At 35.9% G+C, this 72,089-nt stretch overlaps 5 protein-coding genes and 1 long non-coding RNA gene across 6 annotated transcripts; 2 read left to right on the top strand and 4 right to left on the bottom strand.

The window, feature by feature from the left end:
• Positions 1–43,396: 43,396 nt before the first annotated feature.
• Positions 43,397–45,990, bottom strand: LOC145013909 (uncharacterized). The gene is made up of 3 exons (XR_013665312.1): positions 45,515–45,990; positions 45,130–45,206; positions 43,397–43,549 (listed from the first exon to the last, which is right to left on the bottom strand). It is a non-coding gene; the product is annotated as an uncharacterized LOC145013909 (long non-coding RNA).
• A 534-nt stretch (positions 45,991–46,524) lies between these two features.
• LOC145014229 (Nuclear transport factor 2 (NTF2) family protein) lies at positions 46,525–47,954 on the bottom strand. Its single transcript, XM_078972604.1, has 6 exons — positions 47,744–47,954; positions 47,526–47,625; positions 47,357–47,440; positions 47,168–47,276; positions 46,971–47,080; positions 46,525–46,899 (listed from the first exon to the last, which is right to left on the bottom strand). The coding sequence occupies exons 1-6, from the start codon at positions 47,874–47,876 to the stop codon at positions 46,764–46,766; spliced, it is 672 nt and encodes a 223-aa protein (XP_078828730.1). The 5' UTR covers positions 47,877–47,954; the 3' UTR covers positions 46,525–46,763.
• Positions 47,955–49,275: 1,321 nt separating this feature from the next.
• Positions 49,276–53,201, bottom strand: LOC145015843 (exocyst complex component EXO70A1-like). The gene is made up of 12 exons (XM_078974318.1): positions 52,860–53,201; positions 52,154–52,249; positions 51,816–52,021; positions 51,492–51,728; positions 51,289–51,427; positions 50,992–51,204; positions 50,705–50,910; positions 50,386–50,586; positions 50,205–50,304; positions 50,018–50,112; positions 49,798–49,944; positions 49,276–49,572 (listed from the first exon to the last, which is right to left on the bottom strand). Exons 1-12 carry the CDS (start codon positions 53,025–53,027, stop codon positions 49,473–49,475), a joined length of 1,908 nt encoding a protein of 635 aa, XP_078830444.1. The 5' UTR covers positions 53,028–53,201; the 3' UTR covers positions 49,276–49,472.
• Positions 53,202–58,138: 4,937 nt separating this feature from the next.
• NUDX26 (nudix hydrolase homolog 26) lies at positions 58,139–59,836 on the top strand. The gene is made up of 6 exons (XM_078972474.1): positions 58,139–58,442; positions 58,562–58,612; positions 58,920–59,012; positions 59,135–59,229; positions 59,343–59,457; positions 59,555–59,836. Exons 1-6 carry the CDS (start codon positions 58,200–58,202, stop codon positions 59,618–59,620), a joined length of 663 nt encoding a protein of 220 aa, XP_078828600.1. The 5' UTR covers positions 58,139–58,199; the 3' UTR covers positions 59,621–59,836.
• A 2,790-nt stretch (positions 59,837–62,626) lies between these two features.
• LOC145014795 (Tetratricopeptide repeat (TPR)-like superfamily protein) lies at positions 62,627–65,512 on the top strand. The gene has a single exon (XM_078973235.1). It carries the CDS (start codon positions 62,723–62,725, stop codon positions 65,510–65,512), a length of 2,790 nt encoding a protein of 929 aa, XP_078829361.1. The 5' UTR covers positions 62,627–62,722.
• Positions 65,513–65,575: 63 nt separating this feature from the next.
• On the bottom strand, positions 65,576–70,688 carry LOC145014796 (nudix hydrolase 3-like). Its single transcript, XM_078973236.1, has 21 exons — positions 70,529–70,688; positions 69,917–70,096; positions 69,594–69,671; positions 69,368–69,464; positions 69,109–69,242; positions 68,799–68,880; positions 68,630–68,716; positions 68,432–68,538; positions 68,126–68,297; positions 67,768–68,000; positions 67,612–67,693; positions 67,446–67,511; positions 67,288–67,365; positions 67,120–67,215; positions 66,906–67,012; positions 66,631–66,799; positions 66,460–66,543; positions 66,276–66,370; positions 66,085–66,175; positions 65,854–66,000; positions 65,576–65,738 (listed from the first exon to the last, which is right to left on the bottom strand). Exons 1-21 carry the CDS (start codon positions 70,612–70,614, stop codon positions 65,679–65,681), a joined length of 2,331 nt encoding a protein of 776 aa, XP_078829362.1. The 5' UTR covers positions 70,615–70,688; the 3' UTR covers positions 65,576–65,678.
• Between the last annotated feature and the right edge of the window lie 1,401 nt (positions 70,689–72,089).

Below are 72,089 nucleotides of genomic sequence, written 5' to 3'. Positions count from 1 at the left end.
GTCATCTAGAATCTCCGTGGTCGCCATCTATACTCTGGTAGATGACTTCATCGCCAAATTTCCACATCTCCGGTCAAGGTTATGGTATCTCCTCTCATCTCACATCACCTATTTATCATTACCTAATTATCATCACCTTTCTATCATCACCTATTTCTCATCACCTAATTATCATCACCTAATTATCATCACCATTATATCCTCACTTTTCTCTTATCACATTCGTTCAACACACATCAACTATTTCATATACCCATGTTCTACCCAACATATTTGTAGATATAAATTACATATATAGTTTAAATCATTTAACACCCATATAAAAACATCAATTCCAAGCCCATCTCATATAGACAATTAATATATAACACATAGCACGTATTTCATAGCTAATGCTTTATATTTATGTGTTTAGAAGAGAGTAACCGCACACTCACACATATAAACCACAATATATATACACATAACACGTATTTCGTATAAAATACTTCATAATTATGCGTTAGAAGAAAGTAACTACACACTCACTTGATCAGAAGATGATCGGACAGCACTACGGCTTGTAGAAGTAGTATTCTTCGGTAGATTTGGAAGATCTTCACAAAAACCAGGCTCCTCGCGGGCAGAGCTTCGGCTCGGGAATCGCACTTCTCGGGATCTTCGGGGCCTCGGGACTTGCTTCGGGGATCGGGAATGATACCGGGGCTTCGGGATATTATTGGCACACAAAACGATGCAAAACTTAGAGAGAAAGGAAGAAAAATCACAAGGAAAATGGCTGATCTCGAGTTCTATTTATATGCTGCTGGGTCTGGGATTACACTGGGCGTAATTTCTAATTACGTTGGGCGTACTCAGTACGCTGTGCGTAATTAGGTTACGCTGGGCGTACTTTGACATCACTGCATGCGTCAATTGGTGGCACTCGAGTATTGGTCAGACAAGTTGCACCCCTCTGAGTACGCTGGGCGTACTCAAATTACGTTGGGTGTAATTTGACTCGGCGAACTTCTAAATTGCGTAACTTTCGCATACGAGCTCCGTTTTCGACGTTCTTTATATCCACACGAAGGTGAGACTACGATCTACAACTTTCGTTTAGACTCTGTCGGCTAATTTTGAATTTATTTTTATTATTTATTTTTAGTAGGTCGGGACAGGAAAACTCCGTTATAAAATCATAACTTCTTCATCTAACGTCTGTTATCGCCTAACTTTTCATCGTTTCGCTACTAACAACGAGATCTTCGATTCTCGTTTAGATTGTTTCAGCTAAAAACCACTCGATCTCAAATCGAGTATTCGGGTTGCACACTACTAAGCTGAAACTTAGAAAAATCATAACTTCCTCACACGAAGTCAGATTTGGACGTTCTTTTTATGCATGCTCACGGTTTAACGAACTCTACGACTTTTTTTTAGATTGATAAGGCTAAATATTGCTCTAATGTAAATTCACTTTTTACGTCGCGCTGTGTCGTGCCGGTTCTGTCGCGAAACTTCGACAGGTCATAACTTCTTCGTTATAACTCGGATTTCGGCGTTCTTTATATGTACGGAAACCTTGTAACATATACTATAACTTAGTTAAGATTATTCATTCTAAATAATCTTTCATCAAAAATTCATTTTGATGCCTATCGTCTCTAAATTGACTAACCCGAATCTACGGGCGTTACATCTTGCCACCTAGCAGCACAAAGGCCTACCATTGCTTCCAAGTAGTTATGAAAACAACCAAGAACTCATAGAAGTCACATGCATAGTCAACATCAACTGGAATAGGCACAAAAACAAGAATATGTAAACACGATAGGATATAAACCTCAGTTCGTGTGCTAGTGATAAACGACAGGTTTTATCCTTGATTAGTTCTTGAAACTTTTCAAAATCATTAAGACTCCTACTGACCTCTTGACATATAAGATTCTCTTGTCAATAACCATTCCTTGACAAAACAAATATTCAAGAGTTAATGAACATTCTTATCAAGATAAAAACTTCATACAATTGGTCTTAGTTGGTCTTTGTTTTATCCAAAACATCACAACTTACCAACTTTAAATGTACAAGAGTAAGAAAACATTTTACTGTACATTTGACAGGTGTGATAAACCTTCTTAAGATTACGTCACTCAAGTTACAATCTTAGTATTACTCTAAGACTCAATTTTGGAACGAAGTATGATACATCTTTTTGATTTAACCATTTCAACAATTCATGATTCCTCTTCTTAGTCATACGAATGCACTAAGATGTCCTTAGAGGATCGATTGTGATATGGTTTCATAATCACTAAGACAATCATAAAACACGATACTAAATAACTCTCCCATCTTTTCAGATTTGAGAAACTTTTATCGTTCTTCCTAATTTGATTCTTCTCATTCGTTCTGCCATACATTGAAACTTTTCCAATGTTTCAGAATTATACTCAAACTTGTAAGCACAACCACATTTACGAAACTTTAGTAAATTATGACGAATAGTCTTATCTATCTTGTGGTGGACTTGACCAGTTCACAACCTAGTGTACCCGATTCCATAGTCCTTCACTTGACTCACTTATACATGTAAACACGGAATTAGTCTTAATTTCCCAAAGATGAAAATTCTCATTCATCATACAATACAAGTTGCACGATTCCAAGTTTCTATCCAATTGAAACTTGGTTGATGAGAATCTTTCTTTATTTGGTAGATTATGACACTACCACAAACGAAATAATCAAATCCATTTTCTAATATTTCTATCAGTGGAATCATATAAACAACAATTTTTGACAAATGACATTATAAGGAAATTTAAAATAAATAAAATCAAAACTTTTCTTTTATTTAAAACATGCAAAAAAAACTTATCCTTACAATGAAAATGCATATGAAAAACATGTTTTTATCTATTCATAATCAATATATCATAACTCTTAAGTAGCAGCCTAAAATTATGATATGCAGATCATGCGACTGAAATCCATCTCTTCACGATTAGAATTAGCTTACTCTCTTCCTTTAAGCTTCATTTCTTCGTTTCTACAAATCATCAAAATGTGACTTAGTCACATCATGTAATAATAATCTCCAAATAGGAACTTAATAGAGTCGAATAATGGACTTTACCTGAAGCATAGTTAAATTTGTTGACTTTTACCATCCTTATGGACCTTCAGGTAAATTCGGCAGCTTCGCAATCAATGCCCCTTCTTTTGGAAATAGAAACATATGGACACTTTGGTAATGGCACATGGGACTAACTTAGACTTAGCCTTTCTCTTTACCATTTGGTCAACCAGGTTGACTATAGCTGATCCCTTTCCTTTGGGAAGAGAAGACTTTTCTGGACTTCTAATGTTTCCATTGTCAATGTCCATGAAAGTTTGGGAAGTAGATCTTCCAATCAAATTTGCTTTACCAGTTCACTAAATCATTGTTGATTCAGCAACAACAAGCAAATAGGTAAGATCAATAGGGTTCTGTCATGATCTTTCATCAGGGAGTGACTGAAGAACCAAGTCAACAGCCAGCTACCTCAAGACTTTGACACCCAACTCTCCCAACTTGCCAATAGGGATTAAGTGACCTTAAACTTTTCAATAACTTGTGGGATAAGAAGAATAATTGGAGGAGGTGGAGGAATAGAAGTATGATTTCCATGATCCAATTGCGGGACATCATCTTCATTAGGAAAGCTTGTTCCAAGAGATTTGGGAAGATCATATTTGTATGAACCAGACATCTACAATGGGAGAAATTTATGTTAGTTGATTTAAGTCCTTAATATAACACCCAATATGAAAAATTAAGGCTAGGACCCAAAACAATATTTTATAACTTGGTAGAGGGATGCCGTAATCCAAGCTATAAAATATTTGAAGGTAGGCGAATGACGATGCACTAATTTCCACCATGAAAACCTAATTGGGTATTGCGTTTTAATTGGATTGAAACTCCTAGATCCTTTGAGTTTCAATGAACTTTTCAATGGCATGTTTAAATCTTGATTGTGCCCTCTCAAGTTTGTGACTGGTATGCCGAGGATCACAAACAAGGTCTGATTAACCATGCAAATTAACTTGGTACCCTTATTATTATCACCTAATCGATGTGCCAGTTAACCACACGTACTCCACCAATCTATGATAAAAATTAAGTTACCCTTTGCCACTCTTACTAGTCCATGTTAGTGTGCCGGTTAACCACACATGCTCCACCAACGACTTGGTAAGGTACAAAGAGTAATTTCATGGGTTAGCACTAAATTCATATTTTCCTAAAGTAACTAAGATTGGGAATTTAATATAGTTACTTTATATTTATCATTATACTTTTAATGAAGGGAGAATTAATGTCCTGTCAAACCCATTCGGCTAACGACCCTCCACCAGTCAAGGAAGCGGTAGGTGAGAGTGGACACCTATTAAACTGTCGTTTTATAGGCAGTAACCTTATACCCCCTTATAGACCAGCTTCGTGAATGATGCCTACTAACGGTAAGACTGAATTTTATACATATATATAAATATTAAACCTATAATATTATAATAGTATAACGGTTGAGCTTTAATCTATTTAAAATTCTAAGGGTTAAACAAGCTCCAAAGGGTGGTATTTCTTCAGATCTACAAGCTCCACACATTCTTCTTCTTCTTTGACAACTTCCTCTTTCTCCTTCAAGCCTTTCTTTTGCCAACAAGAGCTTTCCAAGGTCAAACACACCCAAATATGCAAGAATAAGAGATCTAGGGTTTCTCTGAGGTTGAAGATGAGCATAAGGAGGCTGAGGGGTGAACCAACATGTTCCTTATATAGTGGCTGACCCTATAAATAGGGTTTGGGGTTTCTGAGAGTACGCTGGGCGTACCTCCCTGGTACGCTGGGCGTACTCACCCGGCCACCCACTACCTTTCGATCCTTTACGCTGGGCGTACCCAGCCATCCTTCAAAATCAAAAGCATGCATGCATGCCATGCATGTATGGGACCATTTCCCTCTTATTCCACAAAGAACTATAAACAATGATCAACTTCGAGGCACCGCAACTTCTCTAATCTAAACCCACTCTCAAATAACTTACATTCATACGAGGGCGATGACAAGCCCAATACTTCTAACACATACACCCGCCCGAAACCTTCTCGGATGAAACTCATTTCTCGAAAGGGACCAGAATTACCTTTCTCTTAATTCTCAGGGACTCATAATTAAACACTCAAAGAACAGGGTGTTACACGTAACCATAATCGAATTCGAGAATGCAATTTTACAATCACTATCTTCTTAAAATCTTTCTTAGTGAAAGCATTTCCTCACAATCATTTTCATGAGGGAGGAAATCTTATGACACTTAGATTTAAATGGTGTATGTGTTCCTATCCATGTGAATTTGTTAAAACCAAAGTTTACGACAAATTCAAACTCATATGGACCGAACTTTCTTAATCTTGATTTCTTGCCTTATGGTAGCACATCTGCCCACCATGTCTTCCAAGTAGTTAAGCAACTCACCCTTTCCTATCAATGTACCTTTCATTGATTAAGGTGCCTTGCCTTTTATGCGTTCAAAATGAGAACTCATATGACTCACATGCATAATTAACTCAATTGGAACAGCATAGAAACAAAATAATGTCAACACGTTAGGTTGTAAACCTCAACTCGTGTGCTAGTGATGATCGATAAGGTTTATTTGATTTGTTCTTGAAAGTTTTCAAGACCATTAAGACACCCACTGACTCCTTGACATATAAGATTCTCTTGTCAATAAACATTTCTTGACAAACAAATATTCAAGAGTTAATGTAGTTTTTATGAAAACACTTCATAAGAGGAGTGATCCCAGCACTGAGGACAATTCAAAGACTACACGATATTAAGGTAAGTTACCTTTCTGTAGAAGTGGGTCTAAAGCCACAATACCGACCCACTAGTAGGAGTGATTGTGGACGATTATCTTCGTGATAATTTTCTGGCTTGGCACTATTAGTTATGTTTTATGTGCTAATATAATATGATCTTATGTGATAGTGGTAGTAGGGGGAATAGTCCCCATATCCGGTCGATAGGGCCAAGGGGTAGGTTGGCACCTCGATATGTCTGACAGTATGATTATATTATGTTTTTATGTGGTAGTAGCAAGGTTGTAGAACTCGCTACTCGGTACCTGCTCGGCCGACTGGGGAGTAGCGAGTACTCGGATTCGGTAATTCGTGTAGAAATATTTTTTGGAAAATTATGTATGCCAAAATCATAAGTTAAAATCATAATTTGATTGAAATATATAACCAAAATTAGATACATGTGAATACATAAAAACTGAAATACACACAATTGTCTCACAATGTGAATAATTACTGAAAATTTAAGATATATATGTAGTAATAATCACATGTGTGTTAAATAACAAATCATTAATTGTGTTATACATATTAATCTTGAAATTCTTATGTTTTTCTCTTTTTATGACAATTTTGACCCTTTGACCGAGTTTGACCAATTGTGACCGAGTTGGCCGAGTTTAACCGAGTAGGCCCGAGTTAGACCAAGTAGGCCTGAGTTTGACCGGTTTTTGACCGAGTTTGACCGAGTTTTACTGAATCCGAGTTTTTTGGCCGAGTTCACATTACTCGCCTCGGTTGAGGGCCGATACCGAGTAATCGGCCAAGTAGGCCGAGTTTTGCAACACTGGGTAGTAGTAGGGGTGAAATAGTCCCTATAACCGGTTGAGATAAACCGGAGGGGTAGATCGGACACCCCGGTATGCCTGATAGGGGTAGGTTAGGCACATCGGTATGCCTCGCAGGGGTAGGTTGAGCACCCAAGTATGCTCAGCAGGGTAGGTCGGTGTGACAGCATAAATGTTCTTCAGTCAATGAAAGTAAAATCCCGTTAAATAAGATTTTGGATTTTATTTGTTCCATTAAATTATTGTGGATTAGAAATCATTTAAATTATATAAATCATCAAAAATCTCGTCCAGCCTTGCCTTTACAGCCGTAAACCCCTAGCCATAAACCCTAGGCGGTAAACCCGTTACAGCCGAGAACTCATTTCCCAACTATAAACCCAACGGTATAAAGGTTTTTCCCTGTGAGATTTCTCATTTTTCATCTTTTTCACCCAAAAACTCTCCCAAGTGCTCCCAAGGACCTCCGAAGAACATTCATATCATCAAGATCAAACCTTCAAATCTTCAAGTTTTTCACCAAGAACAACCTTCAAATCTTCAAAGGCTGCAAACCGTTCACAGTCGAAAACAGTTCACGGCCGTAAACCTGAGATTCCAACCACAAACAGCTTTGAACCGTGAACCTTGGCTGAAAACCCACTTTTATCATTTCAAACAAGTATCGGTAACATTCCTAAACCAGAAGCAAGTGTTTTCCAACATTATAATTAATGGTTTCGCTAATTAAAATACAATTATGTGTTTATTTATCATTAGGAAACCACTAATACCGCATCCTACTACTCGAGGGTCATCTTTCCGGTTTTGCTGTTGAGCACATTCACATAATCAACTGTGAGTTAATACCCCTACGCTTTTACTGTTTTTAACGTTTTCAGCGGGAATACAAGCCAAATACAAAGAATTTTTGTGTTCTTATATAGAGGATTTCAACATAATTAAAACTTATGCAATTGATACAACCAAGAGATCACTACATTTTATAAAATATTTAGATATTTTATCCCTTTTGTAAAATGTTGAGCATAAGGGAAGTTTTCAACTTAAAACCATAATTGAAAAGTCTTTCTAAACAACACGTGAACCCAATACATAACATACACGCAAACTATAATAGGTAGAGTTTGCGATTTCATTACACAACTTTACTAATTCACAGCTTATACATTAACAAACAGATAAACTATGGTAGATATAGTTTATGGTATACATTACTACTCTCTGAACACATGATTACAACACTAAATAATTATTTAAGTATAATTATTTTTACTCTACAAGTATACATACTATATCAACTTCAAGAGAACACAACAACACTACACGTAAACTAGTTAATACATGGTTGTAAGGCACTACTTCAATTGTACCCTTCGGGGTGTAACGCACCGATTTTCATATATGGATTTAATTAAGAATCTCTTTGGTTTAAGTCATACTCGACAAGTTAAGGGTGCGCTACTCATCGAGTAGCAGCGAGGTGGGATCGCATATTTAGTGACCTACTCGCCGAGTCCATAAAGGGACTCGACGAGTAGGAGATGGCAGAAGAAACCCTAAGTCCCAGGTTCTACCCTCTATTTAAGGAGGCATAAGCCTCATTTGGCCTCCTTGCAGTCAGTAAGAGTTCATAGAAAACCCTAACCGTGTATTGTATCTTTCTTGTGCTTTGTAAGCTTGGAAGGAGGGCTTGTGGGGGGAAGAACTTGGAGAACAAGGGGATAGGAGAAAGGAAGGAGTGGGAAATCTGAAATCTACCTCAGTTAGCACCCATTGAAGGTATCAAGTCAACATCTTTATCTCTGTTTCCTTCTAGATCTCATATGGTGGAAATCTAAGGTTTTATGGTTTGAGTAAGGTGATATTACAAGACATGAGCTAGATCTGAAGTTGTAACTTCAGATATGGACCATTCACGAGTTCTAGATTCATAAAGTTCCTATCTTGGTCATGAATGAGGCCCCCCTTGTGCATGAAACCCATTAAGAGCTTAGTTTTGGCATTAAGAAGCTTTTTAGCCATGCATGCACGTAAAGTTTGCAACTTTACCTGAAAGGCATGCCCTGGGAGCTTGGATCTGTAATTTGGAACCTTTGCATGGGTTAAAATGGGTCTGTATGGCTTAAGGACTGAAGAAACTCGGCGAGTCGCAAGGGCGACTCGGCGAGTCATATGAAGATAGTCGTGGACTCGATGAGTTGTATGAACAACTCAACGAGTCCGATGAAGATTGCCATAGACTCGACGAGATGCATGAACAACTTGGTGAGTCAGATGAGTTTTCCCGAAGTTAGGAATGCATGTGTATCGACGTGTTACTAGAAGGAAACTCGACAGGTGGCCATAAGGCCTCAATCGAGAATCGTGGGAACTTAATGAGTCACCCCGGTGACTCGGAAAGTGGTAAGGATTTCAAGGAACTCGGCGAGTAGCCGAGGGTACTCGACGAGTTAAGGTCAACATGGACTGTTGACCTTGACTAAGGACTTTGACTTTGACCAGGGTTAGCTAGTTGGGTTATGAAGTACTCTGTGAGGATGAAGACTTATGAGCATGTTTTGTAATGTGGTAATAGGTGGTGGAGTCTTTAACGAGTGATCGGAGAGCTATGATTTATTCACCGAGCTAACACCTACAAGGTGAGTTATCCTCACTATACTAAGGGGTCTAAGGCACTAAGATCGGCCCATTGGATTTGATATCCTAGTAGTTATTCATATGTTGAGTTGAGTTAGTGATGAATGCCAGTTGATATGCTAGTCGGGTAGATTTGTTGGACTCCCTGTGATACTGTATGATTATCTGTATGTGCTTTAGTCATGATACATGTCGACATGTTATGTGGGATGGGTTGAGGTTATACTGCTCCGTGCGGTAGCCAAAAAACCCTAAAGTATTCCAGATATGAGATGAGGGCCCAGTAGGCCTTCCAGACTCATACTGAGGACTCGGGAGCATTCCGGATACGAGCTGAGGGCCTGGTAGGCACTCCAGACTTGTACTGAGGGCTTGATGGCATTCCAGATGCAAGCTGAGGGCCCGGTAGGCATTCCAGAATCGTACTGACGGCCCATGTGGTAGTCCAGCTTGAAAAGCTGTGGACCCAGTGCATGCTGTTCTGTTTTGATTGATATGATATGTTAATGTTGACATTGCTATGTGGACTGTATGTGTATCAGTATTTTGGGGGCAACTCACTAAGCTTTCGGGCTTACAGTTTAAGTTTATTGTTTCAGATACATCAGGGGATCTAGGCAAGGCCAAGGTGTGATCGTACAACTCCTCCTATTGTGTTTATGTTTCTGGGAAAAACTCTGATAATCAATATTTTGAAAACAAAGTTGTAATGTTTTGATGAACTTAACATGTTTTAAAAATATTAAATTGGTTTGAAATTTTGGATGTTACAAGTTGGTATCAGAGCCTTGGTTTGAGTGAATTGGAGGAACATTCGTGTGAATCCAGTCTCAAATCAAGGAAAGATTTTCAAAATGGTTTTAAATGGTTTTCAAAATAAGTAAAGGAGGATGCATGGCATACGATCAGCTGAAGCCAGTAAGTAGACCCCAAAATACCATACAGTTAATTGATTATGTGATATGATAGAACCGCATGCTAGTATCAGGCTAGGGATCTTCAAGAATTGCATGGTAGAATTGCCTGATACATGATGCCTGCTAGCCTAGGGTTTCCCTTATATGAAATTGACATCATTACTGTAGCTATCTAGTGTAGGCATCACGGTTATACATAATTAAGATCTTATAGTCTGAGAATGTTTGATTTGGCCTTATATTTTGTTCTTGTTTGATTGGGAACTTAGGGTAGGATTGAATATTCGAAAGTCTATAAGGTCCAGCGTTATATATGGATAGCATACACTAGTGTTGCAGGGTTGGTGGAAGTTGCGTGGGTACGTTGGTTGTTTGGGAGGAGTCCGTCGACTTCGAGGCATTTAGCCTTCCTTTAGGAGTGAGGTTTGAGTGCTCGATATGATTATATGTATTGTTAGGTCTTTGTGATGATACTTGGGAGAAAAATGGGTAGGTGTGGAAGGTAGTATGGGCCCGTACTACTGAAAGCACAGGACCCATACGTGTAATAAGGAATTCACAACCCCTAGGATTTTATCGGGGGTTGGTCCCCAGTTATTTGTATGAGCAATCTGATGCCTTGTGTTATGTTTCAGAATGGTGATGACCAATCACTTTGTGACTAGATCCAGTTTGGGATTAGGATCAGGATCAGGAGAGGGCAGACAGGGGGAGCTGATAGCACCTGAGACTATCGGCCAGATGAGGCCATATGAGATAGATAACAGGATCCGAGCAATCCTTTACGATGATGTTGTTGCGTGGTTCCGGGCCGAGTTGCCATAAATGTTCGGGTCGATTAAGACCGCCATGGTGGAGTATTTTGATGATCACTACGTAGCCCTCGCAGATACAATTGTCGCAGCAGCTGCATCAGCTGTATCTACGGCAGGGGGAGGAGTTGGTAGAGGTTTTCAGTACATGGACTTCGATAACACGAAGCCCCCTACTTTTGATGGGATGTAGGATCCCATCAAGGCTATGAGATGGATTTCAGATGTGGAGGGGTGTTTCTTCACCTGCTCTATTCCTGCTGACCAGAAGGTCAGGTGTGCTCTGAACCTGCTTAGGTCTGGGGCCAAGGACTGGTGGAGACTTACGATTGGGGCTTACACTGATGATCAGAGAGCTACTGTTACTTGGGAGCAGTTTAGGGATATGTTCCGTGCCCGTTACATTCTGAGGGTGGTGTGGGAACGTTTGGCACAAGAGTTTCTGAGCTTGAGACGGGATGGAGAGTCGGTGACGAAGATCACCTGTATGTTCACTGAGCGGACAATGTTCTGCCTAGAGTTTGCTTCCGAGCAGTCTCAGATGACCCGTTATCTGAGTATGCTCAAGATTGATATCCAACAATTTGTATCTACCCAGCGATGTGATACTCTTCTGGAGTTGTAGGAGGCCGCCAGACGTCGGGAGTAAGAGATTGAGTTGCAGCTAAGGGAGCAGCGTTTGGCCCCGGTACTGTCACAGTCGGCACCGAAGCGGCCTAAGACCGCTGATACTAGGACCGGAGGTCAGCAGGGCCGCACTAATGGGAAGTGTGGCAAGGGTCATTCTGGTGTATTTCAGGCTGGTATTGGGTGCCACAAGTGTGGCAAGGAGGGGCATTACACGAAGGATTGTCGTCAGGTCGCCCCAACTCAGGGTATGAGGTTATGTTATCACTGCGATCAGGTTGGCCACATGAGGGCCAACTGCCCACTACTTGCCGCCAAGTCGGTGCAAGCAGTAGTGCCGGCTACTTTAAGGATCACGGATGGGAGACCAGTTAGGACAGAGTCTCCGAAGGCTTAGGGTCGTGCTTTCCAGCTCATGGCGGAGGAGGCCAGAGCAGCACCAGATGTGGTTGCTGGTATGTTTATATCCTTATCTCGTTCTATTTATCTTTTGTATGCTTATCTGTTGAACCTGTGATTAGGTACGTTTTTGGTGAACTCTTTGCCTGCTTTGGTCTTATTTGACTCGAGGGCGAGTCGGTCCTTCGTGTCTCAGTCTTTTAGTAGGGAGTTTCGTGCGCCAGTGAGCGAGTTAGAGTGTCCGTTGCGATTGTCTATTGCCAATGAACATGGGTTTTCTACTTCTTTAGTTTACCAAGGATGTGACTTGGAGATTTTCTGGGTCTCTTTTCCAATAGATTTGATTCTGATCCCCATGGGGGAGGTGTGCGTGATTGTGGGCATGGATTGGCTCAGTCGGTTCGTTGCTATGATTGATTGTGAGGGCCAGTGAGTGGTGGTTCGAACCCCAAGTGGGGGAGAGCTGGTTATATATCGTGAGGGCACCAGAGTAGGATCAGGGTTTTGTTCAGCTGCATAGGCTCAGCAGTACATTCAGCATGGGTGTATGCGTTATCTAGCGTATGTGGTAGATACACGAATTAGGTATCAGACCTCGGTTTCGATGTACCAGTGGTCAGGGAGTTTGCAGATGTGTTACCGGAAGATTTTCCAGGGATACCTTCGGAGAGGTAGGTCGAGTTCAGGATCGACCTGGTGCCAGGTGCGGCCCCTATCGCTAAGGTGTCGTACCGATTGGCACCACCAGAGATGCAGGAGCTGCCACGCAGCTATAGGAACTGATGGGCAAGCAGTTCATTCGATCTAGAAGTTCTCCATAGGGAGCGTCGATTCTTTTTGTCTGAAATTAGGATGGCTCGCACCGGATGTGCATTGATTACCATGATTTGAACCAGTTAATGGTGAAAAACCGTTACCCACTCCCGAGGATAGACGACCTCTTCGATCAGTTGCAGGGCGCATCTTGGTTTTCCAAGATAGACTTGAGGTCTGGGTATCATCAGGTCAAGTTCATGGAGGAGGACATGGAGAAGACCGTGTTCCAAACTCGTTATGGACATTACGAGTTCGTGGTGATGCTGTTTGGGCTCACCAATGCGCCAGCAGTGTTTATCGACCTGATGCATCGGGTCTGCAGACCGAGGCTTGACCGCTCGATCATAGTGTTTATAGATGATATCGTGGTGTATTCCAAGACTCGAGAGCAACATGAGGAGCATCTGCGAGAGTTATTAAGAGTCCTGAGACAAGAACAACAGTACGCCAAGTTCTTGAAGTGCGATTTTTGGTTTCGAGAGGTCCAGTTCCTCAGACATCTCATCAACCGGGAAGGAATTTTGGTCGATCCGGCCAAAATCAAGGCAGTTATGCAGTGGGAGGTCCCAAAATCTCCCTCGGATATTAGGATTTTTTGGGGTTGGCAGGATACTACCGTAGATTTATAACGGATTTCTCCAAGATTGCAATACCCCTCACTCGTCTGACGAGGAAAAGGGTGGATTTCCGGTGGGGCCCCGAGCAACAAAGGGCATTTGAGACCCTCCGTCAGTGTTTATATGAGGCACCAGTCTTGACACTCCCGAAGGGAGTTGAGGATTTTGTGGTGTTTTGTGATGCATCCATCACAAGTTTAGGGGTAGTCCTCATGTAGAGAGGACGAGTTAAAGCCTACACATGGCAGCAGTTGAAGCCGTATGAGGCGAGATACCCTACGCATGACTTGGAGTTGGGGGCGGTGGTGTTTGCCCTCAAGATATGGAGACATTACCTTTACGGGGTCCGATGTACCATTTACACGGATCACAAGAGATTGAGACATATCATGGATCAGCCGAACTTGAACATGAGGCAGCGCAGGTGACTGGATGTAGTCAAGGACTACGATTGTGAGATCCTTTACCACCCCTGCGGATGTAGTTGCGAATGCTTTGAGCCGTAAGTCGGCTGGATCTTCTACCCTTGCGGTATGTATGAGGATAGTGGTGGATTCTCTGCTTGTGAGTTTGATCAGAGATGCCCAGGTAGAGGGCATACGACCGGAGAATTGGAAATTAGAGAGGATCAAGGCTGAGAATACCAGGTTTGTGCAGGATAGTCAGGGGTTACTGACCTGATGCGGTTGGGTTTGGGTTCCAGTGTCTTGTGGGGTTAGGCAGATGGTGATGGAGGAGGCTCTTAAGTCTCACTTCTCTATTCACCCGGAAGCCACCAAGATGTACCGAGATTTGAGTTTAAGCTATTGGTGGCCGTGTATGAAGCGCGAGATTTCTTGGTACGTTCAGAGGTGCTTGACGTGTAGGATGGTCAAGGCCGAGCATCAGAGGCTGCCTGGCAAGCTGCAACCCCTAGAGATTCCCATGTGGAAATGGGAACAGATCACGATGGACTTTATCACAAAGCTACCAAGGACAGCGAAGGGTTTGGATGCAATTTGGGTCATCATGGATCGATTGACCAAGAGTTCCCATTTCATGGCCATACGAGAGAGTTCGTCGGCCGAAAAGTTGGCCGAAATACACGTTCGTGAGATCGTGTCTCACCATGGGATTCCCGTTTCCATTATCTCTAATTGGGATGTCAGGTTTACCTCCTGCTTATGCCAAAAATTTCACGAGGAGCTGGGCACACGATTGCACTTCAGCACAGCATTCCACCCGCATACAGACGGCCAAAGCGAGCGGACTATTCATACCCTCAAGGATATGTTGAGGGTGTGTGTCATTCACATCGGTGGAAGTTGGGATTCTCACCTACCGCTAACGGAGTTTGCCTACAACAACAGCTATCATTCTAATCTTGGAGCCCCGCCATTCGAGTTGTTGTACGGGAGGAGGTGTCGCACCCCAGTTTGTTGGGGTGAGGTTGGTCACAGGGTGATGAGTCGGACGGAGGTGGTCTTGCAGACTACCAAGAAGATTCAGCAGATCAGGCAGCGTGCTCAGAGTCAGCAGAAGAGTTATGCCGGTAAACATCGATCTGAGTTGGAATTTTAGGTGGGTGATATGGTACTCCTGAAGGTCTCGCCCTGGAAGGGTGTGATCCGCTTCAGGAAGAGGGGAAAACTGGGCCCTCGATATATTGGGCCATTCAGGATCATTTCCAGGGTTGGCAAGGTGGCTTATAGGCTTGAGCTTCCGGAGGAGCTTAGCCGGATTCACAGCACGTTCCATGTCTCGCAGTTATGGAAGTGCATCATGGACCAAGAGGCGGTTCTATCGATGGATGATATTCAGGTCGATGAGCGCCTGAACTACGTGGAGAGGCCTGTGGCCATCTTGGAGAGGAAGGCAAAGAATTTGCAGAACAAGGAGATACCTTTGGTGAAGGTGCAGTGGGAACATCGGAAGGGATCCGAGTGGACATGGGAGCCGGAGGCAAAGATGCGCGAGCACTACCCATCGTTATTTATTCCAGAAGACTTCAAGGACGAAGTCTAGTTCAAGTGGGGGAGAATTGTAATGCCCCGATTCTCAGGTATGGATTTAAGTAAGAATCTCTTTGGTTTAAGTCCTACTCGACGAGTTAAGGGTGCGCTACTCATCGTGTAGCAACAAGGTGGGATTGCATATTTAGTGACCTACTCACCGAGTCCATAAAGGGAATCGACGAGTAGGAGCTGGCAGAAGAAACCCTAAGTCTCGGGTTCTACCCTCTATTTAAGGGGGCATAAGCCTCATTTGGCCTCCTTGCAGTCAGTAAGAGTTCATAGAAAACCCTAACCGTGTATTGTGTCTTTCTTGTGCTTTGTAAGCTTGGAAGGAGGGCTTTTGGGAGGAAGAACTTTGAGAACAAGGGGATAGGAGCAAGGAAGGAGTGGGAAATCCAAAATCCGCCTCAGTTAGCACCCATTGAAGGTATCAAGTCAAAATCTTTATCTCTTTTTCCTTCTAGATCTCATTGTTGGATAAGGTGTCTAAGTCCATAACTATTTTTGGTATGTACTTGACCCGACCCAGCATGGTCCATTTAGGTTGCATGGCACCATGCAATTGGATAAACTAAATGAGAGAAATAACACATATGGTTTATTAATATATTATAAGTTCTAATATATTAATAATATTATTTAATTAGTTTGATCAACAATTAATTTAGAATTAATTAAGTGATCAAAAGATAACTAATTAAATATATGGGTTGATTATGTAAATCATCCATAACTTATATAGTGGGCTAAGAGGCTCCATGGATAATCAAGTTGGGTTGAACCCATTGGATGCTCCATGGGAGTTACAAACCCATGGGTCATGGAAATGAAGAGTCATGACACATTAGGGTTTACATGGTGTAACCCTAGATGTATCAACACTATATAAAGCTCATGTGTTCTCCCAAAATCGGTTAGACAAGATACTTGAGGGTTAGAGCCGATTTTTTAGTGTTATACATTCTCTCCAAGTTTACTCCATAGAATTTGGTGTTGTGTGAAGCATTTGAGGCATCACACTTGGGGTGCTAGGCTCACAAGGTTTCAAGGAACACTTACAACAACAAGGTATGTAGTTCTATCTATTATTCAAGTTAAAATTGTTCCCCATGTATGCTACATAGGATCATAGCCTTGGAAATCAACTTTGCATGATAATTAGACAAACATAGATCCAAGGTTATTAGGGTTGCATGTACACTTAGGAAGTGTTAGAATGCTCAAAACCCATCAATGGTATCAGAGCCTAGGCTTGCTTGTTTGATTTTTGTGCAAACTGCTTGAAAAAAACGAGTTTTCTGCTTTCTGCCCGTATGAACTCGCCGAGTCACTCGTCGAGTCAGTTCAAGCACTCGACGAGTAGAGGCGGCTGTTTTCAGAATTTCGGTTCTTGTTGATGGAAATGGACTAGGAATATTACCCTAAACTATTTTGGTGTTTTAAAACTTGTTTTAGTTGGTGTAATGTTCATGTTAATCCATTTACAACAACAAGTTATCAAAATTACAAGTTTTTAAGTGTAATTTTTTATTCATGCAAGTATTCATATTCATGTTCTTGTTCTTATGATGTTTAGATGATCATAGGAATTATTTGTAACCTATATGGTAGATTAATTCATGATCTTTATGTGTTTTAATGAAGTCCATAACTTGTCCTCAAGTTATGGAAAACCAAAAGTCACTTTGCTTTAAAACCATTAAAAGAACTCATGGGTTATAAAATGAAGAGTCTTCATTTTTAAATACCCTAATAAACTCATAAGTTACAAGAAATGAAAAGTTTTGAAAGTTTACAAAACTTGCCCTCAAGTTTTGTAACAAGTAAAGTCTTGATTAAAACTTTAGTTCCAACCCTTAGAATTTTAAAATTCAACCCTTATACTTATAGTATTATGATTATATATATATATATATATATATATATATATATATATATATATATATATATATATATATATATATATATATATATATATATATATAAGAACAAAGTCGTCTTACCGCTAGTACCCTCATTCACGAAGCCGGTCTATAAGGTGGGTATAAGGTTGTTGCCTACAAAATGGCAACTTAATGGGTGTCCACTCTCACCCACCGCTTGCTTGACTAGTGTTGGGTCGTTAGCCGAATGGGTAAGACAAAGACTTATAAATTCTCATTAAAAGTATAATGATTATTATAAAGTAACTAAATGTTTTATAAATTCCCAATCTTAGTTACTTTACGGAAAATGTGAATAAGGTGATAATCCATGAAATTACACTTTGCACCTTGTTTAAGTCATTGGTGGAGCGTGTGTAGTTTACCGGCACACTAACTTGGACTTAAAAAGGAAGGCAAAGGGTGACTTAAGGTTTTTCATGAGGTCGGAAGGAGCGCGTGTGGTTTACCGACACAACGATTAAGCGAAAAAAACATTAAGGGTACCAAGTAATTTGCATGGTTACTTCACACCTTGTTTTGTGATCCTCGGTATCCCAGTCACAAAACATGAAGGGCACACTCGAGATTCAAACATGCCATTGAAAAGTTTAATGAATCTCATAGAATCTAGGAATTTCTAAAAGCCAAATAAAACCTAATAATTTATATTTCGTTTTTATGGTGGAAATTGGTGAATCGTCATTCACCTACCTTTCAAATATGTTATAACTTGGATTACGGCATCCCTCTTCTGGGTTATAATATATTGTGATTGGATCCTAGCCTTAATATCACATTTGGGTGTTTTATTAAGGACTATCCCTATATCTAAACTAAACTTACTTTCTTCTTTTCAGATGTCTTCCAACAATGTTACTCCTGGCTCAAACCCTACTTGCTCCTTCTCTCTCATGAACCTTTGTGGGAGAGTCATCTTTGATGGATCCAACTTTACTGACTGGATCAGAAACATCATGATGGTCACTCGTTACAAGAACAAGGAATATGTTCTTGACAAGTAGCTCAAGGTGCCTGAGCCAACTGCTACTCCTGAGGAGTTTGCTGAATATGAGGCACATGAAAGAGATGCAACCAAAGTAGCATGCATCATGATGGCCACCATGACAGCCGAGCTCCAAAAGTCCTATGAGGACTACTATCCTTTTGAGATGCACTAGGATTTGATGGACCGCTACCATCAGAGTGCTCGTCAAGAGCGATATGAAATCATCTCCTCTATGATCACAACTCGGATGAAAGATGGTGAACCCATCACAAGCCACATGCAGAAAATGCAAAGGTATGTGGATAGATTGATGAAGTTGAATGTGAACTTCCCTGAGGAGTTTGCAATAGATATTATTTTGAACTCCTTACCTTCGTGTTATGATCAATTCCGCATGACATACCACATGAATAAGGAGGAAGTTACACTTAGAAAACTTCAGGGACTCCTAAAGACCGCAGAATCAGGTCTTAAAGGTAAGTCGGTTGTGACCACTCCTGCTACTACTCCAAACTCAGCACCTGTCCTGGCAATTGGGAAAGGTAGATGGAAGAAGAGAAAGAACCCTTCGAAGGGTACCAAGGGTAAGACCCTTGAAGGCTCCTCTTCTAGCGGAACCAAGAAAGGTTTCGTTACACCTTCTTCTGTTCCCAAAGAGGTTGAATGCTTCTACTGCCACGAAAAGGCGCACTGGAAGCGTAACTGCCCAAAGTACCAGCAAGATTTGAAGGATGGGAAGGTTAAACCCAACCATGCAGGTATTTATACTATCTCATCTAATAATTCACTCTATTCTAACTCTTGGGTCCTTGATACCGGTTGCAGTATTCATATTTATTCTGAATTGCAGGGACTAAGAAGAAGTGAGAATGTGGAGCATGGAAAGATAAACTTGATCATGGCGAATAGGAAAGTTTCACCTATCACCAAGATTGGAGTTTATACTTTGTTGCTTAGTAGTGGATTTACTTTAGATTTGAATAAATGTTTTTATTCGCCAGAAATGGCAAGAAATGTTATTTCCGTCCATGCTTTGTATAAACAAGGTTTTACCTTTTCTTTTGATAATTAAATTGGTGGAATAAATGTTTTCTTTAATAATGTGTTTTATTTTAAAGCATTACCTTGTGATGGTGTGTATGAAGTTGTGTCTGTTGTAGATAACTTAGGAAATAACGTATTGTGTATTGATTCTACTAATAATAATAACTTGGATAAAGCATCATTATGGCATTGTCGTCTTAGACATATAAGCAAGAAACGCATAGGCCAACTCCAAAAGGATGGAGTCTTGGAGTCATTTGACCTAAAGTCGGATGATAGTTGCGAATCATGCTTACTTGGAAAAATAACAAAGTCACCCTTCACTGGTTCTTGTGAGAGGGGTGAAGGTTTGTTGGATCTTATACACACGGATGTGTGTGGACCCTTCAAACATGCCACAAGGGATGCTAATCGTTATTATGTGACTTTTACAGATGATTATAGTAGATATGGATATGTCTACTTAATCAAGCATAAGTCAAAGACTTTTGAAACGTTTAAAGAGTTTAAACAAGAAGTCGAGAATCAATTGGGTAGGAACATTAAGATGCTTCGATCCGATCGTGGTGGTGAGTATCTTAGTATTGAGCTCCTCGACTATCTAAGGGAATGTGGGATTGTCTCACAATTGACACCTCCCAAGACACCACAGTTGAATGGTGTAGCTGATAAGCGTAATCGAACCTTGTTGGATATGGTTCGTTCCATGATGAGTCGAGCTACGCAACCAATCTCATTTTGGGGGTATGCCTTAGAGACTACCACACATATCCTTAATCTGGTCCTTACAAAGAAGGTTGCCAAAACACCTCACGAGATGTGGACTGGAAAAGTTCCTAATCTAACCCACATCAAGGTTTGGGGTTGCGAGGCTTTCGTGAGACACGAGACTCATGACAAGATCAAACCTCGAAGCCAGAAGTGTATTTTCATCGGCTACACACAAAAAATCCTTTGGTTACCTCTTCTACAGACCTAGTGAGAATGTGGTCTTTGTAGCAAGGAGGGCTGTCTTTTGAGAGAGAGAGAGAGTTCATAAGCTAAGGAGACAGTGGGAGGCTAATTGACCTTGAATAACTTCAAAAGTCAAGTGGTGAAGGAACCTCAAACCCTAGCAGTCAACTTGAGGAGGAATTTCCTGTTGATCCAATTATACCTCCAGTTGTACCTCTAAGGCGTTCCACAAGGGTTAGGAATGTACCTGAGCATTACTATGGTTTCCATATTACTGCAAAAGGTGAGACACTTATTAGTGATGAGACACTAGTAGATCTGGATGAACCTAACAGCTATGCGGAAGCTATGGCAGGCCCTGAGTCTGCTAAATGGAAAGTTGGCTGAGGATTTTTACATGAATCAGCCATAGGGTTTTGTCAGCACAGAGTACCCTAATAGAGTTTGTAAGCTTGAGAAATCCATCTATGGATTAAAGCAAGCACCTCGCAGATGGAATCTTTGCTTTAATGAGAAGGTCAAAGAGTTTGGCTTCTCTAGGAGTGAAGATGAATCTTGTGTATATGTCAAGGCTAGTGGGAGTATAGTTAGCTTTTTGGTACTGTATGTGGATGAAATACTACTCAAAGGAAATGACATCCCAACTCTACAGGAAGTTAAGTCCTGGATTGGGAAGAGTTTTGCTATGAAGGAACTAGGAGAAGCTGCCTATATTCTAGGGATAAGGATCTTGAGAAACCGGAGTAAAAGACTAATTGGACTTAGTCAAAGTACCTACTTGGACAAAGTGTTGAAGAGATTCAACATGCAAGATTCCAAGAAAAGAGAGTTACCCATCCAGAGTAACACTAGACTGAGTAAGACTCAGAGCCCGAGTACTGAGGATGAGATAGCAGAAATGAGTCGGATACCCTATGCTTCGACAGTCGGCTCGATCATGTATGCTATGACCTGTACTCGTCCTGATGTAGCCTTTGCTTTAAGCATGGTTAGCAGGTATCAGGGGAATCCTGGTAAGGCTCACTGGACAGTGGTAAAGAACATTCTCAAGTACCTGCGGAGGACTAAGGATTAGGTCCTTACCCTTGGTGGGAGTGATGACTTGAGAGTTGTAGGGTATAGTGATGCTAGCTTCCATACTGATAGGGATAATTTCCGCTCTCAGTCGGGCTGGGTCTTTACCTTAAATGGAGGAGCAATCTCTTGGAAAAGTTCCAAGCAAGAGACAGTGGCTGATTCAACTTGCGAATCAGAGTATATAGCGGCAAGCAAGGCGGCAAAAGAGGCTATGTGGCTAAAGAACTTCATTGGATACCTTGGAGTTGTACCAACTATATCGAAGCCTATAAAGATTTTCTGTGATAGTGAAAGTGCAGTTGCCTTAGCAAAGGAACCAAGGGATCATGGAAGATCCATACACATCGACAGAAAATATCATTTCATCAGACATCGTATAGAAGAAGGACTTCTCGTGGCAAAGAGAGTATCATCGGATGAGAACCCGACAGATCCCCTCACGAAGGGACTGGGTAGGGTTAAGCATCTCCAGCATGCTAGGAGCATAGGGCTAAAGGATGATATTAGTTTTAGTAGTTAGATAATTTTGAAATTTGTAAAATGTAATTGACATTTGCTGATGAATAAAAGTTGTGTTTATTTATGAGTAAAGTGTTGCTATCGCTTGTCAATCGTTTACTATTATTTCTTTTGCATGTTTTGACTTCCAGAATATTTATGTTGTTTTACATATTATTCAAATTATCCACATTCAGTCATATGTTGGAAGTAGATATGAAGTAAGACTGTCATGAGTTGGTTGTAGAGGTTTAAGATGTTGGACATAGCCTCAACACTCATGAGTGCTCATAAGTTCTGAGTATTGGATTCAACCCACGCTCGCTGGCATCACTTCATGGAATTTATCTTGAGTGATCGCGAGACGGTAATATCATATAAGTATTCAAACCTAGAGATATGACTTGTTAACCATGAGTTAGTTATGCATTGAACGTGCAAAACCGCATTGGTAACTCGATGTTATAAAATGTGTGTTTGTGTGTAATTTAACATGTAGTAGAACAAGCATATGAGTTGAAGTTTATCTGTTCCTTCTTGGATTAGAAGCTGATATCTGGGCCCCTAGATGATTTTGTTTTGACCTATGTATCGGGCCCGGTCAGAACTAAGTTGATGTGTTCAATTAAGTTCTTTATCAAACAAATCGGAAATCGGGAAACAAACTGTTGGACAATAAGCAAGACCATGTTCCATGTGTTTGTCCGGCTGATATCTAGAACAAAGGATTATATGATCTCTTATCTGAAATGGCGTACCATCATCTTCTCAGTTCTGAGAAACCTTGAAAAGAGCTACGATTGCCGATCGGTTCCTGAAGTCATACTTGCAGTTATAGTATTAGACTTATGCAAGTGGGAGACTGTTGGATAAGGTGTCTAAGTCCATAACTATTCTGGTATGTACTTGACCCGACCCGGCATGGTCCATTTGGGTTGCATGGCACCATGCAATTGGATAAACTAAATGAGAGAAACAAGACATATGGTTTATTAATATATTATAAGTTCTAATATATTAATAATATTATTTAATTAGTTTGATCAAGAATTAATTTAGAATTAATTAAGTGATCAAAAGATAACTAATTAAATATATGGGTTGATTATGTAAATCATTCATAACTTATATAGTGGGCTAAGAGGCTCCATGGATAATCAAGTTGGGTTGAACCCATTGGATGCTCCATGGAGGCTCCATGGGAGTAACAAACCCATGGGTCATGGAAATGAAGAGTCATGACACATTAGGGTTTACATGGTGTAACCCTAGATGTGTCAACACTATATAAAGCTCATGTGTTCTCCCAAAATCGGTTCGACAAGATACTTGAGGGTTAGAGCCGATTTTTGAGTGTTATACATTCTCTCCAAGTTTACTCCATAGCATTTGGTGTTGTGTGAAGCATTTGAGGCATCACACTTGGGGTGCTAGGCTCACAAGGTTTCAAGGAACACTTACAGCAACAAGGTATGTAGTTCTATCTATTGTTCAAGTTTAAATTGTTCCCCATGTATGCTACATAGGATCATAGCATTGGAAATCAACTTTGCATGATAATTAGACAAACATAGATCCAAGGTTATTAGGGTTTCATGTACACTTCGGAAGTGTTAGAATGCTCAAAACCCATCACTCATATGGTGGAAATCTAGGGTTTTATGGTTTAAGTAAAGTGATATTGCAAGACATGAGCTAGATCTGAAGTTGTAACTTCAGATCTGGACCTTTACTGAGTTCTAGATTCATTAAGTTCCTGTCTTGGTCATGATTTAGGCCCCCCTTGTGCATGAAACCCATTAAGAGCTTAGTTTTGGCATTAAGAAGCTTTTTAGCCATGCATGCACGTAAAGTTTGCAACTTTACGTGAAAGGCATGCTCTGGGATCTTGGATTTGTTATTTGGAACCTTTGCATGGCTTAAAATGAGTTTGTATGGCTTAAGAACTGAAGGAACTCGGCGAGTCGCAAGGGAGACTCGGCGAGTCATATGAAGATAGTCGTGGACTCGACAAGTTGGATGAACAACTCGGTGAGTCCGATGAAGATTGCCATAGACTCGACGAGTTGCATGAACAACTCGGCGAGTCGAATGCGTTTTCCCCAAGTTAGGAATGCGTGTGTATCGACGTGTTACTAGAAGGAAACTCGACGGGTGGCCATAAGGCCTCAATCGAGAATCGTGGGAACTCGACGAGTCACCCCGGTGACTCGGCGAGTGGGTAAGGATTTCAAGGAACTTGGCAAGTAGACGAGGGTACTAGACGAGTTAAGGTCAACATGGACTGTTGACCTTGACTAAGGACTTTGACTTTGACCAGGGTTAGCTAGTTGGGTTATGAAGTACTCTGTGAGGATGAAGACTTATGAGCATGTTCGTAATGTGGTAATAGGTGGTGGAGTCTTTAACGAGTGATCGGAGAGCTGTGATTTATTCACCGAGCTAACATCTATGAGGTGAGTTATCCTCACTATACTAAGGGGTCTAATGCACCAAGACCGGCCCATTGGATTTGATATCCTAGTAGTTATTGATATGTTGAGTTGAGTTAGAGATGAATGCCAGTTGATATGCTAGTCGAGTAGATCTGTAGGACTGACTGTGATACTGTATGATTATCTGTATGTGCATTAGTCATGATACATGTCGACATGTTATGTGGTATGGGTTGAGGTTGTAATGCTCCGTGCGGTAGCCAACAAACCCTAGGGTATTCCAGATATGAGTTGAGGTCTCGGTAGGCATTCCAGACTCATACTGAGGACTCGGGAGCATTCCAAATACGAGCTGAGGGCCCAGGCATTCCAGATACGAGCTGAGGGCCCGATAGGCATTCCAGACTCATACTGAGGGCTCGATGGCATTTCAAATATGAGCTGAGGGCCCGGTAGGCATTCCAGACTCGTACTAAGCGCCCATGGGGTAGTCCAGTTTGAAAAGCTGTGGAACCAGTGCATGTTGTTCTATTTTGATTGATATGATATGTTAATGTTGATATTGCTATGTGGACTGTATGTGTATCGGTTTTTTGGGGGCAACTCACTAAGCTTTCGGGCTTACAGTTTCAGTTTATTGTTTCAGGTACATCAGGGGATCGAGGCAAGGCCAATGCATGATCGTATAGCTCCTCCTATTGTGTTTATGTTTCTGGGAAAAACTTTGATAATCAATATTTTGAAATCAAAGTTGTAATGTTTTAATGAACTTGACTTGTTTTAAAAAGTTTAAATTGGTTTGAAATTTTGGATGTTACACGGGGTGTGGGCTAAATCCTACCACAATATAACTAGAGTCTCCTGGAGGGAGAGCATGAGATTTGTGAATAGATCTATTCGGGATTGACAATCCCACACCTAAACTGCTTGCTACAGTTAGACAGGCATGCCAGGGGTGACAAATAACATACCATTCTGGCGCCTGAAGAACGTCGCAGAGGTCACTAGCCATATCAAGCATGGTTATGCCAAACTCTCAACAGTATAGCTAACCTTTGTTTACGGCATTTCATTTTTCATTAGTTTTATTTTAATTAATAGAACTACTATACACTACAGTGGAGGATTCCAGGGGATACAATACATGGTTTTGTTTTAAGTAATAAAACTACTATACATACTACTAACAGACAGGGTTTTCATACAAGAGTTTCATAAACAACGTTGTACAATACAGCTGATGGTAGCCAGGCGTACAAACAATCATTTTTATGTACTATTACAAAACACAGTAACGAACATACATTTTGGTCTTAGGGTTTAAGACTACTTTTCATTACTAAAAAAATATTAGATTTTCTTGAGAAACATACAAACATTTTATGAATTCAATAACAGGTTTTCATTACAAAAACATTCTTATGAACTCATCAACTTAAATGTTGATACACTTTTAAAATCGCTTGTATTCTCAGGAAATCAGTAGACAGGTACTTCCGCGAGTTTTTGAGAAGATGGAACACACAGAATCACGTCTTTTACTCTTTTGTTATATTTTGATGTATACAAACTATGTGTCAAACAGATGTACATACCTTATATATTCAATGTAATAGTTGTGTTTACTTTGATTACTATGATATGATTTTTCTAATACTATACATGATGTCCTCCACCCTCGAACGTTTCCGCCGTTTCAATTTGGGGGTGTGACAGTCGAGCACCCAGATATGCCTGGCAGTATGTGCTATGTATGGTATGTGGTATGATGAGGGAACTCACTAAACTTTGTGTTTACAGTTTTTAGTTTTGTTTTTAAGTACCTCTTCATCGAACGGGAATGAGCCGGCACGGTAGCAACGTCACACACACACATGATTTCCGCATTATGAGATTCTTGGGATTGTACTCTGACATTGTTACTATTTTAAATATGTACTCTAACATTATTACCATATGTAAGTTACTCCATTGTACCAACGGAAAAAGAAAAAGAATACACATGTGTTTTTCAAACAAAATATGTTTCCTTAAATTATAATCATTAGGGATTATGCCATTAATAGACATTTTTGGGGAGAATTTCAAATTTAGTCACAAAAAATCGGATTTTCATAGATAGGCACGATTTTCGCGGAGGTGATCTCTGAGGGCTCTGCAGAATCTATTGTAGCTCCACTGAATGACAAAATCATAATTAAATCAAGGCCTTTTAATAAAATAAATTTAATTTAATTTAATATTCTTTTTTTTAAAAGTTGATGAATAGTTCCATGGAGCTACAGTGCATTCCACGGAGCTACAATGTTGTTTTTCTTCATAAATACCCCTGGTTTAATTACAATTCTATCATTCCACGGACACACAGTGGATTCCATGGAGCCGCCGGAGCTTACCTTCGCTGAAAGTGTGCCTATATATGGAAATCTGATTTTTTGTGACTAAAATTTGAAATTCTCTCCCAAAAAATGTCTATTGGTGGCATAATCACTAATCATTACCTTAATATATATACAAAAACATAGTTTTTTTTCGTTTTTAAATTTTTTAAGGAGCTATTTTTATCGAAAAACAATATTTAATACTTCAAAATTTATAATTTTTTATTCTCTATAAATAGACATCCTTATTAACATAGTTTTAAGTTAAAATAAATAAAAAAAATTATAGTTTCAGTTCTCATTATTCATAAGTGAATTAAAATGCATCAAATTTTTATTACAGTACATTCGATAGTCACTTATAAATAAAAAATATGTTTAATTTTTTTACAAGTTAATTATCATTCATATTATTATTATAACATGTAATAAACTTTTTACAGTTTACATCAACTCTCGTCATATGTTATATTCATATATGAATAACACGTGTATTAGCTCTTGTTACAAGCTATATTTATATATGAATAACACACTTATCAATATTTGTTACAATACATTTGTTATTCTTATATGAATAAGTAGTTCGAATTTTCAAAATACTTCGTCTTTTATTAACATATATTTATTCATATATTTATAACAAATGAACTGTAACAATGATAAATATTTTATTCATATATGAATATAACATATGACAAAAGCTAATACATGTATTATTTATCTATGAATATAACATGTGATGAAAGATGATGTAAAAAATTATATTTTAGGTAAGAAAACTTTATTATGTGTTATATTCATTAATGAATGATACTTAAACTATAAAAAAAAAAATCAATCCGATGTTTTATTTATAAGTGAATAACGAGTATACTGTAATAAAAATTTGATTCATTTTTCTTCACGTATGAATAACAAGAGCTGAAACTATAAATATAAATATAAATATATATATATATATATATATATATATATATATATATATATATTATCTTAAAACTATATCAATATAAATGTCTATTTATAGAGAATAAAAAAATATGAATTTTGATATATTTAAAATAGTTTTTCGATAAAAATAGCTTTTTTTAACATAAAAAAATAAAAAATAAAAAAATCTATGCTTTTGTATATATTGAGGGAATGATTAGCATAGTTTAAGGAAACATGTTTGGTTTGAAAAAAAAAACACATGTATCCATTGTCCATTTATGTCGGTACATCAAAGTGTTTTATGGCAAAATAAATGTGTAGCCGAGATTGATTCCCTCATTCTTAATTTTTTTGCTAAGTTGAACCATTATATATATATATATATATATATATATATATATATATATATATATATATATATATATATATATATATATATATATGCATAAGTTATTTTGTTTTTTACTAACTATTGTGTGCCAGAATGCACAGATATGGACCAACGGATGAAATTAATCAATGGATATGATTTGAGGTGTATAATAATACAATGGGATAACATGTACCATATAATCACATAAATTTTTGCAAAAGGGTATTTTGGACAATTAACTATATTTATAAAAGGAAATTTTCGGATTTTTTGGGATAATAAATTCTCCTAATTGTAAAAATCTAAGTTTTTTAATTAATTTAATATTAATTCTAAAGTAATTTGTAAACATAACCGGTTGTATTCTGTCAGAATATTTTTTTTTGTTAGAATTAGGTTCTTTCAGAATTTTATTCTATTAGAATATTATTGTAGAATAACAAAATTCTTGAATCCGAGGTTAAAAAATAACAACTTTCTAATATATTTTTATACATCCGAACTTAAATACAAATTCATGCATATTCTTACAAACTAAAAGTTTTATACATTTTAATATAATTGTACATCTTCTAAAAGAATATCAACAAAAATGAATAAAATTCTTAAAAAATAATAACATTCTTAAATTGTGAGTATGATAAAACTTTATTCATTCTTCAAGTTATTCCTATTAGTTCTTTAATGCATTCTTCTAGCCATTCCTATCACAAATATAATAAAAACTAATAATGGTTAAAAACATGTTACCTGCAATTAACTATCACTTTATATATTTTGATAGAGTAAATAGAATATGACAGAATACATAGAATACATTATGACAGAAATACATAGATTTTATTCTTGCATAATACATTCTGAAAGAATATATATATATATATATATATATATATATATATATATATATATATATATATATATATATATATATATATATATATATAATACATTCAAGCCATTCCTATCACAAATGCAACAAAAACATCAAAATCCAACAATAAACACTAATTCATTCTGAAAGAATACAAACATTTTGAAAGAATGGATTTATATAAATAAATTTTGATAGAATACACACAAATCCATTCACACCTCATACTCAACTTTCACATCATAATAGACTAATTTCTTCTAAAAAACAACACCAATTTGGTTTTTTATACATTGCAAGAAAGAAAAATTAAAAAACAAACACTAACGGTATCCTATTGAGAATTAGTCGATTACCGGGAATTTGGCTTGAAACATCTCTTATGCATTCAATTGAACACCTTATGTGCTTTATCAAATATTTTGTTTAAAAAAACCACCAACAAAGGAGAAGCTCAATACACACATACAGGGTAAAAGGAACCAACAGCAAAAACCATACCATAATTCCAGGAAGAACCCACAACACTACCACTAAGCAGCAACAAAAAATTGCACACAAGCCAAAGAAGCAGCAACACAACAAAAAAAACATCATGGGTAAAAAGGTCAACCACCTTGAAAAACATTCCAGACAGCAAGAATCGCAGAGGAGCCCCAGGAAAACAAAAGCAGACAGTTACAAATCGATCCAATCAAAACACAAACTTAGGGAAACTCCATGAAACAGAAATACATAGGAAGAATCCATAGAAACAACCACATAAATGTGACCTGATGTGGAATAAAGAAAAGAAACAATAAAAAACAATCAAATTTATTGAAAAGCTAAGTGATTTGAAATCATGAAGAAAAATAAAATTGTTTAAAAAAATTAAAGAAGATGTCGACTTTTGATTGAAGATTAAGATGTGAGATTGGCTAATGATTTCTACTATTTTACATGAGAAGATGAAGACCGACAGAGGAGGGTGGTCGCTTGATGATGGTGGTGGGTCATCACTGCTAACAGGAGGGGGAGGCATTGTTGGAGAGGAGGCATCGATTGAATGTTCTCGTCGTCGAAGGGGAGAGTCGTTGGAGGAAGAAAGAACTGTTGGAGGAAGATGTGTAGATGCAAATGAACGGAAGGGGTTATTTTTAGGGTTTTGAAATACTTATTTTATTTCCTTAATTGTAGGATTAAATTAAACAACCTCATTAATTGTAAATATAAAAAACCGGAAATGCCCTTATTTGACTTAATTAATTATTTAATATTTACTAATTTGTGATTGGTGCATACATAGACACAATTGACAATAGTTGCTAGAAACATTTGAACCTAGCTTTGTGTGTGTGTTTGTGTGTGTGTATATATATATATATATATATATATATAGAGAGAGAGAGAGAGAGAGAGAAGCGATCAAATGAGAACCCCAAAAGGTTAAGAGCCATTATCATTAAATATATTTTTGTCGTTTTAACTAATAGCTTTATTTAATCCACTTTTTACACAATACTCATTATATTCAAATTTAGATCTATATTTGGATTTGGTCTCTCTCACTCACTCTCTCCAATAACTCAACTAATGTATGCTTTTGATTTTCACCACCAGTTACACCTCAACTGTTGTCACCACCGTTGGCAACGACGATGAGACCTTCAACAGCCACCACTGTCGATGCTCTGGTGAACCGTTGATGCAGACAACATTAAACCACCATCGGATCTGTAACATCGGTATTAGCTAATGCCATTACAGTCGAATTGTCGCCATCACTGTCGGTGATGACCATATGACCTACGACAACCTCCACGGTCACAGCTCTGGTGAACCATCGTCATCACTATCGATGCCAACATTCTATACCTTCAGATCTATGACTTGTGCTTCACTTCCGACCCTTGACCTCTCCAAACAGAAAACATCGTGTCAACTCTCTCAAACTTTCATATTTGAAGCCAAAGACATAAGAAAATCCATCAATCTTTCAGATTTTAATAAAAATCATACCGTCTGGTCAGATCTGATATATTTGTTGCAATTTCAGGCATAGATCTTGTATGTATGAAGCATTTCATGGTAGTCACCAGTGGTTCCACCACCATACCAGATATATTCCACCATTACTGCCCCCTCACCTCAGACTGTTGGAAAACTCATCACCTGCCATCAACTTTTTAGATCTAAAGTCAAAAGCATAGCGATTTCTCAAATCTGGTTAGATTTGCTCAGATCTGTAATGTTTGGAGACTCTAAAGAACATGAAAAAGTCAAATCTGTAAATCACATCAGATCGAAAACAATAGGCACACAAAGTGTTTGATAAAATGCTTCAACGAGATCTATAAGTTTTTAAATTATGAACAAGTGTTTAAAATTTTGTATTAAGTTGTGAATTACTGTTTGAAGTGTGTATTATACTATGAATTCTGATTTTTTTTATGCATTAACTTGCGAATTTTAGTGTTTGAAATATTAAATTAGTATCTTAAATGTTTTATTAAACTATGAATTCTGAATTTTTTGTTGTCCGGATCTGAATTTTATACATGTGAATGTAGTGTATTAAACTATGAATTTTGTATATTAAATTGTGAATTTTATTCACAGCTTAATATAATAAATTTACATTTTAATAAATATAAATGCCTCCAGATCTGAACGTGAAAATATATGTTTTAACTTGAGAATATGAATGTGAATATATAATTTTGTATATTAAACTATGAATTTATTGTATTAAAATATCAATTTTGTGTATTAAACTATGAATTAACTATACTAAATTGTGAATGATTTATCTAAAGTTAAAATTATAAGTTTTAAGTTAAGAATATATAATATTTATGTGTATTAAATAATGAATTTGTTATATTAAGTTGTGAATTTTGTGTATTAAACTGTAATTTATTGTATTAAGTTATGAATTTTAGATATAATATTGTGTTAAAATATTAATGATTTGTGTATGAATTTTTCTATTAATTTTGTTGTGTGTGTGTATATATATATATATATATATATATATATATATATATATATATATATATATATATATATATATTGTTGTATAACTATGTAAGAATGTATTAGTCTTTAAATAATTGTTATGCATTAAATTCAAATTGAATGAATTAATATGTATATTAAACTCTATATATATATATATATATATATATATATATATATATATATATATATATATATATATATATATATATATATATATATATATATATATATTTACTATCTTATAAAACAAATCCTACTATTTTAACTTTTTGATATAATAATAATATTTTTTTAAGACGTTCAAGTATATAAGCTTAAAGTACAACCAATCATCAATAAAATAATAATATTTTATAACTTTGCATTTTATCCAAGTTTGAATCCTTATAATTCTCCCAAAATCTTGGTATCTGGTGCATTCAAATTTTGAACCTTGTAGATCCCATAGCTTCCACAAATATCCTTAAATCTTGCATGTTTGATTGAATTTTCAAAATTTGAATTCTACGTCCCTTTGTTTCTCTCCCATGTTATAAAGCTCACCGCCAGATCATTCGCCATCATGTCATTGTTCTTCTCCTACCTCTCTTGATCTTGGAAACCTAGATCGAACTTCTGCTACAACTACCATACCACGACTAATATATTTTTCCATTTTGGATTAATAAATTTATTCAGTAAATGTGTGAAACATGAAGATCATCATCAGAACAAAAGAGGCTTAAGTTTCCCCAAGAGCGTCATCAAACCACTACGCATGTCATCCTCCCATTAGGTTATTTATGGTATGATTTATTTTGTTGTTCATCTTTCTTCTGTATGATTTCTAACCCTACGCCTCTTTTTAAACCTTATATCTACTAAAACCCCTACCCTAAGCGGCCACCGTCTGCCGGAAACAATGACCTGATATGTTGGAAACGAAGACACTTACCCATCAGGTTCTATAATGCAGTATATGTTGATTGCACCTCTCTCTCTCTCTCTCTCTCATATTTGAATTTATGTTTCTAAAGTTCTTAATCTCAATTAATGTATTTAATTTTTTAATTAATGTCAGTTTTTTGAATGCAAACATTCTTCTGTAAACCTATTGGATGCTACCATCGATAAATTTATGTTGCAGTTTTGTTGATGATCTTCACTGGAGCAACGAGCAAGACGAAGATGTCGATAAGGAGGGAAAACAGGAAAAAAAAAATATTGGACTTAAGGTTAGTTCGTGCTTTCTCAATTCCTAACACACTGTATTTATATTTTAAAAAATCAATTTTTATAATTTTAGGACTATATTGCTCCTGCAAACTGTTTTTATATTAAAAAATTCAAATTTTACAGTTTTAGGACCATATTGCCCCGGCACACTGTTTTTATTTTTTTAAACAACATCGCATTTTCATTTTTTTTCTAAAAAACTAACAGGTTTTAGCATTCAACTTTCTATTTTCGTGTAACCAACCGATAATAACAGTATAAATCTTTCTAGAAATATAACATGTTTTGAATTAAACTAATTGCCCAAAAGAAACTAATTGTCGCCGCCGCTTTGCGTGGGCAAACGACTAGTGTATATATATATATATATATATACATATATATATATATATATATATATATATATATATATATATAGGGAAAAGGGAATATACATTACAGCCCTACCTAAGCTTAGATACTAAACCTCTTGAAAATAATTTGTTTTACTATATAAAGATTACGGTTAATGGATTCACGATTAACATTTCAAGATGTAAATTCAAGATCGACACGGTAAGGTTTAGGGTTTAGGATTTAGGGTTTAGGTTTGGGTTTAGGGTTTAGGGTTTAGGTTTAGGGTTTAGGGTTTAGGGTTTATGGTTTAGGTTTAGGGTTTAGGGTTTAGGTTTAGGGTTTAGGGTTTAAGGTTTAGGGTTAGGGTTTAGGGTTTAGGGTTTAGGGTTTAGGTTTAGGGTTTAGGTTTAGGGTTTAGGGTTTAGGGTTTATGTTTAGGGTTTAGTAATGTTGACTTGGGTGAAGTAATAAACGATAATTGAAGAAAAGAAAACATAGATGGTAAAATGATAATGAAAGAAAGAAATGTTATGGAGGATGATATATTTACCAAGTGAAACCAAACCGGATATATTTAGCATGATAAAACGAAATATTTTAGAGGTTTAGTACCTAAGCTTAGGTGGGGCTGTAATGTACATATTCTCTATCCCCATATATATATATATATATATATATATATATATATATATATATATATATATATATATATATATATATATATATATATATATATTATGTTTCGTAATCTCTTGATTTTAGTTTATGTATGTGATAGAATGTTCCGAAAATTAATAACACCGAGACTCATGTTCACACACAGGCTATCACCTAGTTGATATTAGTTTGACTTGGAAGTACATATTTAATTCAAGATTTGCTGAACTTCAAATAATTCGACTACCAGTAATCAAATAATCAGGATTAGGAACATTAACTCAAATACTAAGATCATTATTTCCGATTGGACATATTAATAATAGGAAAACTATATAGAAAATAGAAATCCAAACACCCTTTAATGCGTGACATACAACTTTTTGATGGTAATGTAGTCCTTTTATAGGATTTTTGTTTATCAAATTAGAATTGTAATCTTCCTTAAAATCCGAGATTGAAGAGTTAATCCCAAAGGCTTGAAGATCCTGAAATCACACAACACAAATATGAATAATAAGAGATGAAGATCAAAATAAAATAGATATATATGTATAGCCATCATTGCTGACAGGAAAAAAGATGATAAAAAACAAAGAAAAGGAGGAAAGAAGAAAAGCAAAAACACAGCTCCTTTTAAGGGTGGTTTAATGCTTTGAAAGTATTCCATTAGGTATTTTCTTTTGACACCATTTCAGCTTTCCTCTTTATTTGCAATATACAATACACAAGACAAGCTTCCGTATCTTAAAACATTATATATAAAATTAAAAAGAGATCTTCCTTGACCCAACATCCACAAATATATAATCAAATTAGTCATCATTTCTAAACAAAAATGATTAATATTCTATTACGTTAACCAACTATTTGAAACATCTCTTTTAGTTTCTCACAAATTTATTCCTAAACTCCCTCTTTAATTTCTTTTTATTGTTTTTAAAGTTCCACAACTTTCTCTTTATGATCCATTCAAGTGATTTTCACACGGTTTAAGCTACACGATATTGAGTTGTGAGTTGTTTTTTTTAATGGTTTCCATAACACTATTTTTTGCCAACATATATATATATATATATATATATATATATATATATATATATATATATATATATATATATATATATATATATATATATATATATATATATATGTTTGTTTGTTTTTTGCATGAAAGTAAGGGGAAACAAGTCTTGGATCTGTGACCCAGATAATGAGTCTTTAGTGGAATCTTTTCTTTCTAGCTCACAGAAACACATATACAGACAAGATGAATCTATCTTTGTTGAGGTTCTGTGACACATAATTTGAATCTGATGATCATATTGAGGGATCCAAGGCTCCATCATTTCAAAGAGAAATGTGGGGCTGTATGTATGTAGAATGTTACAAGACCAGTCAAAAAGAAACAAAAGTTAAATGGGGGAATGTCTGATCAGATCTTAGATATGTTATGATGCTGCTTTCAATGATTATTTGGTCATTGTTTGTCAGCAATGAGATAAAAAGAGATACAGAAAAAGAAACAAAGTAAAGAGAGATAGATATATACACCTTTTTCTAACATGTGCTTCCCATGCCCCTTTACTTGGGTCTTGTTCCCCATATATCTTTTTGCTCTACAATTGCTTTCTTTTAACTAAACCCAATTTTAATTGGACTAATGACACCATAAGAAAAATTAATCCTTGTGTATATCAAAATTCTTTCCAAAACTTTACGTAAAAAATAGAGACGATATTATTGTTCAATGTACTTCATGGTTTTGTGACATCAGCCAGATGTTTAAAATATTCTTGTTGAAACTAGGAAAATATTTGTGATATGCATATTAATAGCATCAATAACTTATAATTTCAATTACATGGCCATGTTACAACTATGGAAGTCTTTTTTTGGATAATTGTTCGTTTTCCTTCATTTCTCTTTTTTTTTTTTTTGGGGGCTAATGTCCACTTATCCTTACGAAAATTGGGACCACAAAGTGAAAAAAAAAAAAAAAATTACTGAACAAAATTGAAAAGATGAATGGAGTGTATTTGCTTTTATTAAATGAACAAAGCAAGCATCAGACTTTATGTACTACTCTGATAACAGAAAGTGTGTCGAATATGATATAGGAAGATGTTAGATAATAGATGGTATTAGAGGACGTTTACAACGTTACATTAGGCCATTTACCAAATTTTGATTTGGGCCCATAACCAGTTTAAGGCCCACTAAGATCTAATTTTATGGGCCAAAATGTTGGAACATGTAGGCTGATACATCCTACAGAATCACAATTTTGTCCTTTAGATTATCAATTATGTAGTTGTCTCCATCCCAAATTTATCATGGCATGAGTTACCAACATGGAACTCCATCGAGCCATCTGCCCATCTCTATTAGTCTATTATTTGTCCAATTAGTAGCACATTAGAAGTCTTTCTATTCATAGCGGCTTTGTGTTCCACATGTAAAAAAAAGAAATTAAAGAAAAATAGAATCTCTAATTAGGGAACTTATAATAAATCTTCAAAGATTATAACAATGTCGAAAATGTTGATTAAATAAAGAGAAATAAAAACTTTCCCACATTTTTAGCATGATGCTTCCCATATTATCATTAAGGGAAATTTTCTATAATTACCTATATATTTTTATAAAATTTCAAATTCCATTTATATTCTTATAAAACATATAAACTCCCATATATGTATAAATACTTAATTTAATTATATTTAATATATTAAATACAAAAGAAAAAACATCATAAATGATCTCTGTGGTTATCCAAAATCTGAAGTTTAATCCCTGTGATTTAAAAACCTCATAGATGGTCCCTGTGTTTTCAAAACTTTTGATGTTTGATCATTTTTGCTAACTCCGTTAAGTTTGTCCGTTAACTGAAGGGTATTTTCGTCATTTCACCACCACATGGACTATTTATGATGTTTTCTCGTATTTTTAAAAAATAAATAAACATAATTAAAAATATAAAAGCTCTCTCTCTCTCTCTCTCTCTCTCTCTCTCTCTCTCTCTCTCTCTCTCTCTCTCTCTCTCTCTCTCTCTCTCTCCAACAATGTGGAAACTGGAAAGCCTTGAATCAATCATCATAGCCTACATTTTGTGATTGGCTTCTTACACACCACCTCTAACGAACGCCATATCTACCACTACCGACAACCACCTTTATACCCACTACACCATTCTTACACACAAATCTCGAATCAAGGTCCATTGTTTACATCTACAAAAATCTGAACCTGAAATGATAGATCTATAACATTAAATTCAAGAGAAAAGGGAAGGATTGCGATCGATTAGATAAGGAAGACCAATCCTTGATTGATTTGGCAAATATAGAAATAGATGAGAGATCAATCGATTTAGGAGAAAAGAGATTGAAGGGAGCTGTGATTTTTGCTGCCTGATTCGATTAAGAACAAGTCATAGAAAAAGGGCAGCGGTTTCTTCTTGTCGGGACACGTATGAGACACATGCATCTAAAAAGCATAGTTGATTGTGACTTCGTTTACAAATTGTGTTTTCTCTAGTGGTGGCAGAGGAGAAGTCTGAATCGGAACCTTAAATTTGAATCAAACTGAAAGCGGTTGTGTTTGTGTGAATGAAGAGAGGATAGAAGGGAAATAAAGTTTTATTCAGGTAAAGAGACGAAAAGGGGTAGGTCTTTCATGTTCTTTGTGGTTCTTGGTTTCATGTTCTTCTCTGTTTCTTCTCTGTGTGTAACTTTGTAAACCATCAAAGTAGTGCCTAGGGCACTTGTGTACAGTGTGTAATCGTCTAAACGTTTCCCTGTGTTTCCTAAGTCTCCGATACAATCTATAATTAGGAACATGTGTAAATCAAAAATCAACACAAGGAAGAAACTAGGGAGAAAACATAAATTAAGGGAATAAAGAAGTAGAAAATATAATTTGTTTGAGGTCAAAGGTTGCTCGTTTGAGTTGATCGGAAAATAGGTTGTAGGGAAGAGGTAGAGTCTTTGTTAGGGGATTTGTGGTGGTTTCAGGTGGAGGTGGGTCTTCTTCTTTGATGAACTCTAACATTTCATTTGGATAGAAACGATCTGCCATTTTATGATTGCTTATCTTATTGTTTGTTCGATCGAGAGAGAGAGAGAGAGAGAGAGAGAGAGAGAGAGAGAGAGAGAGAGAGAGAGACCCATTGGATATTAAATTTAATTATTTTTTTTTCTTTTTAAAAAAAAAAAAAACCTCATAAAAGGTCCCTGGATAGTTAAATGACGGAAATACCCTTCATTTAACGGTAGAAAGCTAACGGAGTTAGCAAAAAGGACCAAACATCAAAAGTTTTGAAAACATAGGGACAATCCATGAGGTTTTTAAACCACAGGGACTAAACTTTAGATTTTTGGTAACCACAAGGACCATTTATGATGTTTTTATAATACAAAAAAAAAAAAAAAAAAAAAAAAAAAAAAAAAAAAAAACATTATTTTTAAATTGATTTTTTATTAGTAAGAAAATAATTAACTTGTTACATTATAATATTATCTTTCTCTCACATTGGTTTTCTTGACATATTTATTTCACGGATCCTTACAAAATATCGACACATGTTGAAATCAGTTTTTTCGAGATTTCACTTGAAGAACAAAATTATATATAAGGGAATAATCGCAGGTCTCCTAGATAGATTGTAAGAGATGAAATATATTGTTTAGCAATCGATTTAGAATACGCCAATTATCAGATCTTGCCAAACGATTATGCCAAATATGAAACGACAAAGAATCAAGTCGTAAATAACCATATCATGAATAACGAGATGATTATAGGAGTGATTTCAAATAAGCATTTTAGTAGTTTAGTTATAATCTAGTTTAAAAATTATGTTTTTAATTTTTGAATATATTTTTTTATCATTAAACTAATTATTTGGATATACATGTGAGTTTATATGTTTTATTAATACTAATATGAGAAGCGATTGTTAAATGTAAGCGGAAAGATTGTGCTTTATTTGAAACAGGAAGATTTGGGCTTTATTTGAAAGAGCATATCGTAAAGTATACATTGAGGGAAGAAGTATTTGCGAAAAATGTTTATAGAGATTATAATCAACATTCACGATTTTTAAGTATATACGATTATAATGAACTTATAAAAAATGTATCTCCTAAACCAAAAAATGATTTAAAAAATGCATATTTGTCAGAGTTTATTATTTGATATTTTTTTTTAATGACATGAATTCTATTAGAAACTAGCAAAATACTATAAAGAACAAGATATTGCAAAGAGGAAAAGTAGTATTGCGGGAACATTATATTGCAAGGAAGAAAGGCAATATTGCCGATGTACACACAATCAACCCAATTAATCTTACACTTGTTGCTTCTATTTATTATAAAGAAGCTCCCTAAAGGCTCCAACGATTTCATTGGATTTTTCTTATTGCATTTGTAAGAGCTCAAGATCGACAGGGGATTTTCTTATCAAAATTCTCCTCTAATCATTGTTGCATCATGTTTTTTCCCGGATTACGGATTGTAGGATGTCATATGGAGGGGGTAGGCCTTCTAGGGGTGCTTTCAGTGAACAATGAAAATATGAGTAAAGAAAACAAAGAAATGTGAATATGAATGATGTTTTTTTTATCGTTTAGGGTCTTCTAGATCTTACCATGATGGTGTACACCATCTCTCACAAATTAATTATGTTACAAACTTTCCATCAAATAGGACTAAACAAGATTTGTGGAACACGTGTGCGAAATTTGGAATTGTTTTTGTCGCAAATCGAATATCAACATTTTGGGAAGATGTTCGGGTTCATTGAAACCTAAGAGTCAACTTTCTTGATTGATTGATTCAAAACCTTTTCTCCTTGGTGATTGGTAATTATAAGTTATTTTCTTCTTTGCCTCGTTTTCAATGAAAAGGAGACTTGCAAGAAACTCACGGGAAAACGAACGTTCAGTTACTTGCAACAATGATGGAGGAATGCAAGGTAGGTCGATTTCTTATGCAAATATGGTATGAGGGAAAACAAAAATTGAAGAAGAGACGAAGGATAGGTTGAATTTCAAAGAGAAACTTATTGACCTAGACGCAAGTGAGAATGTCTTTAAGGATATTATTGATAGTAGGGATGCTCACAACCAGATATTCGAAATTTCGGATAGTGAATTTTGTATCCGAATCTATATACGAAATTTGGATTCGAATTCGGATAATAGATCAGATATTTGAAAATCTTTATAAAATTTTAAAAATTAATCCAGCTAAAAACAATGATATCATTTATGTTAACCACATAACATCTTTGAATATTTGAACTTAAATGCAGTGGCAAACCACATGGAACGTTGGGGTACTACATCACCCTTTAAAAAAATTGTTTTATGTATATAAAAAAATTATTTGTAAATATGCTCTATGTTATTGTACCCACAAAGAGATTATATCATGTTTTTTAATGCTCCGAATATAATAACTACATAGAATATTTATTGATAAAGTTTTTATCTTCATATAAAAATTTCTAGCTATGTCACTTCTTGAATATAGTAACAAACTTCATCAAATTATACCACACAAACCATTATAATTTAGTAATGATAATTTAAACCATTATATCGAATTATTAATCTAGTAAGTACTCAACTATAAAGCAACAGAAAAGTACTTAACTATAAAGCAACAAAAAAAAAAAAAAAAACAATAATCGAACTCAACTTTATGACTTGGAGACTCTCAATAACACATTTTGAAACACATAATTGAATACAAATACATATCAACACCGTATATATGAATACGTATTAGAAAAAGTGTTTAAAAATAATATAAAAATGATTATTATATTTTATGGATATCGTTATATCGAAAATCATTATCCGAAACTGGACCTGTAAAATCGGATATCTAAGTAACCAATTTTATGATAATTTTAGTTGGGATAATCTCACTGTAGCAAAATGACATTTTTGGTTTGGTCCGATTTGACCGATTATGTTATTTTGTTGTACAATATGTCATCTAATTTTACTGTACATATTAATTAAGTCAATATCGTTAGTTTTTAACCATTCCTCCATTAAGCAACTATTATAAATTACATAATAGCCCTTATGATTTAAATTCATTTCGTAATTGGTCCTTTACCGGCTATAGTTTAAATTACACAATCAAAATTGTCTCGTTTATAAAATTATGGGGACCAAAGTGTAACATTGTCATTGCCTTCACCATTAAATATGGTTGAAACAGCGGGCAGGAATTGCCATTTTGGGTTTATCAAATTCAACCAATATCAGACAATTTTTCTTCAAATTGATTAACGATTGATGGGTCATCAGATTCAGTTCCATATACATTGCATCATATTATGTATATAAATGGCATGAATGGACTATCTCCATTACAGTAGAAGAAAGAATACGTAAAATCAAATCCATAGGGTAATAACTTTGACAGATGAAGCACCAGTTTACAATATATAAGCTAAAAATCCTAAAGTTTAGAAAAAACTTGAAAAGAACACCAAGTGCACACCAGTTTCAAACTAACGACTCCCTTTAATCATATGCACATAAACCAAAGAAAAATTGGCTTAGTCAAGATTAACAAACCGTGGATATTGATCGTCGTATTTGGAGAGAACTTTATGGCAAAGCAGATCTGAATATCTGATTTAAATCACGAGAAATAAATCACAGATTAAGAAACCCTATCTTACTTAGAGAGGGAGGTTTCCATCGTAGAATTGGAGTCGGAATTTCAGATTGTAGACGAGATCAAGGAGTTGTGATGATTAATTATAGGGCATCACTGATCGTTGAGGTGTTTGTTTACATATAGATTTGAAACTCATATTATAGAAACGTTGTGATGATCGATTTACAAGCCTTCAGATCTGGAGAAACTATCGTTATCGATAAAGGGAAAGGAGTAGATTTTGTAGTTGGAGAGACGAAGTGATAAGGTCGGCGATGAATTGTAGGTTTCTAAAAAATTAATTAAGCTAATTAGTAATTATTAGGAAATGTCAAACTTTGGTCCTCACATTTTCAGAAATTTGACAATTTTAGTCGTGTAATTTAAACCATAACTGGTAAGGGACCAACTAAAAAAGAAATTTAAACCATAAGGGCTATTTGTGTAATTTAGAATAACATGTTAACGGATGAATGGTTAAAAACTAACAATAATTATTTAATTGACATATAAAGTAAAAGTTAAGTGATCTATTGCGCAAAAACCAAAAACCAAAAACCAAAATAAATAAATAAATAAAAATAATTTTTCAAATCGAAACATGCTTCAGTGACATTATCCTATTTTAGTTAGGATTTTCAGATCTGATGGTCTTCTTAAACACCCCTAATCGATAAAATTTGTGTACTTACAGTCTTACAGGGCGCATTAATGAAATTTTTAAGTATTCCTAATATGATTGCCTTATTAGAAAAATAAAACAAAGGTTTTATCGGGGTAATGTTCAAGTACTTTGGTGGATTATGGGTAATGTTCAAGTACTTTGGTGGATTATGGGTAGAGTTTGTGATAAGTTTCAAGGAACTACATTTTTAAAGAAGTAATTCCACATACATGAGATTTTGTAGCTATGGAGTGGCTTATATGGATTGACTTATAAGGCCTTCCTTTAAAGGAATAGAGTCAAAGTTCTACCAATAAAATTGCTAATAAATTAGGAGGAAGTTATGCATATGGATAAATTCTTGATGAGAATTTATATAGCATTTGGATTTTTATTAAGGTCCCATTTGATAGATATTTTTTTCGGTCCAAATAGGACTTTCTGCTGAATGGGTCGGAAAAACTATTTCATTTCACAAAAAATGATCGTTTTTGGTAAGATATGTCTTTCACAGAAAGCCCAAAAACAATATCTTTCTGGCTGAATGATCATTTTTCATTATTCAACACAATCGGTCAGATGTATAATAAAACATTATGGTTTCTTTCTCGGTCAGCAAACTTTTCCAGACAACAACTATCAAACGGACCCTACGTCATCTTGCATGTATTTAATATTTTGCTTTGTTTGTAGCCTCCTGTTTTATGGGCTAATTAAAAATTTAGATATATATACTGTAACGACCCAATTTTCACGTCCAAAAATTTCATTTTTGATTAAGTGATTTACAAACCATTTGTAACAAAATATCATCCGATCATATCATTTAATTAAATATGTCTCGTATCTGAAAACCAAATCGTAAAACATAATAAGGTCAGAGTATAAATCCCAGAATAACTCATAGTGCGGAAAACAAAGAGTGTGTGTATGATGTGCCGCTACTGCGCCAGTTCTTTCCCTTCGCTGAAGTGGTACCTGAAACCAAAACTGTAAACTGTAAGCACAAAGCTTAGTGAGTTCCCCCATCGTACCACATAACATGCAAACACATAGCATACATACTGTTGGGCAATTCTGGGGTGCCCGACCTACCCGGTACAGCTATTTTGGGGTGCCGACCTACCCATGCGGCCATTCTGGGGTGCCGACCTACCCATATCAAGCTATTATGGGGTGCTGACCTACCCGCCGGTCCTAACAACCGACCCTCGAAGACTATTTCACCCCTTACTGCTACTATCACATATATCATAACATAAGCATACTATCAGACATATCTAGGGTGTCTGACCTACCCTTCGGTCCTAACAACCAAACTCTACTACTATCACATATAACATATCATGCCAGCATATAACATATCAACACATATTATCAGACGTATCTGGGGTGTCTGACCTACCCTTCGGTCCTAACAACCGAACTCTACTACTATCACATATAACATATCATGCCAGCATATAACATATCATGTAGTAGCAAACCTAGATGTTATCACAAAGACAATCATCTAATCATACAACTCTTACTAGTGGGTCGGCATTGTGGCCATATACCCACCGCTACTGGAAGGTAACTCACCTCGTAGTAACTGCTGATCTGTGCGGGAATCCTCTAACTGCTGCCGCTGCTGCTCTGGGAATCCTCCGGCTATAATTCCCACAAAACACTTAGTCATACACTGCTAACTTGTTCTTAGGGTAAAATGACCATTTATCCCTGACCAAAACAAAGTCAAAGTCAACTTCTAGTGACCTGACTAGCCAAGTTAGCTCGCCAACTCGCCGAGTCCCTATCCTCCCATCTGTCCTTATACTCGTCTCTACTCGTCGAGTTAGGCGATGACTCGACGAGTTTTCCTTCTAAATGAACATCGACTGAATCCTCATCCGGCTCGCCGAGTTGTATGAACAACTCGTCGATTTCATCTCAACTGATATACAGGTCATGTCCTTGACTTGCCGAGTTGTATGAACAACTCGTCGAGTTCATCTTCATCCTTAAGACGTTTGCCTTGGACTCGCCGAGTCTGCTCATGCACTCGCCGAGTCCCATGAACTTCCAGAACAATGGCTTAGTCCAGAACGTTGGGTCACTCCCCGGGACCCCCCTTAAAACCTTTCCATACTCAACTGGGTCCTTATGACCCTCAACTGATATGGGACAAAACCTTGGACTCGCCGAGTCCAAGAATGCACTTGTCGAGTTGGTCACATCCACTCACTAAATCTTCTATTTCTAATGTATAACCCTTGATCAAAAGATAGATCTATGCTTCTACAATCGATCTAGCACATAAAGTTACAACCTTTACGTGCTTGCTTGGGACTTTGAGCTCAAAAGGTCCTAAAACAATCTCTTACAATGCATGGGGCCTTCTTTGAGTGCAAGAGCCACTCCTTTCTACCTTGTAACCCCTCTAAGGGCCTAGATCTGAAACATCAACCCCTAACCATGCTTACAATCATGGTTGGTGACCAAAATGGCTTAGAAAAGCCCTAAAACTCCACAAAATGGGATCTATCAAAAGAATAAACAAGGTATAGACTTTATACCTTCTGAAGATTGCAAATGATGCTCAAAATCGAATCCTTCTAGCCTCCTCTTGATCCTTCAAGCTTTTCCTTCCTTCCTTGGGTCACAAAAGCACCAAAATCACTCCAAATGCCTTAGATTGCTTCAATAACGGCTAGGGTTTGCTATGGGGGTCTTCTGGGAGCAAATGGGACGAAGGAGGCCGAGTTAAGGTGTTTAAATAGGGTGCAAACCCTTGGGTTAGGGTTTTTGTCCAGACAGGACCTACTCGCCAAGTCCGGGACCCGACTCGTCAAGTCCACAACTTAAACCCCGCACCTCATCACGCTTCTACTTGGCGAGTTGGTCCCTTAACTCGCCAAGTCCAAGGTCAAAATGCAAAAATATAAATAAGAGAATACGTACCAAGAACCAGGTGCCACAAATCTCCCTCACTTATTTTAGACTTCGTTCTCGAAGTCTGCTACTCGATCCTGAAACAGCTCGGGCTAATGCTCCATCATCTCGTCGGCCGGCTCCCACGTCCACTCCGACCCGTTCCAGTGCTGCCATTGCACCTTCACAAGTTCCACTCTTTTATTCCTCAAATCCTTCGACTTCCGGTCACAGATTGCCACCGGTCGTTCAATGTAGTTTAGACTGTCATCAACCTGAATGTCCTCCAAGGGGATCACTGCTGAGGCATCCACCAGGCACTTTCGCAACTGAGAAACATGGAAAGTGTTGGCCCTGATACCAAATCAAACTTGGTAATTGTAAATCATTCATAATGAGTCACGATTACCGAATATATACTAAAACATAATTACACTTTACACCCTCTATATTACAAACGCCTAATAGTTCCAAATTTGAAATTAGACTTTAGTTGAATTTAGTGATGTTTCTATCATCCAAACTCCTAAACTTCATGGAATCTAACCCTAATTGATGTAGTGGAGTTTGGTGAGGATTTAAGATTTAAAAGCACGATTTTGAGATAGATATATGCAGATTTGAGGAAGAAGACATGACGATAATGTAGAATTTTTTGCTCTGCTTCTATCCAAAGTGATGAGGTTATTGCCTTAATGGTGTATAACAACACATGGGTTGATGCGATGCCCAATTCTAAGAAAAATATCAAATCAACATCAAACATGTTACTATCTCTCTAAATGTTTTTTTTTAAATTATTGTTTACTGGTAATATATCAAAAAATTCAGCCAAATGTTATTTTGTTTACATAGACCAAAGTTTATTAGTTTCATGATTCATTTTCCCTAAAATATTCTTTTAGCAATGTCGAAACAAGGAAAGATTTGTACGGGACAAATCACAAATCAAAAGCATTAATAACTTAGGTATTAATTACAAGATCATGGGTGCAACTAGCAAGATCGTTTTTTAGGTTTGTTTTTCCTCGATAATAAACTATACTTATTAATAAGTTTTATTAAAAAGATTAAAAAATAAGTTATAAAATCCCCAACCCTATTAACAGATTACAAAGACCCCGTTACACCAGTTATCAATTTTTTTCTTCACCACAACCGGTTAAAGCCTGGAATTCATACTCTATAGAAGTTTGTAAATCATGTAAAAAAAACTAATATTGCACACACATATATAATATATCATACAAAATGACAATGTTGCCCTTTATGGAGAGGATTATGACGTTGGGTCCTTCCCAAATTTCATCATAGCATGAGTTGCCAGCATGGAACCCCTTCGAGCCATCTCTATAATTCGTCCAACCAGTGGCACATTAGAAGTATCTCTATTCCATAGGGGCTTCTTGTTCCACCTGTAAACAAATTTTTTTTATAAAAAATACAACTACTAAAGAAAATGTTATTTAATAGAAATAATATATACCAATCTTCATGGCGAATGACCTTCCCATCCTCTACATAAAGCTTAATGAGTGATATCATATCAATATCTTTTCCCATGAACTTGTAGTATTGCTTGTTGTCAATGACTATCTATTTTATGTCACAATTTATAAAAAAATATATATCAAAAGAAAAGAAAACATAAAGATAAATGTAAAAGGTATTAATATTATTAACCTCTCTTCTTCCATGAGGAAGTATATTTTCTTTGATGTTGTACTCTACAATTCTTGACTCACTAAACACCTTTGAAAGAGAATAAAAAGCTGACTTGATTTGCTTCACCCTGAAATCAGAAGTCATTAGAAATGAATTTTTTTATTTTTATAAAACCATTTTAAAAGAATAAAAGCTATCAAATTATACCCATGAGCACACATGAGTGGATCTTCAAATGAAGCATCAGGAGCATAGATTTCAAAATCTCGAGGTAAGGCACATGATCCATACCTTAAATAAGAAAAATTAATGAAATTACTTAATTAATAAACTGTTAATCTTGCAAATATATAGGATTCAAATAGCACAAACTCACAGGTTGAGGATATGAGGAAGTATATCATCAGACACCTTCTTCAATGGATCAATATCACGAGCTGTTTCCTTGTGTTGATCTTTTTTTGGTTCCTGTGAATCTTCACAAACACATTAAACACAAAACGATTAGAACCCTAAAATCGACTTACTCCCTGCAATTCGAACTTCATCACTGAAATTGAAGAGATGAAGAGATTTTCAGGAACTACAGTTCACCTTTAGAGTTTGTTTCCATGGAGGATTCCGGTAAGTTAAACGATGAGTAAGAAACTGTAAAGGGAGAAAGTGGATTCCGGTGATGAGAAAGTGGAGAAATTGAACGTACGAGAAGGAAATTGGAACGAATCATGAGAGGATTTGAAAGGCGCTACGTGGTTGCGCCATGGCCGATTGATTTACATACTGAGGGAGGGACACTCGCGCCTTTGACATCAGCTTCAACTTTGACCTGTTTGATTTCGGTTTCAAGTCACCAAGTTTTACATTTTCATTTATGTCCCTACACATGCTAAAAGTTGTCCATTTTAACAAAAGTTTAATGGTCTTACAAAAATTTTGATGTTTAATTAATATTTTAAACCTATTATGACATGTCAATCTGATGACATAGAAAAACTTGTCAAACACCAATTGGTCTCTTGCTCATATAGAAAAAACATTTATATATACTTTTCATTATAATTTTTTTAATGACTTATAGTGGTTAGAATTTAATATTACCAAGTTAGTAAAATTTGTCAACGTTCGGATTAGAATCTGGGATCTCCAATCTAAGAGGAAAAGTCTTTACCATGTGGTGACAGAGCATCGACAACCTAGGGGTTTAGGGCAGTGTCGCGTGGGGTTGATCGGGAAGAGGAGGTTGTTCAACGACATTTAAACAAGATGATGCTGTGTTTAGGTTTGTTGGTTTTAAAATCAAGTGGGTGACACTAGTCATGTAGGAGATAAGGATGGAATGAAGAGACATATTTGTGTAGTGAGAGGGAAGAAAGAAACGGTTGCCATGTTTTTTAATAATTTTTATTAAAAATATAAAAGAAATTAAAATGGTATAAAAGTCTTTTTACATGGAAAAGAAACCGAACACTATAAAAAAATTAAAATCGACCTTCCATGAAATCGAAAAACTTAATAGCTAAACATAATATTATGGAAAACCATAATCACCATTTATGCCTATTGAAATATATTGTTTTGAATTTTGATTTGACAATTAAAAAAAATTTAAAAAAATGAGTTATATCCGAACAACTAAGGCTGGAAGGAGTGGTGCTGCATTCCCTTATTTACCATTTATTTTTATTTTTTAAATAGTAATTTGTAAAAGTTGTTTTGGTTTTCGAGAATTCCGCATCAAAATAAATAATCTATGCAATTTTTTCAAAAAAAAATAAAAAAATAAAAATAAATAAATAAATAAACTTTAAAAACAAGCTTCCAGTGCAAAACGTTGATCAGTGATCACAAATTATAAATTGTGTTTTTTTTTTTTTTTTTTTAATATCCGAAGGGTTTGTCAAACATCGTTTTCTATAAACCTAAAAACAGAAAACCACCGCCACAAATTTAGAGAAGTTGTGGTAGCATTTTATAACAAAAATAAAACTCAAAATTAAAATGAAAGTTTATTTCTAATTTCTCTCATTTTAGGCAATTTGTTAAAAGTAGGTTGCATTTTCCGGTAAAATGAAAGAAATTCCAATTATGTTACACATAAAATTAGGTTACAATCAAAAGGGAACAAGAAACTCATCAAACTTCTTAAATCTATTCATAATCACAAAGCATCTCATACAACATCATCAACAATAACACTAATCAACAACATATGACCAAAACAAGCTTTAAAAGCAGTTTACATACAATATACACTCTCAAAACAAACGGAATATGCAAAAATTACATATTTATCCCCTTGTTATCGTGAGCTACTCTCTTTTTTTCAAGTCTTACCCTCAAAAAATTCGCCAAGCATTCGATCAAGATCCTCAGCTGTATACCTTATATACTTGTGAGGATTCTTCCCATTTTCAACAAGTGCCCTATAACCACAAAACAAAACAACATTAAAAAGAATTTATATGGTTTCAGATTTAGTATTTTTTGCTTTTTTAACTTAATACAGAAAGAATGACTTAATAGGAAAAGTCAAGAAAACAAGACTTTCCCATTAAGTTGTTAACTTTTTACAAATTTGATCTACTTAATTTTTCCTTTAAATATTTTTTAAACATCATTTAATGATTTATCCAGACAACACAGCTTACCCAAAACGCTTAATAAAGGATCTGTAAGCAGGCAGCAAGACTTCAGCAACCGCAAGTCTTAATGATTCCCTGAGCTCTGAATCAGGAACAGTCCACTGAGATTGTCTTTGATGAAGCTCCTCAAATTGAAGATTAAAAATCTTTAACCTAATAATTACCATAATATACCATTTTTCAATGTTTTTTCTTAAATAAAAAAGTTAGTGGTGAAAAGACGAACCTATCCTTTATAAGAGCTCGTGAGGCCCCACTACTGTTTCCTCCATCACCACCTCCTGATGAAGTTGACCCTTGAATCGACAGACACTGTAAGATCTAATAAACAAAAATATATATATATATATCCCAATTTATAAAATCGCAAATTTCAAAAAATATGGGACAAAAAGACGTAAATGCCCTTATACCTTTGCCCATGCGATTCTTTTATACTGATTAGCATGTTGTTGTACGATTCTTCTGTGTCGTTGTACCCAATCATCCCCTAACAAATCCTTTGCTTCGGATCTAATGGCAAAAAGAAATTTTCAGTGAAAAATCAAGCTTTGATGTTACCAAATTAACAAGTTAGGGTTTTGGATGATGAACCTGCGAACGGATCTGACCATATAATGAATGTTGTTCATAAGAAACAAGTTGGTCAACGCCGGATCTTTGTATTGCTTTGACTTTCCGTCCAAATTGGTTTGAAGAGCCTGCATGATTCGCATTGTTACAGATGCAAGTTGAGAGTTTGATTCGTCTCCCTTTTCAAACTCTTGGAAAAGTTGCTTCAGTGTTGATTGATAGCTGAAAACGTGAAATCGAGCTGTTATTTTGCATAAAATTTTGAAATTGGAGGGATAATTTTGCGAAAGAAGTTGAAATTGGAGCGTTTTTTGTTTTGTGTGTTTGAATTATAGCTTACTCGAATAAGAATTTGACGTAGTTGATGACGTAGCTTGTGAGAGGATGAACAGTTCCATCTGCAACAGCAGTTCTTGTTGCATCTTTTTCAACTGCTTCTTCAAAATCTCCAAATGTCTCTTTCGCTGTTTGTGCAAGTCGTTTCGTTAAACCAACTGCAGCTTCTCTGATTTCCTTGCAAGCTTTACCACTAAAAAGCAATTCAATCTGCAAACAATCATCCACTTATAACCATTAATTTCTTCATTAAGAAACCACATGAATGTTTGATCGAGAACATAAACATACCTCAGAGTGAAGCTCACGCATAATCTCATACATGTCCAAAAGCACAAACAACTTTTCTGGTGATCTTTTGCTTTTAGCAATTGCATCTCCAAAACTTAGTAACATCGCAACACTACCTTTTGTAACTTCAGCAAAACACTGATCTTTAAGGGACTCGATGCCTTCAAACATTTGGTCACAAACTTTTTTCTCTGCTGCAAACAATAATTTCACCTGTTTGACATGAATCATGATTTACAACTTCCTCAACATCATCACAAATAAAGGAGTCTATCAACATTCAACACTTCAACTTACTGCAATTCTCATAAAATGAATCCAAGTCCCGATTTTAAGCTCCAAGACCTCCCATTGTATCTTCTGAACATCATCTTTACTAAGCTTCTCCACCCCCAACTGATGAAGGCTTTCTTGAAGCACTTGAGAACGTGTATCCCTAAAATTTTAAATTTCTATATAAAAACCACTAATCTTTTTAAAAAAATTACCAATTTCTTTACCTGTATATGATCATGCACTGCTGAGAATTACCAGCATTCACCATGTGTTGAGCTAGATCATGTAACAATGGCAACACACGAGGTGGAATGAGGACAGGAGGATTATAAACAGCATTTTCTGCAGTGATTCGATCATTATGAGAAGATGGATTTTTGGCATTTGTTTCAGGTGATCCAGATGAGGGGCGTAGGGAATTAGGTAGGCATTCGTATAGACGATCAGGCTCCACAGGTTTACTGAAAGAGTTTATAATACAATAAGTATATAATTACTGATTACATTTGCAACATTCATTAATATATTAGAGGAGATGTAGAAGAAACCTGTATGATGATAAAAGTTGTTTAAATTCATGTTCGAGTTTGGAGATAGCTTTGGAAAGCAGATTATTTGCATGACTAAGCACCCCATCGCTACTCTTAAAGCTTTTATTGTTTGTAAAAAACCGAATATTGCTTCTTAGATTCTCAATAGCTTCAAGATAGCCTTCAAGATCCTCATGTGGACCTCTAATTATTTTAGACTCCGCCTACATATTGGAAAAGTAAATTATGATATTTTGATTTTGGGTCAGGAAGAAACTTATATTTTTCTGAAGGGTATTTTAGGGATTTGAGAAATATATAAACAATAGCGGCCTTCAAAGTTAACAAAAACTAACCTCGCGAGAAAGATCAAATCTGTTCAATATAACATTAGCAGCCTTCAAAGTCTTATCAATGTTCTCATGAGCTCTGCGTATTGCATGTGTTCTTATCTACAAGAAACAAAAATATTATAATAATAATAATTATGTTAACTATATTCTTGAAATCAAACCAAAACTATCATGGGCATTTCTGATTAACAACTTATTAGGAACCTAAATTCGATCACGACAGTATCTTTAGCACCGATTTGTTTATGTTATAAACCCTAAATTACAACATATATATCAAAATTATCTCACAAAGAGTCATTGAGTGATTTTCAAACGACAGTTTTTGGTTTTTCGGTTGCACATGAAGAATAGATCTGTGAAAATGCAAGAAAAACGCGACATTCCAAGAAAATTGAGACGATGTAGAAAAATTGCCAAATAATATCGTCTTTTTACTACATTTTCATAGTGAGTCCAAAATCAATAATTCTTGCAAGCAAAAGTACACTTTTTTACACGTACGATCGTTGAATCAAAGAGAAAACTACTGTTCCTTGATCACAGCAATCCCACAAATGGGTTTGTTTAACTAACAGACAGTAGATCGAGACTCTGCAATTTTCCCCTAAAGTTCAAATTCAATTTTGCATCGCTACGAATTCAAACAAATATCTAAAGTGGGAAATGAGTAAAGTTGGAAAACAGATCATAACATGATTAACTTTACCTGAGTCGGACGCATAGCAGTTTCTAGGGCGGAGAGACGGTGGTCAAAAGAACCCAACATGGAAACCATGTTGTCCGTGATTGACTGACTCTTCTGTAGTGATTCTCTCATCATCGCGGCTTTATCGCTCAGATTATCCACCCCTGCTGCTCGAATCGGAATCCCCATGTCTCTCTATTCTGCTGAATATTCTGAAGGATTGAAGAAATTGCGTAAAGGGGATTGCTATTGAGTGAAAATGAGTTAACAGCTCTTTGAATTTTTGGTTTGAAATTGCCAAAAGGGTATGAGTGCGAAGCATGTAGAGGTGGTATCATGGCTGTCTGAATAGTGGGTGTTGTTGAATTTGGATATTTGTTTAGTTGTTAAGAAAAGTACATAGATTTGTAGGTCTAGATGGGTCCATGGGTGTCAAAAATTTTATAAGATTGGCCAAAAATTATCAAAATAATATCACTAGGATCCAACTCATTATCCGAAATTATCAAAAAAAAAAAAAAAAAATTAAGATTTGAAAAGTGGTAAAGTCCGACAATGCATCTAGAGAAAATCAACATGTGTTTGTTCCTTTTGCATTCGACACATTTGGTTTTCTCGCACCAGAGGCGGTGGAGCTCCTTAACAGAGTCCAATGGATCATGCATTCTAATATCATATCTCCTAGATCCACAAATGTTGTTTTCAAAAAAATTGGTTTTGTCATCCAAAAAAAACTAGCGGCGCATCCTATTGCCCGTTTGCCTTCAATCGATATGTATTGAATTCAAATAAAAAAAAAGAACATGAATGAGAAATTTATTTATAAATTAACTTTTAAATATACAATCTGAAATAGATATTTGCTAGCCTTACATAATGTTTGAAAAAATAACCATAAACAAATTATCACTAGGAGCCAATTTGTTATTCCAAATTATGGTACCTTGATGTCCAGATCGTCCACTTACGGACTTTTTGTTTTTCTCTCGTTGAGGTGGCAACGAACAACGGCCGTGCACACCGGCCCGGCCGTTCATGGTGGAGGTGTTTCGTAGTGGGCATCATGGTTGTAAACGACCAATGGTCGTCTTCTTTTCTCCCAGCTTCCTCTTCTCTCTCTTCTTTCCGATAGTGGGAAGTACACCGATGGTTCATGGTGGCCTGAGGCAGCTGACATGGAAGTTCTCCACGATTCTTGGCGTTGAGAGTATACATGGTAGCCTAAAATAATCTGAAATTTAATATGTCAGAGTGAAGTTGCATTATGAGATGTGACATAAAGTAATATTAAAATATGAAGTTTTATTTTTCACTGTACATTTTGGGATTTTTTTTTTTAGGGTTTTACTTTTAATTTTTATATAAATACATCATTCTATTATTGAAAATATGTCATATAATCAGGGTTTTTTAGAGTCTATGTTTGTAGCAGAGGACAGTAAGGACGAATCAAAAATCGTTATGCAGTATATGATATTGGATTACTTATTCTATAATGTGGATTTAACTTATGATATCAAATTTTGTGGGTTGGTGTACTTAGAGGGTGTTTGACAAAGTTTATTTAAATTAGCTTTTAACTTTTTAACTTATAGTTTATCAACTTATAATGGTATCAAAACGAAGTTTTTAAAAGTGTTTGGCTAAACTTATCCGGTGTCAAAACTCAATAAGCTTATTAATTTATAATGTATGTTTTTGTGTTGATATAGGTATATGTTAAGGGGTATATTTGTCAATTTCTTTTAATGGTAAATTAGGAGTTTTTGATAAGTAAGGGGTAAGTGACTTATCAAAAAATTACTTATTGGATGTTCCAAACAACAATAAGTTATTTTTTAAAAAGTTTTTACCCAAAACTTTTTTAACTTATACCGGTGTGGAACCGGCAAGAAGTCAAAAAGCTCATTTTCTTAAACTTTTCCAAACACCCTCTTAGTGGCTTCCAAGTCAAGGTTAGAGACTAATTAAATCCATTAGTCTTTTCAATCGAACGTTGTTATGTAAATATTTGATAACAGTAATGTCTACTATTTTGATAATATTGTTACTAATGTGTCACTGAATATTTTGATAACACATTGTAATTGTTCGTTGTGAATTATGTTGTCGAAAGTGGTGTTAACCGATTACTTAATATTTCTTTTAAAAGAGTACATGTGCAGACGCATAAAATTGAAATGAATATGCATGTGAGTTTTGAAGTTTTCCTGCCTCAAAATCTTGGGTTTGGCTTTTTTATGCACTCATGAATGAATAAGATACATGACTTGTAATGGTGTTAGGTATAAATATTAGAATTTATATATAAAGCTATGTGTATAATATATTCCAAATGAGCTAATGAATTTAATCCTTAGGACACCTAGATTATTGAATATTTAAAATGTGTATTGTACTAATAGTCTAATATTAAAAAGTCTTCTACATATTTTCATATATGTATAAATTTGGTTTATTGCGTGTTATTTTAAGTTAGTCATGAACTATATTAAAATGGATAAGGAATGTTGTTGATTATAGCATTATCAAACCGTTTAGTATGATTGTGATTAATATAAGACATGTTAACTCAGTTTTTGTGTAACACCTGGTTCCTGGTATGTATTTTAATCTAAGTATTTTTGCATTTTTAGCTGGGACTCGGCGAGTTGGTGGCCTGACTCGCCGAGTAGAGTCGATATATTGAGCACATTTAAGTTGGCAACTCGACAAGTCCATACCCTGGACTCGGCGAGTCCGCTAGTCTGGAAGAAACCTTAGATCCACGGGTTTTGCATCATATTTAAACCATGTTATTAGCCCCAAACTCGCCCCCTTCACTCTCAGAGCATCCTTTAGCAAACCCTAACCCTCCCCTTTGTGATTTGAGTGTTTGTGTGCTTTTCCTTGAAGTTTGAAGAAGAGAAGGAAGGAAGGACCAAGGAGAAGGAGAAGAGCAAGGATCTAGAACTCAATCCAGAGTCCATTGAGGTATATTTTGGATCTTTTCTGTTGCTATGATGATTTCTCTTTTAGAAACCCCATTTAAGCCATCTTTATCCATTTCCTAGCGTGATTGTAATAAAGAGATTATATTGAGTGGAATGGCCTTTGAATCTAGCTAGGTTTGAGCTTCAAGAGCCCAGATCTACTGCCTTTATGGAGCCATTTTACATGAAAGCCCTAGATCTATAAATTGTATGCAGTGGTTTTGAGCAGAATCGATTGTATAGAAGTTGCATACAACCGACTCGGCGAGTCGTTCTTCAGACTCGGCGAGTCAGGTCGCGAGTCCTCGAGTTTTCCCCTTCTATGTATTATTCCGAGTGGAACCAGTGAGTTTTAGGGGGACTCAGCGAGTCGGAGATCGGACTCATCCATGGAGGGACTCGGCGAGTCAATGCCCTAACTCGGCGAGTCCAAGGCAATCTTCAAAGCTCAAGAACAGACTCGACGAGTTGTTCATACAACTCGGCGAGTCCCAGATGGAGTGTTCATATGATGAAGGAGAACTCGACAAGTTGTTCATACAACTCGGCGGGTCGGATGCAAATTGACTAAGTGTTTGTATCAAAGAGGAACTCGTCGAGTCTATGCCAAACTCGACGAGTAGTAGCGAGCAGAATTGATAAATGAGAGTAGAGACTCGACGAGTTTGTGGCCCAACTCGACGAGTCAGGTCAACTATATGTTGACTTTGACCAAGAGGTTGACTTTGACCAGGGGTAAAATAGTCATTTTACCTTCAGTATAGTTATCATTATTTGATTGAGTGTACTTATGGAAATTGTAGCCATGATGTAACCGGAGCAACAACAGACATATTCCAGAGCAGTTCATTCAGCAACTAAACTACGAGGTGAGTCTTCCTTCGAGTAGGAACGGGTCTACGGCTACAATGTCAGCCCGTTTAGTTAGCAGTAGTTCCGAACCGGTCCGATGTAGTAGTTGGATTGCTTGATGTCTTTGTGATTCAAGTATGTTTTGTATTATGTGTTCCGGAATTCGGTCCGATGCAGTACACATTATATGTGTTTATGCTAGTTGATATGTTTATGTTATGCCATGTTATGCTCAATCAGTTTCCGGACTTCGGTCCGATGCATGGGACAAGGTCCCAGTCAATTCCGAATTTCGATCCGATGCAGTTAGTTCCGGACTTCGGTCTGATGCAGGGGACAAGGTCCCAGTTAGTTTCGGGTTTCGGTCCGATGCAGTTTCCGGACTTCGATCTGATGCAGTGGGCAAGGCCCAGTATGTGTTTATATGTTATTGTATGGTATGTGGTAGTTTGGAGGAGCTCACTAAGTTTCGTGCTTACAGTTTCAGTTTTGGCTTCAAGTACATCCTCAAGTAAAGGGAAGAGTTCGGGTTGATGGCATCGCACACACAACAGCTTCAGTTTTTGTTCTGGGAGTTGATTTAGCTTTCATTGACATAATTTGATATAGTCTTGATACAGTTTTCTTGTGATTCTTTGTTATGGTTTTGATACATTGACGTATTGATTTTATTCTATGGTATTGATCTAATGATTTTAGTAATGATTAAACAAAAAATTTTGGGCCATATTTTTGAGATGTTACATTTTGCTAGTGAGGAAGTGTGCACACTCACATAAGTTGATTTGATCTCAAGAGTACGGGGTTGTCGAGTGGCATCCGTGGTGGTGTTCCATGGGGCATCACCCGTGTCTAAGAGGTAGATCATTTACACAATATCAATAGTACAACAGATACATACATCTATCAATATTCTTGCCAAAACCAAGATGCATCTGTCAACACGAATTTTTGTAACAAAATCAACCGAATTTCATTGTTTTATTTTTTCATGTGTAGGTTTGTGTTTTTTAGACTTTTACTCTTTTTTTATGAGTTTTCTTTGTGAATTGTTGTCTAAAAACATAGAAAAAAACACATGATAATGTATAATGTTTTTGGAATTTTACCGGAAAATCAAGATAATAATTATTTAGATCATCTCAATTCCGATTTTATACATCAGCTTTAATATCGAAATTACAGATTTTGCATAATATTTATATAAATATATGATTATATTTGTAAATAATTACTACCATATCGTTTTGATTTGCACTACTGACTACCCTGTTTTCTACCAATTACTACAACCCAATAAAGCAAAAAAATTTAAGTAGGGTTCACTTGTGATTATGAGATCAAACCAATATTATATGGTCCGGTTCTTTGTTCATAAAATTTGTTGTAGTCTTACCGGTCCGACCCGGTTTGTATTATTGTTCAAGCAACGAAACCGAAACTTTAGAACAAAAGGAAGGGTATTTTCGTAAATTGAAAGTTACCAATGATGATAGCTAGTGAGGAAGAGATGAAACCTTCTGAAAAAAAGGCTTAAATGGCAATATGTCGATACTCCTTCTGCTTCTGTAATCCCCCGTTACATCAGGTACTAGCGAATCCCACTTTCTTCATCCCTCAATCCCCTTCTTACTCCAAAAAATTTACACAACTTCCACTCACACTTCCCAATCGCCTCCGTCCGATTGTAACCTGTGCTTCCCCGTCGACATCCATGGAAACTCCTCCGGCTGGGTACAGAAGCAACGTCGGTATCTGTCTCATGAATTCTTCCAAAAAGGTTCGTTTCTCCTTCTTCAATGAAGATCATCATGGCCCTGATTTGTCTTTCTTCCGATTCATTTGAGTTAATATAACTACATACAATTTTGGACTGATTGGAGTATTAATTGTATGCAGATTTTTTCAGCATCAAGGCTCGATATACCGGACTCATGGCAGATGCCCCAGGTAAATCCAATCAATCAACATTGCGAAAGTAATTGGTTTGAGTTTATCCATCAATTGTGTAGAAATCCGCCTAACTGATATGTACCTCATATTGCTTTATGCATGTTTTATCCATCCATAATTCGATTGGTGAAATTGCCAGATTTTGTAATGGAATAACTTTCTTAGGTTTTTTCTGTAATACATCAATTCTGAATATGGATTATGAGTACCTTACCATTGTTTTATTTGGGATTTTTTTTGGATGATTAAGAGTATATGAAATTGAAAGAGATATATGGAGATATGATATAAGTTTATGAAACAGGGTGGTGTTGATGAAGGTGAAGATCCAAGAGCTGCAGCCATCAGGGAATTAAGAGAAGAAACAGGTGTTACATCAGCTGAAATTCTTATGGAGGTTTGTTTGTATCCCACTAAATATTATTTAAATTAATTTTCCTTCCATTCCATTTTCCCAATATAGTATTTAAATATCATTTATCCAGTCTTAAGCCATTATCAAATATCATCATGATGCAGTCTCCACACTGGTTGACATATGATTTTCCTCCAAAAGTGAGGGAAAAGCTTAATAGACAATGGGGTTCTGATTGGAAGGGTCAAGCACAAAAGTGGTGAGTCATAGTCAAATAGTCAACCATACATCCTTTTTTTAGTTTTTAGTTTGTACACTTTCAAATTTAACCAAAATCAGTCTGTTTAGTTTACATAATAACAATTTTCACAGGTTCTTGTTTAAGTTCACTGGAAAAGATGAAGAAATAAACTTATTGGGTGATGGCACTGAGAAGGCTGAATTTGGAGAGTGGGCTTGGATGTCACCCGAACAAGTGATTGATCGTGTGCGTGGGTCCACCTTTTTTGCATGTCCTTTTTCGTCATTTTACATACATCACTCTCACTTTTTTTTTTTTTTTTTTTTTCTTTTCTTTTCTGCAGGCTGTGGATTTCAAGAAACCTGTTTACAAGGAAGTTATCACTGCTTTCTCTCCTCATCTTCAGTAAAACTAAAACTTGTCAATCTATGGAACCATGTTTCAGCATCTTTATTTTATTCCAAATTTCAGATACCAGTTATCTTTTTAGAGGATGTTAGGGGTATATTGGTCATTAACATATGAAAGAGCAACTATGAGTAATCGTAAGATATTGTGAGCTCATTGTATATGATGATTATTCACATGTGAATGTCTAATTCAAACAGGTGTCATGTTAAAAACATTCACATTTGATAGATCAACAACAATATCCAAGTTGTCTGGTTTGTGATTACAAATACTAATCATAGAAATAATACACATAATATGGAACATTAAAATAGGAAGTGAATGATGAAGCGACAATATAGAATTATTTTGATCAACGATGAAGCAGAATATGGAAAACAATAAAATCAAAGTTATTGAATTATGATAGAAAATTTTCAATAAGACCCTACTTTGAATCACTACTTTGAATCGTATAGAGAGGCTGCATAAGATCCTCTTTGACAGAATGTTATGGCTGAGGAACTCATTGCTCTTTATCAGATTCATACATGAGATTTGGTTCTTCTTCCTCTTGGGAAACATATAATTGGTTGTCGTTGGTACAAGATAAGAACTAAATATGATGGGTCTATTGAGTGGTATAAGGCCAGACTTGTAGCAAAAGGGTATTCCCAACAACACGGTTTTGATTATGAGGAAACTGTTTCCCTAGTAGCAAAGATCTTTCAAATGGATGTCGAGAATGTTTTTTTAAATGGTGGCCTTCCCTAGGAATTCAACATCATCCGGGTGAGGTTTGCCGGCTTTGCAAAATTTTGTATGGTCTCAAGCAAGCACCTTGTGCTTGGTTTGAAAATTTTTCCACAACGATTATCTCTTAAGGATTTATCCAAAGCAATCATAATTCAACTTTGTTCATTAGATCATGAGTGTAGGACGATTTCTTTTATCCGTATATGTGGATGACATGATTATTACTGGTGATGATCACGGTGGTATTGAGTTTTTTAAGCATGATCTAGCTCATCAATTTACTATGAAAGATTTGAGATTGTTGCGTTATTTCTTGGGTATTAAGGTAGTTCAGTCTAAGAAATGGTGCCTTCTTTCTCATACTATATATATATATATATATATATATATATATATATATATATATATATATATATATATATATATCTGACTAGTTTATACAAGCGGATCTCTCTGACAATCAGACTGTAGATACTCCTCTTGAAACCAATGCACAGTACTGTGCTATTATGGTTTTCCTTTGTCCAATCCAAATCCTTACTGGACCATTGTGGGAAGTTTGGTTTATCGTTCAAATATTTCTCATGTTCATGTTGTCAATTAATTTGTTACTGCTCCTACTGTTGTACATTGGGGAGTTATACTCCGTATTCTGAGATATTTTCGTGACACCCAGTTTCAGACCCTCTTGTTTCTCTCAACGTCTTCTCATGAGTTTCATGCCTATAGTAATGTTGATTTGGACGACAATCTTCATGATCGTAAATCTAGCACTGGATTTTGAATGTTTTTTTTTGGTCATATCATGGAAGAGCAAGAAACAGGACGTTGTCTCTAGATCTTCCACTGAGGCTGAGTATCGTGATATGATTGTGACTAAAAGTGAGATTATCTGGTTACGGTGGCTTTTTGCGGATATGGGGGTTCACATTTCTTCACTTACTCACTTGCATTGTGATAACAAAAGTGCGATACAAGTTGCGAAGAATTTTGTTTTCCATGAGCGGACGAAATACATTGATTGATTGTCACTTCAAGTTCATCCTTCATCACTTATAGCTCGGAACCATATTGCTTCCATTTGTTTCATAAACCTTGCAGCTTACGGATATTTTTACGAATGCTCTATCAACATCTCGGTTTTGCTTTTTGTGTGACAAATTTTCAATGTTTATTGATATGACATTGTGAGTTTGAGGGGTGATGCTAGCTCATATGTTATTAGCCACATGTTTTTGTGGGCTCTTTAGCTTTTAGTTTTTTAGGGTTTGGTTCTTAATTAGTATTTGTTATTCATTTTCTTTTTTGTAGCCAAAAAATATTTTTCATCAAGAACCTTGTAATTTCCCTCTTTCATTAATCATGTGTCGCTATTATCATTGGAATCTTTACAACTTTACGTTTTACGTAAGTTGAGTCGACGGTAAAAAAGATATGATATTTTACATGTTTTTTAGAATATGATATTTCTTGAAAAGAAAATTATTTGTTTAAAAAGAATTTGTACACAACTAGAAAAGAATTGGAATATGCTTACTCTATGCGATACACACCTAGATAAAAAGTATAAGTTTAAGTTTTATATTATCTTAATTGTTAGGATTTTTTATAACAACTAGATTATACTGCCGTATTATTGTTGTTATCTTTATTCTATTAAATTTTAATGTTTAATAGCAAACCATGATGTTTTTCTCATCATTCATGAATTAAACAGCATTTATCACATTTTGAAACCATTTGCAATATTAATAATTATGGGTAAGACTATGTTTTTTATCATTTCATTTGTATTTGAGTAAATTACACGAATGGTCCCTATGGCTTAGGGTAATTTGCGTGCTTGGTCCCTAACTTATTTTTTTAACTCGGAAGGTCCCTACTGTTTGTTTTTGTTACGCGCTTGGTCCCTATCTTACCTAAAAAGACTATTATGCCCTTGATTTTTTTAATTTATTTAAATAAACACACCCCTAATCTCACCCTCTCACCTTACCTCACCTACCTCATAATTTTTTCCTCTTTAAATAATAGTCTTTTTAGATAAGACAGGGACCAAACACGTAATAAAAATAAACAGTAGGGACCAAACACGTAACAAAAACAAACCATAAGAACCTTCCGAGTTAAAAAAATAAGTTAGGGATCAAACACGCAAATTACCCTAGGGACCATTCGTGTAATTTACTCTTTGTATTTATATAAAAATATTCATGATGTCGCACCTAGTTTTAAACTATATTAAAATTTAAAACCAGCCATAGTTATGTTGATGTGCGACACAAGCATACAAAGGTTATCGTCCTTTAGATTCGTATCAATGAACTGAAAAATGCCTATGAAAAGATAATAACAACATCGACGCATGATTCGTTGGGCAAGTGTACTTTGCAAATCTTTGAAAACGACTCCTTCTTCGTTCCCTCTCAATTTCGTTCCATTTTCTGCCTACAAAACCTGCAACAATCGCTTGCTGTTGCCGATCATCACTTCTCCTATTTTGGCCAGACTTTTTCATGGGCCCTGCCAACCGTTCGATGAAATGCCTAGGAGAACTCAAAGCTTTTTCGCTATTGGGTTTTTTGATGTTCTTGATCTTGTTGAGTTATGTAAAGTGAAACCCGATTTTAGAAACATAGTCAATGTCCATGCCTTAGCATTGAAGGTCGGTGTTCTCGCTCATCTCCCCACTTCCACTTCTCTTATTATTGCTTATGCACGAGCAGGACATTATCCTTCTTCCATGGCACTTTTTGGTGAGATTTCTTGCAAAGATGTGGTACTTTGGAATGCAATGATGACATGTACAATCGAAAATGGACAGTTTACGGATGCAATAAGCTTCTTTGTTCAAATGCTACATGAAGGAATCAAGTTTGACTCTGTAACTCTAGTGATTGCCATTTCAGCATTGTCAACCATTACAAATAGTTTGCTATATCTACAGGCTGTTCATAGTTTAGGCCTAAAGCTAGGTTTACTTTCTTACTCTGATCTATGCAATGCTCTTATCAATGCACATGCTAAATCTGGTGATTTGGAGTCCTCAGAGAGCATATTTATGGATTCCAAAGTGAAAGACAAATTTTCATGGAACTCTATGATTACTGGTTGTTTAAGAAACCAGCATCCTGAAAAATGTTTATGGTATTTCAAGAACATGGTTTCTTGTGAAACACAAGTCGATGATGTCAGCTTATCATGTGCTATTGCAGCTTCAAATTCTTTTCTAAATCTTCATAATATTGGTAAGACTCTTCATGGGTTTGGAATAAAACTTGGATTAGATGAAACCCCTCATGTTTCTGTCCAAAATGCCCTTGTTTCATTGTACTCAAAATGTGGAGATATTGATGCTGCTGAGATTCTGTTTAGAGGGATTTATGATAAGGATTTGGTTTCTTGGAATACAATGATTCAAGGGTTTGCTTCAAATGGAATGATTCTTGAAGCATTTCATCTTTTCAGTGAAATGCAATTTATAAAATCTTCCATCCAACCGGATACAGTGACAATACTTTCTGTACTTTCATTATGTGCAGAATCAATGCTTTTAAGAGAAGGGAAAACCATTCATGGATTCTTTATAAAAAGATTGCCCACATTTGACCTAATATTGAATAATAGTCTTATGAACATGTATTCCAAATGCTACCAAATAGATAAAGCTGAAAATTTGTTCATGCCTATAAAAGATAAAGATTTGGTTTCTTGGAATACTATGATATCCGGATACACCCAAAATGGGAATTCAAGATTTGCTCAAATCCTATTCAAGAAATTATTGTATCAATGTTTGGAATGCAGTTTATCAACTGTTCTAGCAATCCTTTCTTCTTGTGATTCACCTGAATTTCTTAAATTTGGGGAATCTTTACACAGTTGGGAGTTGAAATTAGGGTTCTCGAACAATATCCATGCGATTAACTCCTTAATCTTCATGTACACCAATTGTGGAGACTTGAAAGCTTCTTATACATTATTACAAAGTGTTACAAAAGTTGTAGACACCGCATGTTGGAATGCCATGATCACAGGCTGCACACAAAACGGATACTTTCTAGAAGCTTTAAAAACTTTCAACTTAATGAGACAAGAAACATACACAAAACCCGATTCCGTTACCCTCGTAAGCATCATATCCGCTTCTGGAACCCTGGAATCGGTGATTCCGGGGAAACTAGCTCATGGAATCGCGCATAAAACTTTATTTGATCGAGATGTTCGTGTACAAAATGTGTTAATCACAATGTATGGAAAATTCGGGGATGTCAAGAGTGCGAGTTTGGTGTTTGACTTGTGTGTTGACCGGAATCTTTGTTCATGGAACTGCATGATTTCAGTTCTTTCTCAAAACAAGGAAGCGAAAACCGCGTTATGTTTATTTAAAAACATGGATTTTGAACCTGATGAGATCACAGTCGCGACTATTTTATCATCATGTACGCATTTAGGAACAATCAGATATGGAAAACAAATCCATGGATATATTCTAAGATCAAATTTCCACAAAAACAGTTTCATAAACGCTGCACTTATCGACATGTATAGCAATTGCGGGAGGCTCGACATTTCCATCATCATATTCCGTTCTTCACCGGAAAAGACAATTGCAAGTTGGAATTCGATGATTTCCGCATACGGGTATCACAGCGAGGGTAAAAAGGCGATTGAGGTGTTCAACGAAATGATAATGACCAAAATACCCCCGACAAAAACGAGTTTTATAAACTTGTTATCAGCTTGTGGTCATTCGGGGCTGGTGGAAGAAGGGGTCGGGTACTATAATTGCATGTTAGATGAATATGGTGTGGAACGGGTCACGGAGCATAATGTTTGTGTGGTGGATATGTTGGGTAGATGTGGGAGGTTGAGTGAGGCTTATGAGTTTATAGAGAAGATGGTGTTGAGAGATGAAGGTGTTTTGGGGGCGATGTTGAGTTGGTGTAGTTATTATGGGGATGTTGAAATGGGGAAGAAAGTAGGTGAGATTCTTTTTGATTTGGAACCTCAAAAAGCAGGGTACTATGTTTGTTTAGCGAATGCTTATGTTGGTGTTGGAAGTTGGAGTGATGCTGTCAAGTTGAGAAAGTGTGTGGAAGATATGAGGTTGAAGAAACCAGGAGGTTATAGTATAGTTGATGTCGGTTTGTAATCAAAGTTGATATTTTATTCATCAACCTTGTAAACATCATATTCTATTTCTAATGATATATAGTTTAAACTACACAACAATAGTTGAAAACATTAGGAGTCAACAATTTCTTGAGAACAAACTAATTAAAGGTAATTCCGTAATAAAAAAAGACTACAAAAGTTGATCACTTTTTGTGCAGTAAATTTGTAACAACTGGAAAATCCGGTGCTATGTCAACCGGGACCTGTAAATTCATCAAACAAGTAAATAAAAAATAATAAAATAATAAAATAAACCTATTAAAGTAAGCATATAAGTCACAAAATCTAAAAGCTATAAACATAAGTTGAATTTTTTACCTCAACCCTTGCTAATTTTCCCAAAGCAGTGTTGAGAGGTTGTGTCATTTCACTGTATTCTTCTAGAAGCTTCCGAGCAGCTTCTTTGTCTCCTTTAGCCTGGATCGTAAGTATTTCCCTACTTAACCCCTCAACCGCATCTTCAATCTTATTATTTCAACACATACAACAATTAATTAAAAAATGGTAAAAATTTTGATTTTGATTTTAAAAAAGTTAGGGAAAACATACCTTATCAAAGTCAACAGAGAACGTCTCCCCAGGATGCAAAACAAAGGCTCCTTTTTCAAATAGCCAGTTAAACTGTAGCGCTTGTCCTTTCCTGATATATTTTGAATAAAAAAAATAAAAAAAAATCCATTAGTGCTATAAATATGGAGGAGAAGTTTATAAAAAAAAAAATTAATGATTAGTTGAGTTACCCATGAGCTTCCTCTAACCCAAAACGTACTGATCGAAAGCAGCCAGCAAGGAAAGAAACATAGATAGACTTTACAAGGGTCTTTGGAAGTAAACCCTGGTCAACCCCATACAAAATAAAAAGTCAAACATAAAGAGGATATGATAATGACAAAATTGACAACTATACTTTTTTTATCAACTGACCTTTGAAATAAGGAAATTAAGGGCCCACAAGCCGACAATGTCCGCTTTAGCTTCTTCAAGAGCCGAGTGAAGTTCTTGTAGCTCCTGTTTCATCAAGGAAACAAAAAAAAAAATCATTCCAACGGAATCAACGATTCCATTCCGTTTCCGATTCCATCAGAAAAAACTAACCAATCTCACAGTAGAGGTTTGACCACTAGGAAGTGTTATTGTATGTGGTCCTATTCCATGACAACATTCATGACAAATTGTGTGAGTGAAAAAAGAGTCAAAGTCAACTAGCTCCCTTTGTTCCTTTACAATACACAAGTCTGCTATAGGCTGAAGAATTAGCTTGAACCTGTTACATCATTTTTACAAAACTAGTCATAAAAACATGTTAATTAAGAATCAAGATATATTTTTTAAAAAAATTATATATAATCATGGAATATTTTTCACTTTACTTTGCCTCAGAAATGTTTTTCAACATGACCATTGATGAACCACGATCTTTTACAATACGCTCATCATTCGGAAGATTAAATGCAACAGTTTGTGGGCCCTTCACATCCTGCATTAATTAAAAATATAAATCAAAATGTCATATCTTAATTTACAAGCTTTCTAGGTCTATTTTTGATGATGAGGGCATTCATGTCTTTTGTCCCATTAACTTACCCCTGAATTATAAACAAGCTGGATGACACGAATAGGTGCAGATATCACATCTTGTGATTTGTACATGTTGTCCATTGGAAGATTTTGCTCCAAGACCTAAATACTTTCATTAATTAGATAAAAAATATATATCAAATAATATTTATCATAGTAAATCCAAAATCACACCTGCAAATTATCCCCAAAGAGTTTAAGTTGAGCAGTTGCTTTATCATCCCGAATTCCAATAAATGCCTCAAATGTCGCCTAAAGAAAAATCACAACAATCTTTGGAATAACTTTTTTTTAGTGAAATGCACAAAAGAATAAAAACAATAAAACAATACCTTGTATCCAAATAGTACATCTTCATAAGTCTCATATGGACCAATAGTAACATCCAGCTTAGAATCCTTAAGAAGATGAAAAAATAATTAAAAGCAAATTTGATATTAAAAAAAATAATAATAATAAGACAATTCATATAATGGATTAACTAAATTGTGCACTGACCAATTCCATCCAAGCTATATCAGAGTCATAATAGTCATTAGAGAGAAAAGCATCAGCCTTACTATGTAACAATCTCTTCAAACTACAAAAATGTGAATAAACTTTATACGTATGAATTAATGGATATAATAAGATTTCATAAAATGTATAGAATACCTAGGTGAAGTGGTTAAATCCCCTGCTTTATGCAATAATTCAGCTGCTTTTGAAAGAAAGGCAGAATATTCTTGAGAGAATGGAATGATATAGAGATCACTTGTGGGATTAGGATTACTAATAACTGCTATATTATTGGAATGAGAATCACTATGCCTTCTAATAACATTGAAAAAGCCTGTTGCATCTTGTTTTTCATTATCTGAAAGCCCTTTCATCCATAATTCAAATTCCTTTCATAATAAAGGAAAGGGTAAAATGTAAGTAATAGCAATGTTATCCATATACAAAGCATATAAACACAAATAAATGGAAGTATATAGCAATTTATAAGTATATGAAACATTACAAAAATTACCATTTTATCCATATCTGAAGGGTAAAAATTGGCACCAGGTGGTTTCACAAGGGGAAATGCAGCTTTGTATTCTAGACCTTTCCAACCAGCCACCTTCCTTGTTGCTTCCGGAAGCAATTTCACAGCAGAGTCTGCAGTTGTCAAAAATGCTTCATTTTCATCAAGAGAAGACCTGGAAAAGAAACCATTTACCGTTTTACCCTTTTTCAGATCACATATAATATAGTCTGGATGACACTCTTTTTGAGAAGATCTTGTAAGAGAGACACTACTAAAGTATGTTTAGGGGTAGAATGGTAATCTTACCATGGACTCTTATTTATGGAATAATACTTCCATTTTAACATGTCAAACTCAGATAGTTGACCACGCCCTTTTAACCATTCCCTTAAAGATGAATTGCTAGACCAAACCTGATTCAAACAAAAAAGGGTATGGAAATAAGAAGAAAAATATTCCATTAAAAAGCATTTTCATATATTTAAAAAAAAAAAAAAAAAGAACCTGCTCATAAAAAATATCATCCATTATTCTTGCAGCTTGAATGAGTAAAACCAAAGCTTCCTTGTCCTCCTTGGAGAGACCTGTCAACTGCCATACAAGAATTTGATTAAAATTTCTTTTTTCAAATTATAAATTTATAATACTAAAAAAAATGAAGGAAAAAACAGACCTCTGCATCAAGTGAGATAGGAGCATAACGGTTGAGCTTCTTTTGCAGAAGCAAACTTTTTGCTTCCATGTTGTTTTGGTACCTATCAAGAACTCCAATTAATATTTAATTAATCGTTCAATTTAATAAACAAAAAAAATAATCATTCAATTTGGTAGTATAAATATGTTTCATTTCAAAATTTATTTCCTTTCTGTTAAAACAAACAATCCAAGTTAATGCTTCAACTCAATATTATAATGTTATGGTTTCACTTTCACTACTATTCATGTATACATATAATAGTGCTTCTTTGTTCAAAGGTGTGTACCTTTTGGTAATTATGTCAAAAAGTTGACCATATTGTCCCTCCAAATTGTAAGGTACATATTCAGGGTCTCCTTTAACAAGTAGGCTCTTGTACTCCTCAATAGAGATATATTTAACAGCTGAAACTTCAGATTCCTACAATGGAAAAAGAAATACCGGTTTTTTTTAGTGTAATTTGGTAAAATTCAAATCCATCAATCCTTAAATGTAATTAATTGTACATCTTCCCAAAAATAAACAATGATTGGATAACACAACACCTGTAAAGTAAAAGCTTCCAAGGGAATTGGGGCTAGTGTTGTTACAAGATAAACATCATCAAATTCATTATCAATGAACTTCCCACCATTTGTAACACTACAACCAAACAGAAAGACAATGATATCACTATAAAAAGGAATGATCATTTTATACAAGATTCTTTAAGCTAACATTTGAAAACGTGTAATGATCTTTAAAGAATTTAGAAGCACTATGAAAGTCTACCATTCTTGAAGGAAAACAAATAGCAATTCAAAGGCATCATTCGGGAGGTTTACACCAAGCTCTTCTAGAAGCTCTCTCCTGCAATCATACGACATTTTCAAGTCATATGACTATAAACTAAAGTGTAAAATAAATATTTAACAAATATAGCATACACCCTTAGCCAAAATGCATAAAGATTCCCATTCAAATGGTGGTATACTTGTGGAAATGGTCAAGAGTTCAAGTGTGGGTACTGTTGGAAGAACAACCTTTTTGCAGAAAGATTCTCATTCAGCAAATTTTATCAAAAAAGGGTTTCAATAGCATCTGATAATCTATACCTGGCTGTGATAAGGGACGTATCTCCAGCAGATACATGACCTGCACTGGAGATATCCCATAATCCAGGCCATGAATCCTTGTGATCAGCACGTTTTTGCAGAAGAAGTTGTTGAGTACTTTCAGCAAAAATCCATACATGAACAGCTCGGTGATAATCCCCATCTCTGTGAACGGCGCTTCTGTACAATGTTTGATTCAGTATTAAGCACAAATATCACATGAATGATGAAACTTCATATCAAAATCAGACTGATTATAAACTGTTCGAGAACTGGAAGACGGTGTCTAAGAAAATAAGGGCAAATCTATGAGTTACAAATTCAAACTTGATATGGAGTATTTTAAAATATTAATCGCCAGTTGTCTGTCATGAAGAACTTGTGTCTAACGTTATAGTCTGTAATCCGAATCGCAGAAATCACAGAACTATTGAACTTGATAATCCGTTCCCTTTTATCAGTTTCTTATAAATGGAGTAACGAAACCCGAATCAAAATGTTTAACTCGCGACAGAAAACTGTGATCGATCACGTCACGCTATTTTGACATGGGGTTACTTTCAAAAACGTAAAATTGATCAGAAGATTATCTATTTTAGCAAGGAATCTGACCTGGGTTTAGAAATACCAGTTTTCAGACCGGTTTTAGTGAGGACGTCAAAGCGTTCTTCTTCATGTAGTTCATCGCCATCGCCCATTGTTTTATTTTACTTTGTTTCTTGTTTGGTTAATTTTAAATCCTTCAGAGTGTAGGATTCACCGGTTATATACCATCAATTTGCAACGGATGAATATCAATTTATATTATTTTTTGTTTTTTTAAATTTATAGTTAATTCAATATCTTCTATGTAAAATTTAAGTGCAATGTCACTATTACGCAACGCAACGATCTTTAGTACCATGGTTTTTTTTTTTTTTTTTTTTTTTTTTTTTTTTTTTTGCCTTTGAAGTGTACGAATTTTTATTTTTAGGTTTTAAAAAGTCATTATGAAACATTTGAAGGGGTCATCCGGAGACCCCATCCTAATCATCATATTGCATATGTCAGGTTGGTTTCTCTCATCCTAACCATCACTTGCCATGTTGGTTTTCCATCACCAAATTTTCTTTATGTAGAAATAAGTAATCGATTAACCAGCCACCGCAACATGTTGAAGTTCTACTCCGGTAATGTAATCCCTCACCTCCATCCTAACCATCTCCTGCATCACCGATAAAAAATCCGCACTAAATGGCAGAAGCACCTTGTATGGTTGCTTAATCGGTAGTCGGGATACATGAAGTTGTTGCTTTGCCGTCGAAATCGCCATTTTCGCGGAGGATGTGCCACTGTCGCCGACATCGATGAAGCTTCAAATGATTCGGATACAGGAACCGATAGACTCAACGACGTCAACGGATCCTTAACCGGTGTGGCAGATCTTGTCACTGGCCAATAAACATGAACGTTGGAATCACTGACGTCAAATCTCGACGGACTACTCAGATTGAAGCAAAAACCCGACACTGGCACCCCAGACCCAGCAAAAACAGATCGTTTCAACGACAGTTGCTAAATCGAAAACTCGTTAAATTCTTCATTCATCATGGAATAACACTTCCTCTTCAAACTAGAGTTCCAGTGATTTTTAATGGCATTATCAGTCCGACCCGATAATAACCAGACAAACGTAGCTCATTTGTTACCAAACCTCGCATGAGCTCTAAGAACCGTCTCGTCTTCCTTCGGTGTAAACGCCCGATGCTCCAGTTGCGACATCGAAATCTGGTTACACCACCATAACCAGCAGGATTTCCCAGATCTACCAAAGATTGTTTTGCTGCGAATTGGGATCTGGATGTAGCGACTGAATCAATCCAACCGGAGGTTGTTTACTGGAACCAAATGGATTGTTGTTTTGGGGATTTTGATTACAACTTCCTCTGAAGATTCAAAAGTGGTTGATTGTTGTTCTTGTTCATGGCTTTGATCGTTGTTCGGGAACAGTTTCTCAGTGAGATCTTTGGTCTTGAGTGATGGGTACATGGATGGAGCTGAAGGATTTAATGATGAAAATGAGGAATGTGAATCTGGGTTTGATTGATCGACTTGTGGTATAGATTTTTAAAGGAGTGTGACACCATGTTTGATTGTGGTTGTTGCATGTTCTCAAGATTTTGGGATATTGTTG

Source organism: Lactuca saligna, chromosome 9, assembly GCF_052625555.1.
Source record: "Lactuca saligna cultivar CGN05327 chromosome 9, ASM5262555v1, whole genome shotgun sequence".
Lineage (NCBI taxonomy): Eukaryota > Viridiplantae > Streptophyta > Magnoliopsida > Asterales > Asteraceae > Lactuca > Lactuca saligna.
The sequence above is the reverse complement of the archived record's forward strand: the minus strand, read 5'-3'. Positions and strand labels throughout refer to the sequence as shown.

Excerpts from the sequence above, each read along its gene's own strand:
- LOC145014229 (XM_078972604.1), bottom strand. The coding sequence starts at position 47,876 with ATGATTCGTTCCAATTTCCTTCTCGTACGTTCAATTTCTCCACTTTCT. Across the intron at positions 47,277-47,356 it reads CCACTCATGTGTGCTCATGG|GGTGAAGCAAATCAAGTCAG; the intron begins GTATAATTTGAT and ends TTCTGATTTCAG. Across the intron at positions 47,081-47,167 it reads TTCCTCATGGAAGAAGAGAG|ATAGTCATTGACAACAAGCA; the intron begins GTTAATAATATT and ends GACATAAAATAG.
- LOC145015843 (XM_078974318.1), bottom strand. The coding sequence starts at position 53,027 with ATGGGGATTCCGATTCGAGCAGCAGGGGTGGATAATCTGAGCGATAAA. Across the intron at positions 52,022-52,153 it reads GATTTGATCTTTCTCGCGAG|GCGGAGTCTAAAATAATTAG; the intron begins GTTAGTTTTTGT and ends TCCAATATGTAG. Across the intron at positions 49,945-50,017 it reads CGAGCTCTTATAAAGGATAG|GTTAAAGATTTTTAATCTTC; the intron begins GTTCGTCTTTTC and ends GGTAATTATTAG.
- NUDX26 (XM_078972474.1), top strand. The coding sequence starts at position 58,200 with ATGGCAATATGTCGATACTCCTTCTGCTTCTGTAATCCCCCGTTACAT. Across the intron at positions 58,443-58,561 it reads TCATGAATTCTTCCAAAAAG|ATTTTTTCAGCATCAAGGCT; the intron begins GTTCGTTTCTCC and ends AATTGTATGCAG. Across the intron at positions 59,458-59,554 it reads CCGAACAAGTGATTGATCGT|GCTGTGGATTTCAAGAAACC; the intron begins GTGCGTGGGTCC and ends TCTTTTCTGCAG.
- LOC145014795 (XM_078973235.1), top strand. The coding sequence starts at position 62,723 with ATGATTCGTTGGGCAAGTGTACTTTGCAAATCTTTGAAAACGACTCCT.
- LOC145014796 (XM_078973236.1), bottom strand. The coding sequence starts at position 70,614 with ATGGGCGATGGCGATGAACTACATGAAGAAGAACGCTTTGACGTCCTC. Across the intron at positions 68,298-68,431 it reads TCCATAAATAAGAGTCCATG|GTCTTCTCTTGATGAAAATG; the intron begins GTAAGATTACCA and ends TTTCTTTTCCAG. Across the intron at positions 67,366-67,445 it reads ATGTACTATTTGGATACAAG|GCGACATTTGAGGCATTTAT; the intron begins GTATTGTTTTAT and ends ATTTTTCTTTAG.